Below are 72,089 nucleotides of genomic sequence, written 5' to 3' on the forward strand. Positions count from 1 at the left end.
CTAGGGAAACGCTGTGATAGGCAATGACATTTGTGATGATCCCTAACAATCATGCTATATTAACAATTTATTCCAAAACGAAGGATACTTATTAATTATAAATAAGATCACTGCTTGAGAATGTTATGTGAAATTAACAAACAATGCTCAAAGTATACTATGTTGAATATGTTTTCCACGAATGATACAATGTAGTCTGTCTTCTATGGCACCTGAAAACGAATCACATGTTTATTTAAAAATCACTTTCACTTCACTGACGGTACTCGTGACCAAGAGACAAGGTCTCGAAACGCGTCGAGTAAGTTTTGCCTTTTGAAAAAATAAATCACTGTTAATGAAATTGGAGTCCGTGGTGGTTGTTTCCAAGGAGTTTGAAATTGAAGACAACGCTGTGAATAGAGATTGAAGGCTCGCCTCCTTTACCACGGGCTGCCGTTGTTGGTGGTGGAGTTATGGCGATCCCGGTGAGAGCCGGGGATTGAAAGTTGTATATGTATATATATATATATATATATATATATATATATACATATATATATATATATATATATCTCGAGTCAAGCAGTCCTGATTTGCATGTTGCAAACAACAGAGAAATGGACGCTTGTTTTCATCTTCTTGAAGCAGGTATTTTATCTCACATTTTTCATGTGAACTACAATGTGCTGTAATCCAGACGCGTTTCGGCGTGCTCACTGGAAATGAGCGATAAGTGACCCAACAAAATTTAAAATACCATCTACCAATCTTGTATATGGAGGTCACATGGCTACTAGATAAACATGGAAAACAGACTTTTGAACTCCACGCTATATCTAACATAGACACTGGTAAGGACCTAATGCAAAATATATAAACAACACTATATCCAGAAATGTAAAACTGGGTAATAGAAATATCACAATTATTTGAAATTTCATGAATAATATCTGTACAAATACATAAGGACAATTGTATTTTGAAAATTGTCATGATGGCAACATATGAGCGTATGTATAGAAATCACACCAATATATAAATAGTCCCAAGAACAAAACAAATTAATAACTGCACAATGCAAGATTTGAATTTATATTTGTGCCTGAAACATAAGATACTATTTCGCTTTATCAATGGCATTCATAAACAACGCTCAGATTGCCCATATATTCGAATTATACCAAAAAAGTCCATACCCAATCTGATCCATGATCTCCAAAAGTGCCACTTCTAAAGTGCAATAAAAAGTGACTGTACTATAGATTTTGTACATTAAAAAAATCACTTAAACTTCATCCCCAAACAGAAGGAATATCTATAGAAATATCCTATCAATTTGACCCAGCCAGGTTTAATTTCAATGGGTTGAAGGGTTGGGGCGAGATCAGGACTGAACAAAGAGCAATACCTGAATACAGCAATTAATCAAAAATGTATAAAAAAAATAGTCAAAATTATTCAAAAATGGGAACTGGGGACAGACTAATTAGGTTATAATTTGGGTATGCAGAACACCAAAATATGATTGAGACAGCAATCAAAAAATGGCCAAACACAATCTTCCTCAGGTAAATTGAGTTTCAGTCATTTCAGAGACAGTAAATAATCAGTGCAAGTGTGCCAACAAATACCATAAACCAATCATTCATTAAACAAATCTCATAAATTCATGGTAAAATGCATACAGATTGACCCCAAGACTGATATAAAAACCATCAATTAAAAATGACCTAAAACCAAAAATAATACATATTAACTGTCATAGTTAAAATCTGAAAACCTCAGAAACCAACAGAATATCAAATTCATATATATACACCAGCCTTGATGGTAAAGGGAAACCCAGATTTCAAAATTCAATATTCTAAAACTCCCCTATAAGTAATGATGTAGATCCTTACAGATGTTAAGACCCCTCGGACTCTTAGAATCCAATTCAATGTTATATTTCGTTTCTAACTGTCTGAGGGACTTTTCCCTGTCGCCTCCCCTCTTGTTCTGTGGGACACTATCAATCACAAAGTAATGCAGAACATTCAAATTGTTGTTATGTTCTGTTCTGACGTGTCGTGCAACAGGGTATGTTGGATCTGCATTGACTGTTGCTCTCAAATGCTGTAAAATGTGTGCATGTACCTGAAGCTTGGTACTTCCTACGTACTGCAGGCCGCAGATGCATTTTAATACATACACGGCATACTCGGTTCTACAAGTGTAATGTCCTCTTATCTTAATGGGAACCTCTGAGAAAGCATTTAGATAGGAGTTGGTATTAATTCCAAACTTACATGCCCTGCATGTACTGCATTTAAAGAAAATCCTTCTTTGGAGACAGCCAATTATTTATATTGTAGAGTTCTGGGCTAGTTTTGACAAGGTCACTCCGCATGGAGTGTGTCTTGCGGTAAGTAAAATTGGGTTTGCCTGGTAAAACTCCCTGAAGAACAGCATCAGTCAAAACTATTGCCGATTGGTTATTTATCATTTGTTTGATAGAGTGCGACTGCCTACTATATGTAGTAATGAATCTGCAAGAATTCACAGAATCAGAATTTTCTCTAGAACTGGGGTCAATTGGACCATCCATTGTATCCAAAGATTCAGGTACTACCCTGATCAGCTTGGACCGGTCTTTTTGGTTTGCCTTTTTCATAGCCAGGTCCAATTTGTGCGAATCATAGGCCTGTTCTAATAGTCTATTCTTAGTAGCTGTTTGTGCCGCTGTTAAGGCAGCCACAGTGCTACACGCCCTACGATTTCTCAAAAATTCTCCATAGGGCAAACTGGCTATAGTGTGGTGAGGGTGGAAACTAGAGGCGTGTAAAAGTGTGTTACCAGCCGTAGGCTTCCTATACAGACTGGTTTGAATACTGTTGTCACAAAGTTCTACCTTGATGTCTAAAAAGGTAGTTGACACAGAATCAATTTGGGATGTGAACTTGAGATTAAGGTCATTTGAGTTGATAACATCCACAAAAGCCTTTGCCTCAGCCTCATTTCCTCTCCAAATTTTAAAAACATAATCTATATACCTCCACATGTGTATGACGTGCTGTTCAAAAAGTGCCTTGTGCTGTCTTTTGAGGACATTCTCCTCCCTCCAGCCAACATGTAAACATGCATAACTGGGGTAGAAGCATGCCCCCGTCGCCACACCCTGTTTCTGTTTGTACACCTTGCCATCAAACATGAACATATTGTTAAAAAGACACCACTGTATCATTCCTAGCATCATTTAGTTATGTTGATACAAGTCTATGTTCCTATGCTTCAGATAAAAATCTACAGCATGGAGCCCATCATCATGCCTGATGCAGGTGTATAATGAGGCTATGTCCAAAGTTAAAAACAAATAATCATTGGCCCACTGTACATTGTGTAATTTGAATAAAGAGTCCCTGGAATCCTGTAAAAAAGTAGGCAACGCTGTTATACGTTCTTGGAGAAAAAAGTCCCCATATCTGGATGTGCATTCAAATGTGCTATTAATTGCCGAGATGATGGGTCTTCCTTGCAATGGGTCTAGACCTTTATGCACCTTGGGGATTAAGTAAAAAGTCGGGAGAGTAGGGTATTCTTTGTGTAAGAACGTAAATTCATCTTTACTAATAAGACCCTCTCACTGCCCTTTCAACAGTTCGTTTTTATAATCCCATTGATCCTTTTCACTGCGACTCCGTTGCTGAGCTCGTAGCACTGTCTGTCATTAAGGTGTCAGAATATATATATATATATATATATATATATATACATATATATATATACATATATATATAAATACAGGCTCATCCTCGGATTTCACAGCGTTTCAGGCAGCAGCGCACGCCGGCAAACGAGAGAGACTGACAACAGGAATCAGCACAAATGGTTTATTGTTGCAACCACACAGAGAACAGCTACGCGTTTCAGGCTAACTCGCCCTTGTTCACACTGCAACATTACAACACATGAAATGCTTATTTTGTATTTGCTCAACTATGTGTACGCCCACTCTTAGTGACATCACCTATCACGTGATACAAGAATAAAAAGTGAAGAAATACTACCACTTGTAGTTTTAGCAGCATGGTTTTACACATTTTAACTCACAGGATGAATCCCAATATGACAAGATTTGCAATAATAGTCCAAAAAGAAAAGAAATAATGACATATGTTTTAAAATAGATGAATTAAAACTATGTCTAGATATTATAACATTGATTTGGGAAAATTGATTTTTGATAACAGTACAAATACATATTTATAATTACATTTGTAGACTCTGAATTAAAAGTCTACTGGACTTGAGCTGTATGTAAAAAAACTCGTCAACAACTACAACCTCCATGTGCAAAAAAGCAGCAATAGATGGAAAGAAAGTGCAATTAAGTTGTGCAAATATTAGTGCAAAGCAAGCAGAATAAAGTGCAAAACTGACAATATCAAGAGACAATATCATATTCATATTAAGAAAGTCTCAGATCCCTGAGATATGTTGACTTCATAATTTCTATGACTTGCATCTAGCTCTTTAAAACAGTCAGTATCAAAAAGTATCAAAAAGTTAAAACCCACAACCTATAAATTTAAATATACAATAATATAATAAATATCTGTACAACACTCAATGCAATGCAAAATATCACTGAAATATTATAAATAGTAGTATAAAAAGACAGTCAAAAAATACCTACTATGTAGGGATATAATATTTCAAGTATTTACATCAAGGAATAACTCACTAAAAATTACTATGAATATGCGTGTTAAATCCAAGTAAAAAGAGAGAGATATATACAGTCACATGGTACAGAACAACATCATTATAAACAAAGTGCATGATAGAGTCATAATAGTCCCTCACCAACTCAACCTTCAATAGGGAACCTAACTGAAAGGGAGTATGAAGACAGAGGTGAAGAAGAATTAGCACTAATCTACCGATAGTATGGGCCCTTACAGAAAATGGTGCATTTCTTCTATGTTGTTTAACCCATTAGGCCAACGGCTATCAAATTCAAGTATCATTTTGGTTTCGAGCTGTCTTAATAACAATTCACGGTCACCTCCTCATTTTAGTTGAGGAATCGCCCCAACCACAAAATATTTTAAACAGGACAGGGCATTGTTGTGGATTCTTCTGAAGTGGCGGGCAACCGGGTAGGCTGGATCATTGTGCAAAATTGCATGAAGATGTTGTAATATCCTGACATGCACCTGGAGCTTAGTACTGCCTATGTATTTTAGGTCGCAGGTGCATGTCAGGACATAAACGTCGTGATCCGTTTTGCAATTGTAATTGCCATTATTAGGTCTAGGATCGGCCCAAAAGGGGTTGGAATAGTGAGAAGTGTTGATGCCAAATTTGCAGGCACGGCAGCTCGAACACTTGAAAAAGCCTTTGGATGGTTGAAGCCAGGGGATTTTGGATTTAAGTTCTGGGGCTGCTTTGTCCAAAGTAGTACCCATATTTTTAGCACGTCTGAATGTGATAATGGGGTTACTAGGTAGTTTGTGATTTAACACAGGGTCACTTTGAATAATAGGCCAATTCTTTTTCATTATAGCTTTGAGTTTTCTGTCTTCACTGCTGAAGGTAGTTATCATGCGAGGACTGACATCCCTTGACTCAGAAGGAGAATATATATATATATTTTTTCTTTTTATTTTTCTCACAAAGGATGCAGCACACAGAGTTCTGATTAATTCGTAATTTGGTTTATTACTCCAGCTCATACCAACGCGTTTCAGCCTAGAAACAGGCTTTGTTCACGGTAACTGAGCAATCTTCTAGGTTTACTATTTATCCCACCTGGCTGTTAAGGTGCATTGTGGGACTAGTGGTTCATGATTACAACAGTAACAGTTTCAATATTCTGGCATACAGTATTTTAAATGCATACCATATTTTTAACTTGATAACATATTGACGCGCTGCCGTTATGCGCCGTATTTTGTGATATTCACACGATGTATACGATGTGAAAGAGCGCTGCATTTTTACGCCACTTCTTATCAATGTGGTGTAGTACCAGTTCAAAAATATATAAATATAAATTTAACTGTTCGTTTGTTCAAAATCTCAAATCTCCGAAAGTTCTTCACTGATTGCTTTGAAATTTTGACACAACGTTGCATTCGAATACGCGAGTATTTTTATACACAAAACGTTGGATTTGAATACGTGTCGAATAAGCGTGTGTTTTTAATCAAAAGCACAAACAGACACATAGAAATGTCAATGTGCGTTTGATATAAATCTTAAATCTACGAAAGTTCTTCACCGATTGATTTGACATTTTGACACAACGTTGCATTCGAATACGCGAGTGTTTTTATATACACAACATTGGATTCTAATATGCGTGTGTCAAATACATGCGTGATTTTAATCGAAAGCACAAAGAGACACATAAAAATGTCAATGTGCGTTTGATAAGAATTTTAAATCTACAAAAGTTCTTCACAGATTGAAATTTAGACACGACGTTGAATTCAAATAAGCGCATGTTTATATATACACAACGTTGGAATAGAATACGCACGTGTCTAATACGCACGTGTTTTTAATCTAAAGGACGAACAGACCATATTGATTGGGTTGCTGCGCAACAACTACAATAGACGCATAGAGACAGTAGTCTACATACATTAGGATGGATAGTTGGTGTCAGGATGGCAGACCAGGAAGTGGGTGGAGGTAGGGGGGAGGAGTTGGTTCACTTGGCAACATTAAGAAAGGATGCATAGAGACAATAGTCTACATATATTAGGAAGGACAGTTGGTGACAGGATGGCAGACCGGAAAGTGGGTGGAGGGAGGGTGGGAGGAGTTGGTTCACTTTGCAACAGTAGCGCGTGTTTATATATACACAACCTTGGTTTTGAATATGTGCATGTCCAATACGTGCATGTTTTTAATCAAAAGGCCGAACAGACCCTATCGATTTGGTTGCTGCCCAACAAATACAAGGGAGGCATATAGGCAATAGTCTACATATATTAGGATGGACAGTTGGTGTCAGGATGACAGACCGGGAAGTGGGTGTTGGGAGGAGGGAGGAGTTGGTTCACTTTGCAACCCGAACAGACCCTATCGATTTGGTTGCTGCGCAACAAATGCAAGGTACGTATATAGACAATAGTCTACATATATTAGGATGGACAAAAACATATTGTATACCCACAAGCATTGAGAAATTAAAAATATTAGAAAGGTGCGCTTACTCTTTTCTTTCTCTTCCATTTAACCAGACTGAGCCACAGCAGCGCGTGGCCGGGATACGGCTAGTATATATACATATATATATATAGGGAAATCATCCGGCACTCATGAGAAGGTTTTGGCATTAAGGCTTCTTTATTTGCGTAAAGTTCACATCAACGCGTTTCGGGAGTCAAGCTCCCTTGATCACGATGCTTTTTCGCCATTATGGACTCATTAAAATACCAACATACGGTAGTAAACAGTGTGAAAGGAGTCGGACACGCAGGTCAATGTTTTACTGTGTCAAAACGCAGTGGCCATTTTAGCCTTCGCGATAGTCAGTATTTTAAAACAGTATATTGCATACCACAATTAATACCAACTTCAACTGGTGTTAAAGTCTTATACCACAATTAAAAATGATATAAAAGGATAAAATGGATATATTCATGTTCAAAACAAAGTGCAAGTGCCTTCTAATTTGATTCCATTTTCAAAGTAGTGTTTTTGTTGGCAAGTGCCCATAAAAGGAGACAGTGGCATTTATGCATTTCCTAAGTTTCTTATACCATACTGACATCAACAAATTATTATTAAAACACTTTTGTCAGAACTGGGCGGTTATTTAACAAGAACAGTATTCACGTAAGTTACTCTTCTACTCTGAATTCATTAGAGTGTATGGAACAAATGTTTCTAAATAGTGCAAAAAAAACGGGCTTTTAAAAGTTATCTTTGTAAAGTGCAAGTGCTTATATGTAAACAATAATAATACTCTCTTATTGGAAACAATCTACTCATATTGGACCGAGGTCCAAATAAAGTGCAAGTGCTTTTATGTAAACAATGATATAATATGTTTCTCATGTAAACATTCCACTCATATTGCACATTAAAATAAAGTATCAGTGCATTCTAAAAAATGTTCCAATGTCACCACTCGTGTAAACAATGATATTTTTTCAATGTAAACACCATCCTACGTTACTTATTACAACCCAGTGTCAACACAAAACTCACACATTATTACTACCTCTGTTACATAGAAAAAAAGGGATAGACATAATCAATTCCTATTTCATTAATCCTGTGCAGTTTTCCAAAGTTCAAGACAGTTTTTTCATTATTTCTATTTTCACTCATGATCTAGACAGACATGTATGGAGATCCTCGTCTATATTCAAGCCCTGCGGCTCTTTACAATTAAATTCCAAAATAAAGTAGGTCTACAACCCCCTAAGCTCTCCCGTCCTGTCACCCCCTCTTTTTTTTTTTTTCCTAGGGACTTCTGCTATGCACGTGTATTGTAAGCCTGCGGGATTACTTTGGTGGTGTAACTCAAAATGCCGCTCAACAGGGTAAGATCTGTCCAGGTTTACTATTGCACGCCTGTGTTGTAGGACTCGCTGGTGTACGGGTAAAGTTGTACTCCCTATGTATATCTTAGGGCATGGACACTGTAGAAGATATATCACATATTCACTCTTACAGTTTATTGCACTCTTGATGGTTACTGTTTTGTTAAAAGAGGTCTTAAAGCTAGTCCGATTCATGCCATGTTGGCACGCTTTGCATTTAAGAGATCTTTTAAAACCAGGTTTTCGTTTCAGCCAGTCGATATTACTCTTCTTTCTCTCTATGAACTCACTTTTTACGATTAGGTCTTTAAGGGATTTGGATTTTCTATACGTAATTTCAGGATTCCTTTTTACTTTCATACCTAACACTGGATCATTACGTATGAGATACCAGTGTTTTCTCAGGATTGATCTAATTTCCTTATGTTTCTTATTAAAGGTTGTTATGAATCTTAAATTGGCCTGATATTTCTGCTGTCTATTTGAGTTCTTCTGTTTTTGGGTTCTAGAAGGTTAAATTAATATATTCTGTCTAGATAGTTTCTTTGCCTTAGTGGATGCTCCGTTTAAAACACTCTCATTATAACCTCTTTGGATGAATCTCTAGGTCATTTCTTTTTCGATTCTACCGTATTCCTCCTCGCTGCTGCAAGTTCTCCTTGCTCTGTAGTACTCTCCAAATGGAGTGCTACTGGGTGGGCGCTACCCGCATGCAATATTGAGTTGCCTGAGGTCGCTTTTCGGAACACAGTTGTTTCCAGTCTGTTGCCAATGGGGGTAATTCGAATATCAAGGAATTCGATCGTTTTCTTACTTGAATGACCCACAAACTCTAGATTGAGGGAATTTTCATTCAAATCCCCAATAAATAGTTCAATGTCTGTCTCCGTGCCCTGCCACAGCACGAAGACATCATCGATGTACCTGACCCATAGCAGGACATGTTCAGTCAAGTGGTCCAAGGGAACGCCTCTGAGCACCTATTCCTCCCACCAGCCAAGATGTAAATTGGCGTAACTGGGTGCAAAACCGGTGCCCATCATGGTCCCACGTTCCTGTAAATAAAGGTCATTGCCAAAGAGAAAAATATTTTTGGTGAGACAATACTCCATGATTTCCAAGATCATGATGTTTTGAGAGGCAAAGCGTTTTGGTCTCCTATTCAAATAGTGCTCACATGCTATTAGACCATCCACATGTCTTATACTAGTATAAAGGGTAGAAATACCTAGCGACCATAGTATCAGCATCCCAACATATACCATAAATACACTTTAAAAAGTCTGTAGAATCTTTTATGTATGATGGGAGCGATTTGACTATTGGATTCAAAAAATAGTCAATATAGCGTGAGGCATTCTCAAAAAGACTACTACAAGAGGAAATGATTGGTCTCCCTGGTGGACTAGTGGGGTTCTTGTGAACCTTTGGAAGCATATAGAAGACCGGCACCATGGGGTTCTCTCTCTTAATAAATGTATGTTCGTCCCAGCTAAGGAGATCATTTTCTTTCCAATGGTCCAATCTACCATAGAATTTAACAATCACATTATCATATTCTTTGTTGCCTATTCTACTGTAGCAACTGCAATCCTGCAGTTGTCTCAGAGCCTCTTTCTTGTATTGCTCCCTCCCCCAAAGAACAACGTTACCCCCTTTGTCCGAAGGCTTAATTAGGAGTCCATCTTCCTCTTGTAGTTTTTTCACCGTCTTATAATACAGTGCTTTATTGGGGTCCATCTTCTGTTTCTTTTGATTCTCCAAGAAATATAGATTTTTCAAATCCTTGGTTATGTTCTCCCCAAATAAGTCCACATTATCTTTCATACTCTGTGGGAGAAACCTTGATGGTGCTCTAAAAGGTGTATGGTCATTTGTATTCACGCCAGTTTCTAGCAAAATATTATCTTCTCTTACAGATTGGGAGGCATCATCCATCACTGTTACCATGTCACTTGGGGCTGGTATGTCAATCATAATTACAACGGTAGGAGGGGTAACCCCCAAAGTCTCAACATCCGAGTTTTGTGGACTTTTTCATCCTGCATGCAACTTTGTCAGTTTCAATTTCCTGATATATTGATAAAGATCCATTCTACTGGTTGGATGATTGAAATTGTTTGTATCACAGTAGGAAAGACCTAACTTCAAGATTGTTTCATCATCTTTTGTTAGTATCACGGAACTCAAATTGAGAATAGTTGCATCATTTCCATTTTCTTAAGTTACTTCTTGGTGTTGGAGCGCAAGTTTCGTTTTATTTGACAACCTTGTGTTCCTCCTGTACCCCTCCCCTCCTCTTCTTTGACATCTTTTCTTCGGCCCCTTCCCCATCCTTTTCCTTTGCCCATGCGATGGTCGGACTGTTGTTCCATGATCATAAAACGGAATTCATCAGTCGCGGGCAATCTTATGTCGTTCGGTCCTTTCCTGCCACTCTCGTCAGATTCTGAGCCTGTGTCTGAACTTACATCGCTTGGCATGGCTGTTGTTGGGTGGTTTGTCCACTATGGATCTTTTGACATCTAGCCATATCGAATTTCTTGGCAAATGTATAGATGCGCCCTGACTCATATACAATCTCTTATAAACTTGGTAGATTTTCTATCCTTAATGAGCTTCTCATATTTTTCCAATTTTACCTTTAAATCCGTTTTAAATTTGCCAATTCTTGTTTTTTCTTCATGGTTATCTAGGGTCTCATTTAGCTCTTTCAGCTTCTCCACTACTTCTAGACGCACTTTCTCAGCGTATTTCAGAAGTATTCGTATCATATTCGTGGAACTAGCCGCACTGTTGTCCGCCCATTCACCAAGCATTTCGACATCTGATCTGGGTTCTCATAGGAGGGGGAAATCATAATTCTAAGACCACGTGGGACACGCCCCACGGCCAAATATCTCCGTAATGAAGCTACCTCCCACCATCGTGAGATTTCCCTTTTCTTGTATTTTTCACAGTTTTGTAGATGTTTGTTTAAATCTGGGATTCCAGCTGGGGCAGCCGCCCCCCCTTCCCTCCTCACAAGCTGTGCTATATCTTCAAATAATTTACCAGCCTCAAGCTCTCTCGCTGCATATTCTTCATCCAATCTGAGGCACAACCGGGGAAGAAGTCCCGTTCCAGCTCCCGACTCCCAAGGCAGTGACCCGTAAATAACGTGGGAAAGCTGTCTCGCGTTCACTCACCGAGGCTCCGTGATCGTCCGACCTCGGGCTGCAGCAGGTTGCGCGATTGCATTCGCTCTACACATGGTCGGGTATGCACATCCGGGTAGTTTCGGGGGGTGCGCATGTCTTTTGCTGCTTCTCGAGTTTGGTGATTCGTATATATGTGTGTGTGTGTGTGAGTGTGTATATACACATACACACACACACTCATAAATAGCAAACATGCAGATGCATAGAGTATAATATGCTAAATATTACCATTGGCAAGTGGGGGTTGGGTCATGACTCAGGATAGGCAAAACCGAAAGTGAGTCATAATGTCACACCCCTCCCTCAACAAATGTAATAAATATCATATTGTACTTTGCACATCTGCTTATATGGTTTATGCTATGACACTTTTTCATGTGCATTTGCCTCACAAAAGTGATTTCATCAAACACAGGATGAAAGGGGTTACATTTGTGCACCAAGGTAAACTTGCATTAAGGCGATATTGGGGATATGATATGCTACATGCAATCTGTGTTTCAGTAGAACATGTTTTTCTCATGTCATTTTTGTTGCACTGTGGTACTAGCAAACACAAGATGATGAACGAGGTGCTGAAACTTTTCAAACACTCACCGACAGTCAAGAGAGCTGGGTTGATTCCATCGTTCATTTGCTCACCATGCCACCACCAGTTTGCACCCAACCATATGCAAATTATTCTCGACCCTGCTCCTCATGGGAATAGTCCAGCCCAAACTGCCACGGCATGTCCTCCCTGAACTGGAAACAAGCATCCTGGGACCGGCTTTGGGATATCACCCCCTATCAGCTGGGCTAGCTTGAATTCAGTTGCACGGCGAGCAAGGGGCCCATGTCTGGGCATACCCATGGACACTTAGTGTGATCATAGCATACACAACCAGATGATGGACGGAGTGCTGAAACTTTACAAACACCCACCCCCAGTCACAGATCTGCGTTGAATCCATCTTTCCTTTGCTCACCATTCCACCCCAGTTTGGATCCAGCCATATGCAAACAAGTCTTGACCCTGCGCCTCATGGGAACAGTCCTTCCCAAACCACCAGAACTGGTACTCCCTGGACCGGAAACAGGCATCCCCGGACCGGTTTTGGGTTATCACCTCTCATCAGCCAGGCTAGCTTGAATTCAGTGGCACAGCCGGCAAAGGACCTGCGTCTGGGCATACCCTTAGACACTAAGGGCGATCTCAGCAAACACAACAAGATAATGGACGGAGTGCTTTAAAAACACTCCCCCCCAGTCAAGAGATGTGCCATGTGTCCCAATTCATTTTTCAATCAGGAAAGGAAAAACAATACCACTAAAACTGCTGAATGGAATGTCACCAGATTTGTCAGGCAGCTAGATATTGTCCAGAAACCATGCCTTTCGTGATTTGATGCAAATCTGTTCTATAGTTTTTTTAAACTGAGGTTCAAAAACTTCGTATATTTGCAGAAGACATTATTGTGTTGTTTCAACATTACATGATGTGTCTATACATTTTCAGAGGTGCTGCACTCACCAACCGAGACTACTATTTGGGTTAAGGACCTCCTTTTCTATACTTTTAAACCTGACTTGAAAAAGTCACTGTGTGTTGAAACACGTGTTGGCTGTTCTTGAAGAAAATACATTTGTGTATTTTTTAATATGCTGAAGTCTGCAAGTTCCGGATAATAAACTATGTTTTGTTTTGGAATGACAAAGTCTTTAAAGTCTTGGCTTTACATTATTTTAAAACACTGTTGGAGTGCTTGGGTTATTTTTGATTAATATTTATGCACATTCTGCTTCTGTTAGATCCAGTGTGTAATTTAACACCTTGGGTATTATATCTTTATACTGTACATATTTCTTGCTACACTGTTCCCACAGCAAATACAGCTCTTCCTATATGAAGGGCAAATGGCTAAACCACTAATCCCCCCTTTTTTCAAGTTGTTGTGTGCTGCAGGGGGTGCAGCAAACCCCCCCCCCCCCCCCCCCCCCCCAGCAGCATGAAAAAGAAAACAAAGTACGTTTCCTGGTTCACTGAATCCATGCCCCAGGAGAGCTTACTATATTTGTGTTAAGTACTCCAGCTGGAGCTGTATACTGTTCAGCTGGAGGTCAAGGACCACTTGTGGTGGGCCCTAGAGTTGCCTTTTGTGGCCCTAGAAATGTTTTCAAAAAGACACTAAAACATGTTGGTTTTTTTAGTCAGGCTTTATTGAAACTATTTCATGGCAATCATTTTTAAGAAACACTGCAATCTATGAATTTATAAAACATACATTTGGTTATAGTTGTTGACAAAGCCAATAGGTCTGATTTATATATGCTGAGGTCCTGACCCTTTGATAAAGCCAATAGGCTCACATTTTATAATTTGGTGCTCTGACCCTTTGACAAAACCTGCCTACCTTAAAATGACACCCTTTATATTGTCACATTACATAGCCAGCCGTGCATGCCCTCAGGGGGATGGGCACAGGCCGGACTCCATGTCCAACCCAAATCAGGTGAAAATGTAAGTTAAAGCAGCATACCATTTTAAATAAACAAAACCACTGAAATTCACCACTTATGTTATCTCAAGTGACTATAACTTGTACCCTAAAGTAACTATAACTATAACCTCTCCATGCACCTCTAAATACCTCTCATATTACATCACTCATGTCAATTTCTATGACACTATTGATAAAATCTCTGCAACATCTGAAATTTGATAACAACATTGTACATGCACTAACAGTCGATCTGACCTATACGTGAGATTCTCCCATGAGGTGTTCCTCGCCTGGTCCAACAGCTGTTACATGGCTGTTAATGGAACAAATTCCGGACTGCTTCAGTAACCGGCTCCTACCCTGGAGCCCTCTGATCTTCCAGTGTGCCTTCATACTTTTTGGGTATTGCCCTATGAGTATGTTTTATCTTGTTTTGCACCTCTGGAGGCATTGTTATGAACTCCGGGATTTCTTCTGTGACCGACTCCTAAATGACAGTCTGTTGTTTCTTGTGAATGCTTGAATACTCACCGAGCACTGTCCCGTGAGTATAACCTTACCTTTTTGTGTACTTTCTAGTGTCATTGATTAATTCCATACAGTGATTTGTCTTCCTATTTCTTGATTGCTTCACAAGTAACACCATTACCCAGGCCATCCTCAGTCCTGAAGAGACCCGTTTATACTTTCACAGACAGACCATTTGTTTGTCATAACACTATGTGATCCTTCCTTGGTGTTCCTGTATTCTCCAGAAACTAACATTGTATATGGGTGTCTGCTATTTCCAATATACCTGTACTACACACACTTTTCTCAAAACTTTTTTCTTGGTTATCTTATATCACCTGGGGTATTGCATATTTTCACAGATTTTTTCGATTCTGTTTATTCAATTGCATTTTTTTGTATAAATATATTAAATTCAAACTATTTGAAAGTAATTTCTACATGCTGACTTTCTTTAGATTCTTCCTTAGATTCAATAAGGAGAGACATTTCGCTGTCTTATTGTATACTATGTATACAATAGGAACATCCTTAAACGAAAAAAAGAGTTCTTTAGATCAGAACTGGAGAACGCCAAGAACCGACCTCACAAGCTATTTGAAATGGTCAAACACCAATCTAATAAACTTGCTAAAACCGCCAAAGAAACCCAAAAATCCCTAACCTGTGAGGAGTTCCCCTCTTTCTTTACTGCCAAAATTACCTCCCTAGGAAACAAACTTAGTTCCACTACCTGTGTCCGCCCCCTCCTGATGGGGCCCATCTCTCCTTGCTGCTCCTGCAGACATCACCCAAAAATCAAGCGCGCTGGTCCAACTGCAAGTTATATGCCGATCATTCCATCTCGGAAATTCTATCCTCCTTAAATGCAAACAACAACTTTAATGACCCACTACCTCCCAATTTATCATTCCTATTTAGACTGCAAAAATCAACAACTCCCTTCTACAAGGGTCAATACCTGACTCTCTAAAAGCCTGTCAAGTCATCCCCATCTTACAAAAACCTAAGTTGAATCTTGCCTCTCCAGACAACTTTAGACCAACATCCAATATCCCACTTCTAGCAAAAGTTCTAGAGAAATGTGTGCAACTTCAATTGAGCCAACACATCACCAACTTCAATCTGCTAGACGATTTCCAATCTGGGTTCAGGCCAGGGCACAGCACGGAAACTACCATTCTCCATATTGTGGATGATACACTCCAAGCCCATGACCAAGGCAAAACTTGTCTCCCAATTCCATTAGATCTATCCTTGACTTTCGACACAGTCAACCACGAGAAACTTCTTGAACGCCTCAAACTCAGGACGAGACTGGGGGGATACGTGCTCAAATGGTTTAGATCCTTTTTCCAGAACCGCTCCCAGAGATTCTTAGTCAACAGCAATTTATCTGCTCCTTCTCTGATTATGGTGGGAGTCCCCCAAGGATCAACTCTTTCCCCTACCCTCTTCAATCTCTACCTCGAACCGCTAGCAGAAGTACTACGTACCGCCAATATTCCCTACCACAATTATGCCGATGATACCTAGATCTACATCAGAATCTCATCTCCGGAGGGGTACGATTCCCTGAATAAGGCCCTGAAGTCCACTGTCCAATGGCTCACCTACAATCAGCTCAAACTAAATGCACAAAAAACAGAGTTCCTTCTAATCTCCCCTCCCAAAAGCAACTGTGACATTCGGGAATGGACTAAATCGATCACAGCTCTAAACTGCTCACCGACCATAGTGGACTCTGCCAAATCTCTCAGAATAACCCTAGACAGCAACCTGAATATGCGTAACCACATCAACTTCGTGGCTAAAACCACCAGGTTTCACCTGAGCTATCTGACAAAACTAAAACCATTCCTTGACACTTCCGACCTAAAAATGGCAGTCCAGACACTAGTTATCTCTACCCAAGATTTCCACGTGCCACCTAAAAGCTTGCCTCAATGCCGCAGCCAGACTCCTAACAGGCTCAAAAGAATTCGACCACATCTCACGGCATCTGAATGCTCTGAACTGGCTTCCTCCTGAAGCCAGAATCCAACTCAAACTGGCATGTATCACTCACAAGGCACTACAGATTACATCCCCTGCATTTCTTGCCTAGAAACTCATAGTGTCCGGAGGAGCCAGACACTCCCAGTCTACCAGAGACCTTATGTTCGAGCTACCCCGTTTTCAAAAGAAAATAAACTACAATCGTGTATTTTGTGGGGCTGCACAAAGAATCTGGAACCCGCTGCCACCTATCATCAAAAGAATTCCCTCTCTGGCAATTTTTTAAAAGGAAGCCAAAACCTTCCTAATGGGCAAGTTCCTCTCATACCTCTTGCGTTCAGTGGCCTTACTTTATTTTGCTGCTACTACACCTTGAACTGACCGGTTGCTATCCACCTTACACTTCCCTGTACTCCCACACATGTACTTATATGACTTTCTCCACATTTCGACTTGAAAATTGTATGCACCTGTTTTATTCCAAAAGTTTTACTCCTTGCCTATGTCTCACTTGTATACAACTTGTTATCCCTGTAAAGCGCTCTGATACCCTAACGGGTAATGTTTGTGCTTTATAAAACACTAAATAAATAAATAAAAATGTATATGAGTTTCATGTGAATGCTTGTCTCAACTGTGTCTTAATACTCAAGTTCGAATGGACATTTGGGTTGCTCTTGTCTTGAGAATATCGATTCAGATCTAGTCACACTCTAAGATGGCTGACACACTTGTGAATTAATGTGAGTCCATTTGTCCTTTCTTGTTGTTAATCACATTCCGGTGTAATTATAGGTGTTTCTGGGAAACATTGTTTACCTGAGATCAAGGTATCAGGAACACTGAAAGGTGCTGGGTGTTTTTTGTACTGTACGATCATTGCTGCATGTAAAATGAAATAAAAACAGCATTGATTCAACATCAATAGTGTGCATTTCTTTCGTGGCAGAGAGATAAGGGAAGTGTGTTGAAGATTGACAGATTCCGCAACTGTGCATGCACCGCTACCACAAGGTTTGGAGAATATGAAGATGACTATGAGGAGGATATTACCTACTGGCGGTCGCCAGTAGGTAGTTATAGTTAGGACCTAGTTTCCATAAGAAATCCGCAAAATTCTATTTGGAACAACTTTGGCACCGGTGGACGAATCTTCGCGAAATTCCCAAATAAAATGGCCTGCTCTGCTCCGCTACTTCCCTGAAAGTTTGGAGTTGATTCGTCAAGCGGGGGCCGAGAAAAAAGGGGGGTCCCAAAACATGTTTAGCCAGGGCTACAGCCCGAACGGCTGAACGGAATTACACCAAATTTGGCAAAAAGGTAGAGTTCGGTTCACAGATTACCCTTTTTGTTAAATGGTGTAAATCCGTTCAGTAGTTCCTGAGAAAATCAAAAGTAAAATCATAGATATATCTATAGGCGAGTACTGTACGCGTACCTTCCAGAGCACGAGCTGAATGCTAATTGGCTGTCAAAACTCCAAACCAGGAAGTGTTGGCAGCCATCTTGTGCCTCGATAGAACCGAGGCACAAGTAAGCAGAAAAACAAACGTGCAGAACGCAAAAAGGGGGCAGGGTAGAAACACCCAGACCCCCTAGGCCTGCTCAGGGGGTCCCACAAGGATCCCCAAGGCCAAAAATAAAAAAAATAAAAAATTTAAATCGCGGGGTACCCCGTTAAAAAAAAAAAATGGTCTTCTTTTTTTTAAAATTAGCCCCCGGGGGAACAAATCCAAGGGGCATAATGTAAAAAAAGTGTGAGGGAGGGCCTAATCCCCACTCACACTGCCCCAGGGACCGCCACCCCCTGGGGGCTTTGATATTAATGATGGGGGGCCTCTAAGGCCCCCTGAGCCCCGGGAACCACTACCCCCCGGGGCTTTCTTACTAAGTATGCGGGGGCTCACACCCCCCACACTGCCCCAGGGACCGCCACCCCCTGGGGGCTTTGATATTAATGATGGGGGGCCTCTAAGGCCCCCTGAGCCCCGGGAACCACTACCCCTCGGGGCTTTCTTACTAAGTATGCGGGGGGCTCACGGCCCCCCCGCAGCTCCGGGGACCTGTAGTTCCGTGGTTTGCGAATGAGGTTCGATGGTTCTGAACCCATTCAACAAAGGTCATCGGAAATGGACGATTTTGGTGTCAGCAGACCGCAAATGGCGAGTGTAGCGTGTCTGAGTGTTTTCATATGAATCGATATAAGAGAACACTCCGTATTTGAGGATTTAGTTTGAACCTCCGGGTTCCATTTTGTGTACGGCAGCCATTTTGTATGGTTGCCCTCACATAGGCCCGATAACGGTGGCTGAACGAGTCCTTGAGACACATATGCCATAGCTGACTTTTGAATGAATTGGCCGAACTGACTCCTTGCTCGAGGCCGACCTCGCTGAGCCAGTTCCTTGTTCAGCAGCTGGTCTGATAAAGATCAAAGAGCAGGACGTGCCCGAGTTTACGGAACACTGCTCCCACCTTTCTATCTCACTTCCAATCTGTTTCTGCCTTTCCTTTACGACATAATCATTGATTTGGGTTGCAGGTTTTATGAAGGGTTTGTCCGGCCTGATCGAACAGGAAACTTGGAATTTGCTTGGTAACTTCTAGTGGGCTGGACAACGGAAGATGGGATTGTCTAAGATTGTCGTCATACGCTACTTTCAAAATGTTACACTGTCATTGGTCAGTTTGTATCCACCTAATGCTAATTTGAAAAGTTGCCTGAGGCTTGATTTTTGGCATAAAAGACCATGCTCCACTTATTGAATTTGTGCAGTCTCTGACGAACCACCCGTGTGTGCTTCGTAGATCTCTGTTCCAGGTTGCAGCCAATAAACTTTGATCCTTGACGTCATCAAGAAGTATCCCGTGTCTCTGTTTCCCAAGACAGGGGAACTCGAAGGTATCAGGCATTCTCCCTGACGCCGCTGGGTTCTAAAACCCGGTCCTTCAGTTGGCGCCCCTCGTGGGGCGACTTCAGCGGTACCGGTCCAAGCCAGAGGTTCGTGAGAAGCTTCGTGTGAAAATTCTGGAGGAAGGCCAGCCACTTTATCGACCCCTGTATGTCGTCGTGGTCCGAAAGTCTTTGCTGCGAGGTTTCCCGCTTCCCGACGGCTACGAAGGACTGCTGCCCTGACTGTCGCCCTGTTTTGGAGCCTTAGACTTTTGTAGGGCGAGACGATTGACGGGTCTTCTGGTGACGCCATCGACATTTCAGTTAAGTAAAAGCGGAGCGTCTCCCAGTCCTTAGTTTGTTTTGGTATCCTTTAGTGTATCGCTTTGATTTGGTACCTGCAGGCCCCAAAGCCAAGGGATTCGTGTATTCACGAGATTATCTTTTTGAGATTTCCCTTGTTGTTTGAAGCTAGACTAGTGTGCAAAATGCCTGGTTTTAGCAGCTTTAGGAAATTGTTTGGTTGTGGTTTATCTAAGAATTCCCGGTTAGAGGATTCGTGTCCGGTTCCTCCGATCGGAACTCCTACATATGACTTATATATGAAGCATGGTGTGGGCCCTATTAGTTATAATGAGATTTGGGTAAAATATACGAAGAATGCCGGTGTCCTACAGTGGCCCCGTTATGGTAGTTTTGAAACTGAGATTCTAGATAATCTTGAAGTGAAATTGTTCAAGAAGAAAGCCCGGTCGGCGATGTTTGACTCTTTCCGCATATGGCGCAAAGAAGCCAAACAGAAAGAAATGAAATTAGTGAAGAAGAATAAGCGAGAACGAGGTATGTCAATGGTACAAGCTGCTATTGCGTATAGAGATAATGAGGAAGAGCAAGAAAGTGAACAGATGCTTAGAGTGAGGAAGTTAGCGGTAGATAGATGCTACCCAGTCTTGCCGCCTAAAGAGCAAAAAGACGAAAAAGATCTTGCGAAAGATCCTTTAATGTCGCATTTGTTAAGTTTGCCACCACCCTATGCACAGAATGCTACGGCACCACCGCCACCAGTGGTGGCTGTACAACCTCCTCTTGTAGTTCCTCCACAGCCAGCTCCTCTTCCGTTGGCTACTGTTCCTTTGGCGCAGCCTCCTCAGGGGCCGCCAACTTTGCCTTCTCCTTTGACTGCTACTTCTATGTCTGTCCCTAATGTTTCTTCAGCTCCGACTTTGGATTCTTCTACTATTGTTCCGTCTTCCCTTATTCTTTTGACTTCTCCTTCTCCTAGACAGCGAATGACCGCTGCCTTTTCTGGTTTTCTGACTCCTTGGTTGGGACAATTGGGTATGTCTCCTGTGAGCGAGCGTAGGCAATCTCGTAGTCAATTGCCTGATGTAGATGAGCGTGTGGTTTTGGATCACATGGCACGTAGATGGGTTACGTATACATCCCAGTATGATCTTGGGGGTATTATGGATGTTTTTCAGCAATGGAAAGCACCAAAACAACGGTATGTTTTCGAGATGATGTGTGTGTTCCTCCATGAACAATGGATGGACGAAGTGGGTAGAGCTCCTGAAGAATTGTGTCGAGTGCGTTCCGAATTTGCGAAAGGGACGATTGTGAGTCTCCCTGACATCGAGAGAGCGCTGTCGACGTTATTATCGTTTCGAAATAATGCACCTTCTGAACGACTGTTCGAGCCTGATTCGTCAGTTAGGAGACAAGCGCGTCAGTATCCGATGCGTGAAGTTCCTCCAGTTTGGAGACCTGCTGATGCTAATGCTGTTTCACCTGTTGTTGCGCACTTTCAGCGAGTGTGGGTACATGTTCCTTGGAAACGTGCTGAAGTCCTAACACTTAAGCAGACTTTACCTGATCCACGGAAAAATCCTACGGGATATTATAAAGAGCTCACTCAAACTGTGAGTTTGTGCGTCATGAATTTGGCGGATATAGACATGTTGTTTGGGAATGTTGTTCCACAGCCTATCTGGAATGTCATTCGACATACGGATCATGATAATGAATTGGGTGATACGTGGGTTAATCTTGTTGCTGCGAATGACAGACAAGTTGGAGGTGCTAAGCCTGAAGATCTTATCACAGAACTCCCTGGTAGGATAATTACTTTTATGAAGACTCTGATGCCGGAAGTGCGTGTTAATTGGGACAAGTTGTCTGCATGTAAGCAGAAGAAAGATGAGACTGTGTCTGATTTTTTAACGCGTTTCGAAGAAACTTTTGTTGATCATAGTGGTCAGGATATGGCCACCGAGGGTGGCCAGAGACTATTCGTTGACAAGTTTGTACATAATCTTCTTCCCGAGTTGTGCATTAAGTTGAAGGATTCTGAGAGTGCTTGGCCTGTTTCCACGTCGGCACTGATTTTAGCTACGGCTCAGTACTATGAGAATAGACGTAAGGATGAGTTAGAGAAAGCGGATAAGAAGACTAAGGAATTGAAGACTAAAGTTCTTCTACAACAAGCTTATCCACCTTGTGTTAATAGTCAGCGTGATTATCAGCAACCTCAGCAGTATTTGAGAAACTCGCAAAGGAATGAGTCTTCTCAACAGCGTTTTCCGTATGGGCCTAATCAGTGTGCATATTGCAAAGAAGAGGGTCACTACAAGAATAGTTGTCCGGTCTTGTTACAACGTACGAATGGTGCTTCTGGTGTACGAGGTAGAGGTACTCAACAAGCGCCTAGAGGTAGAGGTCGCGGACAGAATGTACGTCCTTTGCCTCCACAGAATTTGATGAATAGTTTTGATCAACAGCAGAGTTCATCTGGTAGGACAGCACAATATTATGTAGATGATTATTATGTTGAAGGTGACGAAGCAAACGGTAATGATTGTTAGGACAGCCATGGACAAAGAGAGGGAGTTGTTTCAGTTCCAGTAGATCAGAGTGGACCTTACGTGGAAGTGATTGCATCAGGTGTGTCAGAGCCTTTTCTGCTAGATACTGGTGCTACAAAGAGGTCTATTATGCATGCTAAACTCCCTGGCGCATCTTTGTCTGGCTTTAATAATGATTCTGTAGGTTTTTCTGGCGCCGCCGTTACGTATCCAATTTCTGCTCCATTGTCGCTTTCTGTTGGTCCTTGTAAGTTTGAAGCACCCCTTCTTTTGACTACAAGTTGTAATGAGAATTTGTTGGGATTGGATTTGTTGAAGAGAATGTATGCGACGTTGTATTGTTCTCCGTCAGGGGTACATCTTACTTTGGGTGAGAGTGCGGTCTCTCCGATGTATGTGCTGAAAGATATGCGTATTTAACAAGGACCCCCTGAATAAATGAATCTTGTAATTCCTAGGTCAGGGAAAACAGTACAATTGGGAAATACCAACCTAGGCAACTTAAAAATTAAAATACCCTAATGGTAAAAAATGATGAATGGTTGACTACAGCTGACTAAAAAACATAATTTTTTATTCATTAATTGAAACAGTTAAAAATTCATTCACATAACACAGAATCAAGGTTAAAAATTCACAATGTACATTTGACATAAACACCATTACATGAAAGTTAACAAACAGTATAAAAGAATTCTTTATCTATAATAGATAGGTGGCACAAAAATGAGTCTCTACGCGCGTTTCGGCGGCCAGCGCCTTCTTCCTGGAGCAGCCACGTAATATCTATAGAGTAAAGATGCATATAGAATACAAAATTATATCGTTTCAAAATCACATATTTATACAAATTTAAAAGAAGGGTTCTAACATCAAGAAGTTTTAAATGTTAGCAGCTGTAGTTTGTTTAATAAAAACAATCTAATTTCCAATTACTTATATCTCCAGCAAAGAACAATAAGGGTAGAGTAATATTGTGTTGAAAGATAGTCTTCCATCTGAATTGTCTCTGTTACCGGATTCACTGTGGGCTACGGGTCCAAATGATGTGGGTCTATTAGACATTCCCCCATATGTTGTGACACTGAAGGCGAATGCTAAGTTACCGCGCATTCCACAATATCGTATCTCAAGTGATGGTGAGCGTGCACTTTTAGCGATTATTTATGATTTGATCGACAAGGATGTCATTGATGAAACGAGAGGTAATGTGTGCAATAGTCCTGTTTTGCCTGTTTTAAAGAGAACTGATCCTTCACAGCCTCCTGTATATAGATTTGTTATTGATCTTCGTGAAGTGAATAAGATTGTTGTTCCCTGTTGTGCCTGACATTACTGCATTATTGACTTTGATTCCGGCTTCTGCCACCTGGTTTTCGGTGAACGACTTGAAGAATGCTTTCTTCAGCATCCCGATTGCCATGGAGAGTAGGGACATCTTTGGATTCTCTTTAGGAGGTCGTAGTTTCCGCTTTAAACGCGCTCCTCAAGGCTATTGTGAGAGTCCATCGATCTATAGTCAAGCTTTGAAGACGCAACTTGATCTATTGGTTTTACCTGAAGGTGCAGCCCTTATTCAGTATGTTGATGATTTGCTAGTCGCTGCTGATACTGAGGAGATTTGCAGAGAAGCCACTTTGTCGTTATTACGTCATTTGTCTGATTGTCATCACAAAGTTTCTCTCTCGAAGTTGCAATTTTGTCGACAAGAAGTAACTTACTTAGGTCACCTCTTATCGAAGGAGGGAAGGAAATTGACCCCAGAAAAAATTCAAGCTATTGTGAAAATGAGTGTTCCTATGACACAGAGAGAAGTACGTGCGTTTTTGGGTATTACGTCGTACTGTAGACAGTGGATTCCTAATTTTTCATTGCTAGCGAAGCCTTTGATAGCTCTTACTGTTAAGGATACTCCAAATCCTATTCCTTGGACTGACGAATGTTAAAAGAGCTTTTCCGAACTACGCAACGAGTTGTGTTCGGCTCCTGTGTTGGGTACTCCCGACTACAGTAAGCCCTTCACATTGTATGTTCACGAGAGAGAAAGATGTGCATTGTCAGTTTTGACTCAACAGTTTGGTGATAAGCAACGCCCATGTGCGTACTTTTCGTCGACTTTAGATCGGGTAGCTAGAGCGTTGCCGAGTTGCTTGAGAGCTACGGCGGCAGCGGCTGTTTCAATTCGACAATCTGCTGGTTTGGTTATGGACAACACGTTAGTGGTAATGGTTCCACATGCAGTGGATACCCTGTTGAATCATACGAAGACACAGCACTTAACTGGTGCTCGGTTGTCAGGATATGAGCTGACATTGTTAGCGAGTCATGTTCACATAAAGAGGTGTAATACCCTAAATCCAGCCACGTTTTTGCCGATTTCACTTGAGACAGATGAGGATAGTGAAGAACAGCATGATTGTTTTCTAAGAACTGAAGAAGAGACGAAAGGGAGAGTAGACCTTAGGGACACTCCTCTTCCTGACTGTGATGGTACTTTGTGGGTTGATGGTTCGTGTTTTAAGTTGGCGAATGGCGATACGACTGCAGCATATGCTGTTACGACTTTGCATATGATTGTTGAAGCTGCACGTATCCCACATAATTCAGCACAAGCAGCAGAGTTGATTGCATTAACGAGAGCATGTGTGTTGGCAAAGGGAAAACGAGTGAATGTGTATACTGACAGCCAATACGCCTTTGGCGTGGCTCATAGTTTTGGACGTTTGTGGCGTGAACGTGGATTTTTAACTTCGCATGGGACGAAGATCCAGCATGGACAATTGGTGAATGAACTTCTTGAATCTCTTACATTACCATTACAAGTAGCGATCATGAAATGCAGTGCCCATAAAAAGGTTACGGATGATGTTGGTCGTGGTAATGCGTTTGCGGATGAAGTTGCGAAAGAAACTGCAAGAAACTTGATGAGTCGAATGTATGTTGCGGGTCCAGCGAGATGGGTTCCAGAGAAGAGTATGTGTGAAGATACGATCGAGAGTGTGAAATCCATCCAAGCTGAAGCCACTGAGAAAGAGTTGAATGAATGGAGAGAAAGCAAGGGTAGATTGGATGCGAATGGCTGTTGGACTGATTTGTCAGAGCATCAGAGATGGTTGTTGCCTAACGCGTATGTGCTTCCAGTTGTTACAATGGCTCATGGAATGGCACATATTAGCGTGAAAGGGATTTGTAAGTTGTTGGCTCCGGTTTGGCAGAATGTAGGGATACCCAAATGTGCAGAGAATTTGGTCAGGAACGGTATGGTGTGTTTGATGCATAATCCTGGTAAGGGAACTCCAACACCAGCTGGTCATTTTGCTCCTCCTACGTATCCGTTTGAGGCTTTGCAGCTAGATTTTATCCACATGGAGAGATGCAACAACTTAAAATATGTTTTAGTAGTTGTTTGCTCTTTTTCTAGATGGGTAGAAGCTTACCCCCTTAAGGACAATACTGCCTTGTCTACAGCGAAAGTTTTGATAAAAGAATTTTTCCTGAGGTTCGGAATGCCGAGAATTATCTGGAGTGATAATGGGAGTGAATTTGTAGGTCAAGTTATGAAGAGAGTGTGCGAGGGTCTAGGAATTAGGCAGAAATTCCACGCTGCAAATCACCCCCAATCAGCTGGTTTAGTCGAGTGCAATAATGGTACTCTTAAATTAAAATTGGCCAAAATCCAAGCGAGCACTGGTTTGCAATGGCCAGATGCCTTGCCATTAGCACTTCTGTCTAAAAGAATGACTGTGCATTCACGAATGGGTTTGAGTCCGTATGAGGGTGTGTTTGGTCGCCCGGCGAATATTTGGGGCATACCAAGACCAACAAAGTTTGTGACCTTGAGTACCCCGTGTTGCTTGATTATTTGCGTGAACTGACAACTAAATTGAGTATTTTACACCAACAGGTGCATGACAGCCTTCCACAGGCTTCAGAGGATCCAGGCCACTCTATTGAACCTGGCTCGTGGGTCTTTGTGCGCAATTTTCAGCGGACCAAGAACGAACAGCCCCATTGGACGGGACCTTTTCAAGTGCTCCTGTCAACGCGATCTGAGGTCCGAGTGCGAGGCAAGCGAAACTGGATCCACGGAGTGCATACTAAGCGGGCACCTTTGCCCTTACCTTACGATAAGTGGGTCCAGGAGGGACTTGCAGACTCTGAAACAGAAGTTGTCCCACGGTTCTTACCATTCAGCGATGCTCGACTGATTGGTACAAACTCAGAGAAAGAGAGCGACGACATTTTGCAAGAATCAGTGCCCCTTGCGGATCGGTTGAACACTACAGAGCCTCAGCTTTTATTTACGGATCAAGAATTATCTGGAAAATGCCGCTATAATTTGCGACCGAGAGTCATGGACAAATAAATAAAGATTAATAAAGTTTTATGATTTTTCTGTTTGCAGGTTAACTCTCCACCAAGGATCTACTCATTTTTGTTTTTCTTGAACCGCCATCCGGTTCTTGCTGCTAGGGTCGCGGTTGCCATCAGTCTTTGGAGTGCAAGCCTGAGACACTAGGTCGAGGGTTCTGGTTGGCCTAAGGGAGTCTTCCTTGGTTGACAGAGGCATTCCTTAGCAGAATCAACCTACCACCGCGGGCAGCACATTTAGTTCAGGATGGATTTCTTTGAGCCGGAGAGACCTGTACAGACAATAACTTTTAGAAAACGAATATGTAAAATCATGTCAAAGAAAAGTTTTTTGATACCATGTTTGTTTTTACTATTGAGCTTGATGATATTTATAGTTGGTTATGTAACATTTTCTTTTAAAATGACGTTTAATCCCACTGTGCAACCTACACCTCCACCTACTATTTCTTCTCATTCTTTTCATCCTTTGCCTGAGCATGAGGTAGTTAGACGATTGGAATTTGCTAACAATTCCTTCATCCAACTTTTGCACCAACACCAGTTAGTGATGAACACGACAAACTGTTGGATTTGTGGTCTAATGCCCCATACGACCGATAAAGGTATTCCGTATTTAGTTTTACCTTTTAGTTCAAATGGTTCTATTTGGGCTTATAGAACTATGTTTATCTATGCCCATAGTGTCTACCCTCAACGTTCACTGAAAGATAACCCGAAGAATAGTGCTCTAGTAGTTAAGGGCATTGTCGACATGATTAGAGGGATTAGCTCGTATGAGACTATCCCAATAGATGAGACACTAGCCTACATTGGTTGGAATGTTACTGGCTATGGAGTTAGTCTGAGTGTTAACCAGCGAGCTAAGAGTTCTGCACCGATTTGGATAGTGCCCCATCAGGGCCACTATTATCTGCAGGGTAATGGCAAGAATCCCAGAGCTCAGTTAGGGAAGAGTGTTTGTGCTGAGACTTATGTATTTGCGTCTCAGTCTTCCCCAGCGTTCTTAGCTGCTAAGGGTACCTACTTTGTTTGCTACGACAAAGCATATACATGGTTGCCCCCTGACTTTTCGGACACATGTTTTGTTTCCTTTCTGTTACCTCCCACTTTTACAGCTGCGGCAGATTACCATAAGATGAGAGTTGCTAGAGGTGTCTTTAGTCAAGAAGACACTGCAGGGCAAGAATTGGGAGATTTTTTTAAGGGTTTTCTGCTGTTCTGGGGACCAATGGCTAACAGTAGGAATATTCGTCAGTTGACGAGAGTGGTTGAGTCCACCATAGTCGAAACTGCCGGTGCCCTTGGTAATTTGACTGCTGAGCTCCAGTCGGATAGACTTATGACACTCCAAAATAGAGTTGCCCTTGATGTCATACTAGCAGATCGAGGTGGAGTTTGTAAGCTGACCGCCACCCCAGGACCGGCTGCTGCAGTGTCCCGGGGTGCCCACCCCCGGGACACTGCTGTTTACTATAGTAGGGCGGGAGCCTCGCGGCTCCCACCCTGCCACAGAAAACTGCTTTGATTTTTGAAAGAGATAGCAGGAAAAAAGGGCGTGGCCTCATTACACCTCTCTGCAACACAGCCCCCTGGCGCATATTGAAGGTTCCTGGTGGGCTAGTTGGCCCCCAGGGACCTCCAGTATGCAAGGGGAATTAGTTTCCGCTCTGCAAATGCGCCAGGGGGCTGAGTTGCAGAGAGGTGTAATGAGGCCACGCCCTTTTTACACCTCTAAGCAACGCAGCCCCCTGGCGCATACTGGAGGCGCCTGGTGGGCTAGTTGGCCCCCAGGGACCCCCAGTATGCAGAGGGACTTAATACCCCAACTTAAAACACGCTACAGGGGGCGTTTGCACAGTGGTGAAGGTAGGGGGCGGGGTTTGAGGTGATGTGAGTGCAAACATGCCCTGTGGCGCGTTTTAAGTTGGGGAATTAATTCCCCAACCTAAAACGCGCCACCGGGCGTGTATGTTAGCTCAGGCCCCGCCTCCTTCCTACACTATTGTGCAAAATATTCCTGTAAAATCAGCCGAACTACGAATTCCGATTTACTCACCTGTTATCAGGAGAGACCACAGTGCTGCATCTTTCAGCCCACTACTGATCCTGAAAAGTAATTCTAATCGTAGTTACAGTAACTTGAATTTCCTTTCATAGACTAACATTGACTGGTTTCCAATGGAATTTTTCTAAGTGTGGAGTTTTGGAACTTTAAAAAATTCCTCTAAAATCAGCCGAACTACGAATTCCGATTTACTCACCTGTTGTCAGGAGAGACCTCAGTGCTGCATCTTTCAGCCCACTACTGATCCTGAAAAGTAATTCTAATCGTAGTTACAGTAACTTGAATTCCCTTCCATAGGCTAACATTGACTGTTTCACTTGGAAATTTTTCTAAGCGTGGAGTTATGGAACTTGAAAACATTCCTCAAAAATCAGCTGCACTACGAATTCCGATTTACTCATCTGTTCTCTCGAGAGACCTCAGTGCTGCATCTTTCAGCTCTCTACTATTCCTGAAAAGTAAATTTAACTGTATTTACCAGTAACTTGAATTTCCTTCCATAGGATGTCATTGCCTGCTATATAAAATATATATAAATGAAAAAAATATAAAATAAAAAAATATATATTACAATTTCAATATTTTTTTTAAAAAAAAATCCTATTTATATTAAAAATATGTAATGTAATTTAAAAAATAAAATATCTAATAATAAATACTTTAAAACAATGTAGTGAATTAGTATAAAAAATATAACAATCAATACATTTAAAAATGATCATTTATAAAACCTTTGAAATTCACTGAAAAAACCATAGGTTTCAGCCATGTTATAGTTAGGAATTAGCATTTAAAAAACCTTAGAAATTCACTGAAAAAAACATAGGTTTCAGCCACGTTATAGTTAGGAATTAGCATTTAAAAAACCTTAAAAATTCACTGAAAAAACCATAGGTTTCACACATGTTATAGTTAGCTGGACATTTCGCTCATACAAAACCATTGAAATTCCCCCGTTATAGTTAGTTCAGCTAACTATAACTCGCGTGCCCACAAAGCACTGCTGATGACGTCACATATTACATCACTCATGACATGGTCAGTGACATCATTCATGACATCACTGATGACATCTCAACTGACATCACTGATGACATCATCCTTGTGAAAGAGTGGGAGACCTTCTCTCAGCGTAATATAACCTTTGATACACACATTCAAAAATAGAAACTAAAAATGTCAAACCAATAGAGATACCAATACCAGTTACAACAACCTATTCAGTAATTCCAAAATATATATACACATCCACTCATTCACCAACAGTTCTATATGGTCACTCATACATGTACTCACTCATCATATGTACTCATACACCTACACATCCTGTTACACACCGATCCTCATCCCTAGAGTTACTCAAACACATACTCACACATGCAAATAAACTATCAAACATCTATTTACTTGCATATACAGCTATACACACACCACTACACTTACTTCTACAGAAACGTACACATACTTACTCTCTTAAACAATCACTTATAGAAACACATACTTATTTATACAGGAACTCTTCCAATCTCTCACTCTCACATATACTCACTTATATACATTTTTTTAAAGAAATCTCTCACTCTCACATATACTCACTTATATACATCCATACTCACATATACTAGTTTAAAACATATGTACTTACTCATAAAGACACTATTGAGACAGTCATTCACTCATTAGCACACCCATACACGCACTCATCCACCCATACAGTCCTGCACACATGCTGTCTTCAAAAAACATACAAACAGTGAGTCACTCATTCATGCATCTATACGCTAAGTATTATACCCCACCAAACCATACAGACACTCATACTGATACTCAAACAAACTAATAACCCATATACACACTGATATAGCTACTCACCAACCCATGCAGCCACTTATACACATAGTGAGACACTGATACAGATATTTAAATATTTAAACATTACTCATTAATACACGTATTCACTAAGATACAATATTTAATAATCTGTTTTAGCTTGAAAAGTGTTTTTTACATTTTTTTTTTTTACTTATGTTTCTTTCTTTGTCAAAATTTTGTAAGAGAAGCATATGGAGCTTCGAAACGCGTCGGGCAGATCCATTACGGAGCAGCATCTGCAAGCGGATTCCCGTCGTCACCTACGCATAAATTAAGCTGCTGCTCGTGTGCTACTCAATGGTGGACAACCTTGGAGCGAGAATATACATGCGGCCATCTAGCCGCAGAGCAGGCACCACCCCGCTAGCCTTGGGGGTCACGGCAGTGAAGCAGCAGCCGTACATGGAATCGAGGACGGGCACTCTTGCGGGGTCCATACAGGACTTGATTTGTGCTTTCCACACCATACTTCCCATAACGCACAGTCTCATCTGAGCCTCCCAATGGTGGGTGTGGCATATGGAAAATGGAGAAGTTGGTTGGCGGTAATGCACGCCGCTTACGTTAAAGCCCCTGAAGAGAAGCATATGGAGCTTCGAAACGTTTCGGGCAGATCCATTACGGAGCAGCATCTGCAAGCGGATTCCCGTCCTCACCTACGCATAAATTAAGCTGCTGCTCGTGTGCTACTCAATGGTGGACAACCTTGGAGCGAGAATATATATATATATATATATATATATATATATATATATATATATATATATATATATATATATATAGAGAGAGAGAGAGAGAGAGAGAGAGAGAGAGAGATATGTATACATAGATAGATAGATTGCTCTTCTAAAGATTTTGATGGAATATCATAGATCTGAATAGAATGTGGCAGATAAATGGCATGTTTAGCTCACTTCTAAATTCATTTCATGCAGATATGACATGGTGGGAATGGTTGGTGTCGATTTGTTAATAAAGAGGCATCCTTTGATTAATCATCAGGATTTTACATGTTTTATTTTCTGTTGCTATGACACGTTATGCTCAGCATATGGATCACATGTTTCATGCACACTTGACAACAGGGAATAATGTTAATGGGTGGTCACAACAGCTTTGATGTGCTAATAATTTTGGAACCATTAGATAGATTTAAACAAGCATTAAGTTACCAGAATCCTGTTTAAGTTGTAAACTGCATGTGTGTGTGTTTTCCTATATTTCTCTTTCTCCCTTTTTATCCTTTCTTTCTTACTTCGGGTCAAAGTTCTGATGATGAAAAATGGGTCTTGGTCACCAAAAATGAGTGGCGGTGGAGACTACAACGAACCATGCGCACAACTCAAGCAACGTTCCACTCTAAATTCCAGATCAGCTTAGGGAATTTATAGTTTGGTGAAGAGACGAAAATGGGATGAAAACATTTTTATGGAAGTATGTATACATTCATGGATTCTCACCTTTACCTCAACCACAGCGAAGTCAATATTTTTATATGGAATCAATTAGAAATCTCAGTGGTCATGAGCTTTAAGTTACTCCAAAGATTTAAGTTGATTCGCTGTACCTGGCTCTCCGTTGATGTTTTTTCTTAAAGACATCTTAGAAATCTTATTTTTTAATCAGCTGCTATTAAATTCGGAGTTATTTAACAACTGTGGTGCTGGAATAATTCTACAGTAATTTTGCTTCAAAATGTTAGTCGTATTACCAAGTCTCTATGGGGCATATTATCATGGGGGTTTATCTCCGCTTTTTTGCCTTTAAAAGCCAAGAAAGCGAAGATAAAATTATCTCCCTATTACCTAGCTGTCGCTAACACCAGTTAGCGACAGCTAGTAGGAGATAGCGACCATCTTGGGCCCCACTTTGCATGTCAGTGATATTTATCCCTAATGACATGCAAAGTGGGCGTGCCAAGATGTTAGCGACTGGAAACAGTCGCTAACATCGCTATCTCCTATTACCAACTTTTGGAGATATTCGCGCTAAGCGCGAATGTCTCCAAAAGCTAACACCTGCCCTGAGCATTTCTTAGCCATGTTATCCAATGGGAGGTGGATAACATGGCTAAGAGCATTAGCTCGGTAATGCATGAATATCGCTGACTTTTCAGCGATATTCATGCATTGCGGCCGATTTTTATCGCATTTGCGATAAACCTTGGTAATACCAAGGTTTATCTGCGATAAAAATCGCCGCAGCTCAGCGGTACATTTTTGTCTCTAACCAAGCAATAGCGATAATTATCGCTATTGCTTGGTAATATGCCCCTATGTTTTTTGTCCCCAGATAGTTTTATTAAGTCTGTCATAATTTACAGCTTTTGCTGTCTCACCTGCCTCGTGTTGTCAAAACGCCTTCTAAAAGACATACACAGATGAAGACATGCAGCTGTTTTTGATAAGCCCTCTTCATCCATTGGCCTATTCAAGCATCATTCACATTTTACTTTCACCCACCACCACATAGAGCATGAGGCTATGTGTCAGCCTCCTGATCCATTGGCTGACTTGCGCTCATAGCGACATGTTTTTGCCCAATCATAGGTGCACAGCCACCTAAAAGCAGTGTATTTCAGTGCAAGGGCAGGTATGCATGGGCCAGTGCCATAACGCAAAATGTTGCCCCCGCAGAAAGGTAAGAGGGGGCCTGAGACTCCAATATCGCAGAGATATTCATTGGCCTTTGGCGAATAGGGGGCCTCTCTGAAGCATTATGGCCCCCTGGAGAGTTGGGGCCCCCTGCACGTCAGAGACAGTAGGGGCTAGTGTTACGGCCCTGGGGTCCTGAGCTTCACCCTTTTCTAGATAGATATATATTATTTTGCCAGTTTTCTGAATATCATTTTCTATATGCTTGGAAATAAATAAAAAAAGCAATGACAAGGCCAGACTTTTTGGCATTGCTAATGTTTGTTTTTACATTGATAACATTTTTTAAAATCACTTTTAAATCGGAAAATAAACACGTGGGTTGAGGATCAGCCGAAGCAACATCAGTAATATTTCTGCCCTTTCTTGGACTTAACTACAAACATATTCCATCTTAGCCACCATAACTAGCGGGTAAACAGTTGCCTCGGCCATTTGATGATCAGAGGAAACCACTAAATATACGGTTTATAGAAATATGAGGAGTGCGCAGAAGCAGCTGGCTTGTGGGGCACATTTACGCCAGTCTGAACTGAGCCATCCTAAACTTGCGTGCCTCTTGCGTGTTCGTGTCCCGGCACGTCTGAAATGTATTTTTATAAACATTTCAAGGTGTAATTAGGAAGCAATTTCAGGCAAAGGAGAGGGTCTTTTATAAATCAAAGTACATTTCTGTTTATCTGCCTGTGCCCTGTCAGTGAAATCCAATTTTCATATTTAAAATAGAGTCAGCCCTGCCGCGGCTTCCCTAAAGGCAGCGCGGATCACAAACATCTGGTTTAATCTGGCAATTTTGCACGCACATGACGTGAATTTTGTATATTAGGTGCACCAAGTATCGGGGATTAACCTGTCAGGTAATCAGCCAAATACAACAATTGGGAGGGAAAGACTCGAATCTGTATCCCTACAAAAAGGGGGTCACTTGGATAGTCTCAGTTCTGTGTTCAAAGGAAGAGCAGTCCTTTAGTAAAATAAAAATATGTATGTTTATAAACTTTTTTTAGGCTGGAAAAAAGCATAGTTACGCTTTCTGCATGCCAAATACAGTCCCGTTTTGATCTGCACTGTGTTTGATAAAGGAAAAATCTCTTTAGGTTACCTGCAAGATTGGAAAACTTTTTTTCCTTCGGAAGATTTCACACTTAAAAAATGTTTTGGAACTAACCATGTACAAAATAAATGTTACTAAAAAGCAAATCATATATAGTATAGGATTTCCTCAGATTTCTGTTTGCCAATAACTTTGCTTCCGTTTGAAGAATCCCCACAAAAAGTTCCAGACCAATTGCTTTTTATACATTGGTGGAGTTAACTCTGTGCTATCCCACTATACCCTGTTGCACTGTATGTCACTCCAGCTTACACAACTTCGCTGTACAACACACCACTGTACAGTATGTCCCTTTACGCTATTCCACTCTACACCACTCCACTGTACGCCACTCAACTCTACGCTATTCCACTGTATGGCGCTCTAATCTACCCAACTCCATGCCACTCCACTCTACTCTGCTTTACTCTGCTCAACTCAATGGCCCTCTATCCGAACATTACTGTAACAACAAGAGAGGAAGGGCTTAAGACAACACTCCTATGCCCCTGGTCAAATCTGTAACAACAACGAAGGAGTGCAAAGCACAGTGTTCAAACTCAACTAATATGCTAGAAAACACCATATGTCTTAAAAAATTGTGATGTGTCAGGATTAACAAAACAACACACACATATCTCACAGGAGTGGCAAACACCTAACCCAGTTGGGTTGTGACTACAACTGGGTTCCCAGTATCCCACTTTGTAAAACAGGACAGGGATCTCACTGTTGTAGAAGGACCCTCACTCACCACTAGCTGGTGACATGCTTCATCACAGGGTCCCCGCTGGGGTGATCTAGTACCTCCCCAGCGTGCTACAACGCCTGTTTACAGCGAGCAGGATGTGGTGGATGCAACAGTGCCCAAATCATAGTGTGGTGATAATAGGTGCAATTTAAAAAAAATACTAGGTTGTAGTCTTTATACCTATTTTAATAATGACCAACCTGTATTTGTTAAAAACAAGTGAGCGGACTGATAGGTTCTGTGTTAAGAAACCAATGTCCTTAATGATTAAACAAAAATGATGGTCAACATGTTTCTGCTGTTAGACTGCGATTTGCTCAGCATTCGTCAGGACCTAAAATTAGACCCCCAGTGGTATGCGCGCGCTAAGGCGCACCCTACTGTGAGGTTCAAAGTGTGAAAAAAATATATATAACATTTAACCATCACGGGCAGTCTCCGTGATGTAGGTCAGCGCAAAAATGTGCGACCTGGCCAAAAAACGCCATTGGGGCAGTATTAAATCCCCCTTAGGTGAAGACAGCGCGGGTACTCTTCACGCGGTAAATGTTGCTTTACTCGCGGCTCCCCGCCTCACACCTAAACTCTGGGCTGCCGTCTCACCCGGAACACTCTACCGTACAATACGTCACACTCTAGCACGCCACTATACAACAGGGTACTCCAGTCTATCCAACCATGCGCCACTCTAATTTACTCTATGCCACTGTAGGACACTGCTCCACTCTACAACACTCTACGCAACTCCCTCTATATCACTTTACCCCACTTTACTACACTCTATTCTATGACACACTGCTCCACTGTACACTACTACACTCTACGCTACTCTGTGCAACTCAACTGTACGAGATTGCATGCCACTCCACTCTAGCGCACTGTAGCACACTCTATTCTGCTCCATGCCACTCTACTGTAGGACCCTCTAATCCACTCTGTGGTACTCCACTGTACTCCATTTTGTGACACTTTCCAACACTCTACGAAATGCCAATCGACTCCCCTATATGAACAGGACTCCACTCTATGAAACTTTACTCCACTGTATAATGCACCAAACCACTCTATTCCACTCAACGCCACTCTATTTTACAATATAACACTCCACTCTATCCTATTCGACTCCACTCAACTTGAGACCACTGTATAATACTTAATGCCACTGTTTGGCACTCCACTTCACTCTACTACACTCTCCTCCACTGGTTTTCAAACCACAAATCGCTACTACCCTGTATGCCACTCTATACACTCCACAAAACTCTCCTCTACTTTCAAACAGTCTACAACAAAGCAGTCTACTGTATAGCACAACATTTATTTTTAAAGTGCACGTTCACCCATGGGCATCTTGAAGCTGAATAACAGATGTTTATTGGTACCCAACTCTATGGTTCTCATTTTATCGACCTCATATGGATGAAAGGCTGATATGCCCCGCCAGGATTTGAACCTGTGACCAGGAGTTCAAATGCAGGACCCTACAGTTGACACATTAGTCTACTAAGCCACTAGACTTGGTTGAGACACCACTCCAATTTATGACACTTTACTCTACTGTATGCTATTCTACTCCACTCGACTCCAATCCACGCCACTCTGTTATACTTCACTCCACACTACATAGAGCTACTCCACTCTCGTCTACTCCCCTACACAACACTTTGCTTCACCCTATGCCACTATACAACAATCCACTCTATGCTGCTCCAATGTAGAATACCCTACTCCACACTATGAGACTCCACTCTACAAGACTTCTACACTGTATGCCACTCTATGAAACTCTGCTCCCCTCTATGCCGATCCACTTTACGCCACTGTACTACACTGTATGACACTATACAACACACAACTCTAACTCCTCTCTACGACACGCCACTCCCTACATAACCCAACACTCCACTCTAAGACACTCTCCTCCAATGTAAAACACTATACCACAGTCCACTGTACGACACACCACTCGACAAAACTTGACTATATGGCACTACAGTATACAAGACTCTCCACCACTCTACTATGTGATACTCAACTTGACAACACTGTCCTACATGACACTGTAGTCCAATGAACACCACTCTTTGCGACTACCTTGCACAACAATCTATTCCGCTCTAATTCTAGCTTGAGAAACTTTATTTATTCTTTCTATACAAACCCAACTTGTACTATACAAACATTGTAAAGCTGTAGTTACTACTTAACTTTATAAATTACACATCACCATTTATTACTTACATTTATAATTTACACACCACATTCAATGTACTATGCCGCGCATCTCTGTATACAGTCTTGTCACCTCGCTTGCCACACTACATTAACTATAACCTGCTACTCAACCATGCTCTATGTTCTCAGACATGATCTCATTTTAGATGTCATAAGCATTGTTATGAATGCTATGATTTCACATGCTATAAGTCATATGATATTCAAGGGTAAAAATATATAGAGGTTGGTTTGCTGTTTAACCCCACACCTACGTAGTCTGACCATATAGAGCACTAAGATTCACAGATAGTAAGTTAAGATTAGTCTTTTGTAATTTCCTATACTCAATTTATCTTGAAAATATTGTGGCTGCTGATATCCTGCACTCAATATTGTTTCTAGACGATATGAAATACTCCATACTGATAGGACACCTTCCTCTGTAAAATTCCTGCCATCATCAACATCCATAAAAAGTTGACAATGCTAGCCTACATCTGTTTTCACTCCAAGGGTCGCTGGAGATTCCTGTTTCTCACTGTGTCTCTTCAGTCCTCAGTCCTTCATTCGTCAATCCCCAAATACATTTTCAAATGCACCTTTATTAAGTGCACATTTACAGCCATATCATCGCTGCCCCATGGCTCCTGAGCTATCACAGCTACCACGGTTGCACTACCCCGCTTTACTGGGTGCTTTGTGTCAGGGCCTTTCCTGGACACAGATCCACATGGGTAGAGGGTTCTTATGAGGTCTGGCATCTTTGATTTCCCCCGTGGCATGTCTATGTGGGTTGTCTGGGTTGGCAGGGCAAAAGCAGGTTTCAGCTTCCTATGAATAGCAAATTACAAAGATGGGGTTGGTGGGACAAACTGGAAAATCGCAGACACATGTTAAACTGTGGAGCACCACATTTTTGCAAAATGTTAAACAAGGAAAAAAGGATACTGTGCCAGGCGTTTCTACCATTTGGATGGCCTTAATGTAAATGTAAATGTAGTGCTTTTATATAGCACACAAATCACCCCCGAAGGGGTCTCAGGAGCTTTGCACATACCGCTGTGGAACGCTTCCTGGCCTTTCCCTGTGAAGTGCCCACTCCTGAGCACCCCCGAGGTGAAGCCAGGCATCCTAGCGCTGTTGTGGAGATTAAGCAAGTTATTGCAGAGTGGGACCCATGATTAGAATAGGCACCGAGGCAATATTAATCAGGTCCAAGGAAATTGAGCCCAAGACCCGCCAAGGTGGAAATTGAACCCTGGTCCGGGCCAGACCTCTGCATGAGGGTCTGCCGCTCTAACCATTGAGCCACACTTCTCCTCAGGATAGCTCCGTCTTTATTTAAATTGAGGAACATTTATTTGACAGGGTCTTGACAGACAAGAAAATAAGGACTGATGAAAAGGCTAGATGCTTCTTTTGGGGGCTCCTTAAGCTGTAATGTTGCCTGGCTACACCCTCAGCATGTTCCATAGTTTACCTGTGCCCACCTGCACTCTCTACACCCTCTGTTAACACCAAGAGGGACAGACCCAAAGGCACAGGGTCTGGCCTTCCAAAAGGGAACAAGATAATCATTTTTGCTTATGGCACATCATCACTTTACCCAAACTACAGACATCCAATCCTGGGTGAGCATGCTATAAGTGCAAATATAAGCTTGCCTTGAGCCCATGTTGAATAATGCTGAATACTTTGTGGTTGAAGACAGCAACCTGTGTACATTGATCTTTTAGGTCAATTGAATGATGCTCCTGCTCCCATAAGTTCCACATGCTCAGACTCAGGGTTGGTTTTAGGATTTTTTGGGCCCTGGGCCGAAAGGGAATGTGCTAGGCCCCTCTAATTTGCATATGTGACATATTAAGGGCTCTGGAAGCTGCTTTGTGCAGACTCCTCCTGGCCCGCAGCTCCTCCTCTCAGCCATCCACAAGCACCTCGTTTACAGCCCATTTCGGACTGAAGGTGTGAGAATTTCTTGGGGGCTGAGAGTTGAAACAGAGGGGTCGCTAAAGTGCTGACAATGGGCGTCCCGCAGTGTCTCTGAATGGGCAACCAGGCAGGAGGTCTAATTGCAGGACAAACCTGCAAAATGAGTCTCCGTGCAACTGGGACACGATCCCTAAGAGGCCCAGCGAGGGCCCCCTTCCTCTAATAGGCCCAATTGCAAAGAGACGCCTTTCTTTCAAGTGAATTGGCAGGAGTACAAGAGGGCTGGAGGTGTGTTAAACTGGTGAGGGCCCCATGCTGGTGGGCTGAGTGTGAGGCCCTGGGCAGCTGCCCACACTGCCCATGCCTGGCACCAGCCCTGCTCAGACTTCACGTTTCTAAGTTCTAGTACCATAGATGCTCGAAAAACATTTCCCAAGGAATGGCACTCAATATAAGGTATCTCGGATTATGCTTGAGTATGACACATATGCATTGGTGGACAGCATCAGAAAGAATCCCTAGTGGGCCTTGAAAATGTATAATGTAAAATACCTGAGAGGGGAAATAACCTTTGCAACGCAGTCATTACATTGCACTACCTTTACATAGCAGTCATTACATCACAGCCTCCTTTACAACAAAGCATGTCATTACAACGCAGCCATTACATTGCATGTCACTACAACGCATGTCACTACAACGGATGTCATTACAACGCATGTCACTACAACACAGGCATTACATTGCAAGTCATTACAATGCAGACCATTAAAACACATAGTACCCTTACACTATGCGACACTTGCCCTACTGTTGCACTCACTGGAGTTAGAATAGTAATTATTACCCCTATAATAGCCAACACTTACCTTAAATGCGATGTAATGGTATGCATTGTAATGGTATGGGTTGTAAAGGTATAATGCGAAGTTATGGAATGCTTTGTAAAGGTAGTTTCTGAAAATGTGATGTAGTGGCATGCGGTGTAAAAGAATGCGTTGTAAAGGATGTTGCGATGTAAAAACTGTGTTGGAAAGGCCTGCATTGTAAATGTATGAGTTGTAACATCATATATTCGTCTTAAGGGAAGGTGTCAGACTAAAATCCTAGGACCAGTGGACATCCAGAATGTGTTCCTGTGTAGTTTCACCTAGTCTGAGATTCAGGTAGAATTTAAGTTCAATCTTTCCCCATATGACTTAAAAGTATGCAGCAACATGTAACATCTTCATTGTATTTTTAAGATATTCTTCCCTAGCTAGGAGACGCTCGCCACTACTCTCCTTCAAAGAAGCCTGAAGAATCCTGAGGAAGGGCTTTTTGCCCTTTAGACGCCCATTCCATGGGAAAAGTCCAAAGTCAGTGGAGCGGACTCATTCATCTGGAACCCCTAAAAAGATGGCATGCACAGCATGAACCCTCAAACAACAGCTTCATTTGCTTATTCCCTTGTCAACACGTTTGCAATTGAAGTATGGACACCTAAGCCTTAATGACTGGAGCAAATTCCACACAGCTGCATATTTTTGAGTGGAATTATACCCAAAATAATATCTTTGGAGTGCCGCTTGTTTGACATTAATAAAATGGTGGCTGGTGGAGCAGGGTCTGTTATGTTAAAATGGAGTTTCTATGGGCGGAGCCTAATTTTGTAGAAAACGCAGTCTGAGAATGGCTTCATCTGAAGGGGGAGACTTTGGGACACAACCTTGCTCTGAGGGAGCGCCCTGGCCAAGCCTTATCCCTGTAGGAGGATATTTGTATTCTGGCTTAATCCGACTGGACATGTCTAAATCTAGATCTAGAACCTTCCTCTTTTGTCTTTGAGGAATTGAGGGAGCTTTGCCTAATCCCAGTGGCACAGGCCTCTGACCCCATTTCTCCGACATAGCCGTTGGCCAGTGTGACCTTGCAACTGCTGCAACAGACTGGTGAGCAGAAAGTGTCCACAGGTATCACAAACACAAGAAGCTACTCTCCATGCAGAGGTCAGAGAGCAAGGGATGACTGCAATCCCAGGTGATTAATGACCCAAGGAAGCTTTTAGAATTCCACACGATAAAAAAACAGTAATAAACCTAAATCCATTCTTACAAGAATCAGAGACAGATTGAATTGAGTCTCCCTGCATTGGTGACGTAAGAGCGTTTGAAGGACGAATGGTCCCGTTTGTCTTCAGTTTGTGAAACTTTGGTGAGTATGCGCGTGAAATAAAAATCAATTTCAATGTTTTATGTCACTTCTCCCAGACTTAGATGGCAAAGCACATCAGCTTTGAAATGTGGCTCATTTCGCAAAGGTGTCAGGCGCGGACGGGCGTTCGTTCTGTGGTGTGCAGCTGCTCCTGCCTGGCCCACAGACCAGGTCATTAGTGGACAGACTCTGTGATGAAATTATCCGTGGTGGTAGTATTTGTTATCGGCTACTTTTCCTGACACCTCCCGAGGAGGGAATATTAAATATTTAATACGCACCGAGTCTCGCCTCATTTTTCATGGCCACTTCCCCCGCCCATCATCGCCAATCTGCTGCTTCCTAAAAAGGCGTTCAGACAACAGGCCGTAATGATTTTACCCTTTGGGCGCGTGCCCCGCGTTCACAGACGCAAACGGCGCGAGGCACTTCATCATGTCAGGCAGGGGCGTCTGCGCCATGATCCGATTCGTAATTTTCTTGGTACGGTCTTTCATACCGAGGGCATAAGTGAAGAGTGCAATTAGAGGATTCATTGGATGAAGTCTGATGGGAAAGGGAAGGTTGTATTATTCCATCTTTGATCGCCTGGTTCTGTGAGGGTTAAGGGTCAGATGTTCAATTAAATCACTGGACATTATCACTAATCATGTGATATAATGGTTTGTCCACTCGTAGAAGATCCTGAGACCACCTAGGAAAAATATTTCAAATGGGTGTGGATTTGGTGGTCTTAGTTACCAGCAACCCTATCTGCCACCAGAGCAATCGGGCTTTTGAAGAGAAAAATGTGTAAATTGATTTACATGACAATAGTTAATGCATATATAAATGCACCTTTTTCTGTTATACCTTTAGGATGGCTAGCTTAGTCAGAGGCAAGACTTGGGAATCATGTCATAGCAATATCAGGAGAACCTCACACAGTTCCAGAAGGTCTGGAGCCGTGCCTTATTTTCAGGATAACATGCACTAAAAAACTGATTCCCATTTAGATCCCCACATGTACATTTACGTCATGCCGATACACTAAATACCTTTAATTGACTCTGGCCCACTTGGGCCAATGCTGGACTTACCCAGATAGTCTTGTGTTACTGGACTTCAGCTCAGTCAATTAGGGAATTTTACATCACATGTCCTGGAAACACTTTACTAAGGGACCCAACACTGAGCACCTGGGACTCCCCTTTAACCCTCGACCCTGAGACAGTGGGGCAGAGCAGCCCAAAACTTTCTCAAGTAGGTGGTGTGGGCTAGAGACTTAGAATTCAGATAAAACAACAACAAGGTGATGAACAGAATGCTTGAACTAAACTCAGCCACTGGCAATCGCTTGGGTCCACATCCCATTCCATCGTTTTTCGCCCACCATGCCACCTCAGCTTGGACGCAGCCATAAGCAAATCAGTCTTGACCCTGTGTCTCATGGGATTAGTCCAGCCCAAACTGCCAGGCCAGGTCCTTTCTGAACCGGAAAAACAATGGATTGGAATGTGATCATTCATCACCGTTTTGTTGTTGCAGTTAATGCCCTGAGTGTGACGGGTAAGCCCTGATGTGGGACCTGTGCTCACTGTGCCGATAGAATAAAGCTATACCTGGCTGAAGAGCCCATAAAAAGGGCAAAATCTGTCCATGGTAGATTGTATTCCAGTTCCGGGAGGACCTAGCCCGAACAATTGCCACAATGGCTGAGATTAATTCAGTCATTTCATCCATCATCTCGTTGTTTTTGCTTTAGAACTCAACTAAGGCAATAATATCACTAAGTAATGCTGTCATTTCCATCAGTGCTTTTATTTTAAGAAAAATAATTCCGTCCACACACACCCTAATACTACACATGAAATTCAAATCAACATGAAGAAATAACACACAAACAAGCAAAACTGCTGAACTGCACAGAGGTTTATTTTAACAAGCAATATACCAGTGCCTATCAGCTTTATCTAAAGGTACTTCTAAATCAGTTACCTACCGACAAAAGGGCTTATGTGACACAACGTGAAAGTAAGACGTTTGTTTTCTTTCTAGAAATGCTGTGCATCAGCAGGCACACAAAGGCTTCCAGGAAGCAGGGTTGTGAAACCAAATATCTCCTGAACCAATGGGAGGTTATTGTTTTTCATTTGTGGTGCTTGAAAGTTACAGTCTCACTGGCAGACCCATTGAACCCACTAAGGACAGGAAGGAAGAACCAAGCTTGAGGCCCTGTTGGGGGCAACCAAGGCAACACAAGGAGAAATTCAGGTAGGGAGGAGGAGCACCACAGTTCCTTGTAGAGGTGATCCTCCACCTGGGCTTCACAGCTATGGTGTACAGAAGCTTCCCTGGTCCTTTACAGCTTTCTCAAACAGCATACCCCTGTGGAGTGATCTCTTCTTCTGAACAACTTTTCCCCCTGCTGGCTTGCTGGCTTTGTCCTTCAAACCAAATCCAGGCAGCACTTCTGGAAGAGTTCAGCACCCAAGTCCAATTTACAGTTCCTAGTCACTAGGACGCTGGGTTGATGGCGGCACTTGGCAGGAGCTCCTTTTGGGGATGCAATCCAGCAATCCCCTTTATCGAGGAAGCAGTTCCTCTTCGTTCCAGGGAGTCTTCAGCCCTTCCTCCAGGACCTAGGTTTAGGTTTGTTCCTAATGATGTAGGGGAGCTGGCTGTCAAGAACATCATCCCTGGAACTCAAAAAGTTAGCTTTCCCTGACTACTGTATGGAGCCTGGAAAGTGGTCAGTTACAAATCACTGGAACATGGACTAAGGGTTAATGTCAAGTATTTTTTCCCCGAGGACTGCTGCAGATTTGAATTGCAGAGCCCCTCTCTGTTTGGGACACATCTATGTGTTGGGGGGCTAGAGAGTATCACATAGGTTGACCAGACATAGTCAAGAAGAGGGGGTGGAGGTGATGGTCCACATTTGTAAAGCACACAATCACCCGTAAGGGTCTCTAGGCACTGAGGGCCGTTGGGAAGATTAAGCAAGCTATTGCCCAGAGTCACATGGTGCTGGGCTAGTCTGCAACCGGTGCCAGGAATCGAACCGTGATCTCCAGATTCCGGAGTCAGTCACCCTAGCCACGGCGCCACACCTCTCCCTGGGTGTACTCTGTGAGAAAGTGGCTCTATATGTACTGGAGCAAAGTAAGGTGCAGTGTGTGTAGAGGCCACCAACCCAAGAGGTATAACAGAGGTTAAAGTCAGGGCTGACCTTACTCTCAAAAGTGGTAGCTTGCTCGAGCAGTAAGACAGTACTAGAGGACAGTGTAAATCATTTTTTGTACACACTCAGTCAGCAAAAGTTTTCACACACTCAAGGACTGAACTTCAGGCCAAACACTCAAGGACTGAACTTCAGGTCAATTGTTTTTATTTCAAAAGATAAAGTTGCTTTATTTCTAGAACCAATAGGTATCAAAATATACTTTTCTCAGTGATGAGTATTCTCAGGTTATTGCTTTGCAGAAAGGCAACGACTTGGTAAATACAATAGGTACAGGGGTTGCAATAGGCAACACAGTTCTACACACAATTTAGCATTGAGCTCAATGGATTTTTCTACACAATTACAGTGGATTACTTTGTAATTACTTTTTTAAGTCCATGACTGGATCCTAGATTCAGTCCTGGGGTCTAAGCTGGAAACAGTTTAGTAAAAACGTTTTTGTTATTGCAATGATTTTTAAGGACTAAAAAGGTATTTTAAAAGTTCACACTTAGAAACTTTTCAGGGAAAATCTGACAATGTTATCCAATGGGAGAAAATTCATGTTGCAGGTAAAGTATGTTCTCGTTACTTTTGTAATCCAGTACTGGGCTCCTAGGTCCAGCTCTGGGGTCTCGACTTACGACAGGTGAGTAATTACGTTTCAGTAGTATGTGCGAATTTTAAAGAATATTTCAAGTTTCCAAAAGTAGAAACTTAGAAGAACTGTAATAGAAAAGTAGACAATGGATTCCTATGGAGAAAATACAGGTTATGGGTAGACCCTGTTCGGATTACTTTTGTGGTTCAATACTGGGCTACAAGGTGCAGTTCTGGCTTCTCTCCTGATCACAGGTGAGTACTTCGGAGTTCGTTACTTGGCTGATTTTATAGGAATATTTTAAGTTTTCAAAAGTAGACAGAAGATTTTCCGAATCAAACTAGTCAATGTTATCCAATGGCAGGTAAGTGAGTTACCGGTTTCCAGGTGAGTACTCGGCTGGTGAAGTTAAGGTTCTGGGCATAGACTGTGGGGTCCCCCACGGTCAGGTAGGTAATGTTAGTTCACCCTCAGCGGCACAGGGGCGCCCGGGTGCAGAGGTAGTTAGGCCCAATGTTAGCCAATGAGGGGCAGGGGGCCTTCGGTTGGTGGCTGCTGGCTAGCAGGCCACGCGGCTGTGGGATCTGGGCTCCTGGTCACTTGCTCAGGGCAAATGGGGAAGTAGGATAGGGCAAAGGTTGCACTGCCAGAGGCACTCGGGCGGCTGGGTGCAGGGTGCTTTTGAGCCGTCGGGCGCTCAATGTTATTCAATGAGAAAGGTAAAGAGGGAACAAAGGCTGCAGACTCGGGACGGAGATTCTTCAGGTGCGACCACCATTTTGAGAGGTAAGTTGAGATCCTGGAGAAGAGGTAGGTACCTCAAAGGGAGGCACAGGGAGCCGCAGGGCGCCGGGTGCAGGGGTGTCTTTGGGTGTCGGGAAATCTTACCCTCGGCTGGTTGCGGTTGGAGGGGTACCTGGTTCTGAGGCAGCAGGCATCGTCTGGTTCATTGAGGCAGGTCTTGGGGCACTGGACTTCGGGTCCCAGACGCTAGGGGGACGTCCTCGTGGTCTCAGATCACTCCGGCACGGGCCAGGCTTGGCGGTTGCAGAGTGGGCAGGTCTTGAGCTTCCTGGCTGGCACCAGGGATTAGTTATTGAAGCAGAGCCTCTGCTTATGGGAGTCCCAGTCTTTAAGAGGGTCAAAGCAGGCAGGTCCTCCGGGGGTCCCAAGGTTGCTGTCCGCAGCAGTCGCCGGGATTAAGCAGGAGCAGGTTCCAGGATCGACAGGCCGGTAGGGCTGGGGCCAAGTCAGTGGGTGTCGTCCTGTTGTGAGCAGCTGCACGGCGAGTCTTCTTCTTCTTGATCTTCTTCCTTCTTTTCTCATTGGGATCTGAGGAAGGAAGGTTCAGGGAGCCCCTAAATACTGAATTATGGGGCGTTACAGGTAGGACAGGGACCAATAGGTCCCTGTCCTGGGGTTGGTACACCCCCTAGCCTGCTCCTCTCCGATGAGAGGGGGGCAGGAACCTAGCTGTGATTGCGCAGGGCTCCCCATCTTCAAGATGGCCGGAGCCCGGGGTCGTGCTTCACCTCGCCTCCCCACCTGAGGGGTGGGGTTGGCACAGGCTGGCACACCCGCCTTCCTGACGTAGGGTTTCCCCCCAGTCTTCCCGCCAGAGTGGCGTCAGAACTGGTCGGGCCAGTTGTTGGGTACAGCAAATGGCCTGGAGAAGCTCACAGAGGTGGCATGCCTTTGAAGCTTCCCCCTGCCCATCCTGGGGGAGAAGACCTAGCACCTCATCCAAGATGTGCATTGTTGCAGGCCCAGGAGAGCGGGGGCTCTCCACCCAGGGGTCCAGCAACATGTCTGCTGTGTGGCAGCCTGGGCAGCCACTCAGTCCAGATGTGGACTGTAAGTTAGTTTTCAGAGGGCATCTCTAAGATGCCCTCTGGTGCATTTTACATTAAACCTCACACTGGCATAAGTGCTGTTTAATGTGCTTAGCAGTTTGATACCAAACTTCTCAGTCTTCAGTGAAGCCATCATGGTGCTGTGGAGTTCGTAATGACAACCTCCCAGCACCATATACTCTTAAATGGCAGCACTGCACTTAAAGTGCCCAGGAATGGCCCTTGGCACTGTAGGGGCACAGGGCTCATGCACATGTGCCCACACCACTGGCGTAGGGCACCCAGCTAGAGGGGTGACTGATGTATGCCAGGGCAGTGGGGTTTGTCGGCCTGGCACACAAGGATGTGTGCCATGTCGACTCTCTGTTTAGTTCTGTACTCAGACGCTCAGCCTCCAAAGGCAGTGTATGGGTGTCAGGGTCCAGGACCCCTAAGGGTGGCACAATAAGTGCTGCAGCCCCTGGGGGCCTTCTCTGGTCTCCATGCCCTGAGTACCTAGGGTACCATTTACTAGGGGCTGATAGGTGGCCAGAGATGCCAATTAGGTTTTGCTTCAACACAGTTTTAGGAAAGGAACACAGGCCCTGGGTAGCTGGTTGGCAGGAGCCCAGGGCACACTCAGTCAAAGCACATCAGCAGTTCAGCAAAAAGTGGGGGCATACCAATGGAAGAAAGACGGCACTTTCTCACATACTCCGATAGCATGTGGAAACAAACGCACAAAGGGGGGAGTGGCATTCTCACTTGGCACTACGCACGCCTGTCTGCAGTTACAGCATTCAGGTAGAGGGGAACCAGGCATCATTTTCATTGCAAAGGAAGGTCACTCCCACATTGGAGCTACTGGGGCTTAGCTCACTTCTGAATGTGGAGTATTTTTAGGCATTCCTCAACACACAAAAAGAGCCTAAGCAAGCTCATCTCCATTCACCATCTCGTGATTCATCCACGCACGATAGTTCCAAGATGGTAACCTGTTCCCATACAGTGAAGCACAACACATACTGTTTGCTCACTTTGCTTTATACTTTAAGAGTTAACATTCACTCTCCAACCATAGCCCAGACATTTGGAGAACATGAAGCAGTTGATAGAGTATAGGAGAACATTTTAAGAAGAGGCCATGAGGCATCTCTCCCCTGAAGGAGTAATGCAAAGAAGGCCCTGCCCCTTCTGCTTTAATTAACTGCTTGCACCACTGCCAGCCCCTCTCAACTCAGTGAGAAGACAATAGCCTCTCTCAAAAGAAGGTGCAATGTCAACTCCCTCTAAAGTCTCATTCTGTTACACGGGAGGTTGGCAAAACACAGATGTGAATGTCTTGTGTGCTGAGGAGAAAAAATCCAAAATTTACAGACATACTGTAAGGGCAGTGATGCATGCTCTACAGAGCTATGGGGGCGATGGGGACATTTCCTTCCCAGCAAGGCCTATTTCCATTTCAAGCAGCCTATAACCCAACACACCGCTGAATGGAGAGTCACATTGCCAAACCTTCTGCTTCCATTTCGCCCATCAGAAGACCAAAACAGAAGGTGAACGAAATCACAAGGATACCAATACTGTGGGGCATATTATCAAGGGGGTTTATCTCCGCTTTTTTGGCTTTAAAAGCCAAGAAAGCGGAGATAAAATTATCTCCCTATTACCTAGCTGTCGCTAACACCAGTTAGAGACAGCTAGTAGGAGATAGCGACCATCTTGGGCCCCACTTTGCATGTCAGTGATATTTATCACTAATGACATGCAAAGTGGGCGTGCCAAGATGTTAGCAACTGGAAACAGTCGCTAACATAGCTATCTCCTATTACCAACTTTTGGAGATATTCACGCTAAGCGCGAATATCTCCGAAAGCTAACACCTGCCCTGAGCAGTTCTTAGCCATGTTATCCAATGGGAGGTGGATAACATGGGTAAGAGCATTAGCTCGGTAATGCATGAATATCGCTGACTTTTCAGGGATATTCATGCATTGCGGCCGATTTTTATCGCATTTGCGATAAACCTTGGTAATACCAAGGTTTATCTGCGATAACAATCACCGCCGCTCAGCGGTAAATTTTTGTCTCTAACCAAGCAATAGCGATAATTATCGCTATTGCTTGGTAATATGCCCCATCAGTTCCTTAATCTGACTTTGTTTAACAGAACCAATGACATTCTGTAAAAAGGTTTAACTTTTAGCCTGTGGTATCATGCTATTGTCCATGTCATGATGCATGACAAGTCCACACAGTGTCATTTCTCTTCCGCATACAGAAAAAGCGAGCACAATCAGAATTCTGGACTCAATAACAGAAATATTTAAAGTATGTATAATGGTACACAACCCTGGGTGACATCAGAAGAACATGTTCGATGTTGTCGGACAAGCCCTTGCCCCTAGAAATTATATATGTGAAGCTTAGACAATCACGTTTCTTGGTCCCAGACCCTAAGCCTGATTACAAAAAGTAATGGGTTCAGCTTCAACAATGGTTTGGCATTAAACTGGTATGTATTTAAATATAGGAATGTAATGAGATTTTCATAGAACACAAAACTAGCTAGGATGCTACGCAGGTCTGAGCAAAGGCGAAAGTCAGAGGAATTACACAGTAGTTTACAGGAGGCCTGTAACAGATAGATTCTCATTCAATTTAGTTTCTTCATGAATTTTAGAGGGGTTGAAGCAGTTCTGATGTCCGCAGGGATGCTGAGCTAGACCTGTGAAAATAGATAAAGACGCCTATCTTCTTTTTTTCATTGTTTCATCAATTTCTCTCCAGTTTGGCAATGCCCTTGTCCATGGTGTGGTGGTGTTTGCCAGAGACAGGTAGATTATTTGCTTCGTAGCCTAGTATGTAATGGTCTTGTTGGTTTTGGAGCTGGTACTGAAAATTCTACAGGCCTACAAGGGGATCTTCTGAAGTTCTTAGCATTTTGGAAGATCAGGTCAAACTACTTAAAACCCTTGAAGAGAAATTTCAAAGTGTTTAGGATGCCCTTCCGGATTGTCACATTTGCCTTTGAGTAGAGGGTTACCTCCGTCCATGTGGAAAAGGACCCGGGCCCACCATGCTGCTTTGAAATTGGATTCTGGAGAAGCAGGTAAAATACATCATGAACTTGACGGTAATAGAGATTATTTCCCTTGTGGTGATATCAGTGACGTATGTGTAGATGTCCTGTACCCATAGGTGGAATATTCCACATTTACAAGAACAGCATCCATGATCATGCCACTTCTGGGGGTGAAACTGACCACGCTCATATGCATCATATACCGTGATCCAGGAGCAGCACGTCTTCCTATTTCCTGGTGGTAACCGCTTCCTTCTTTTTAAGACAGGACTGTTCAGCATAGATCTGGATCCAAGACAGATTTGCAGGATAACCGCTGCCTATGTAAATGAGTTCTATTCAGATACAGAGTTTTAACGTGTAATGAGTAAATTGCATGCAATGTTACCTTACATGGATATCCTGAAATTCTAGCATGAATCCAGTCCTCCTGACCTATGGGTGATTTCCCCCTTCAATACATTTGCTGCCTCGGAGGGTGGGTGCAGTTCTGAAGTTGGGATTGAACACTGTTAGCAAAGAAGGAAATTATATATTTCTTAGACGAGGCTCTACTCTTGTTTGCAAATGTGGTTGCCGTAAATAAGTCATGTTCTCCAGGAACACTGCAAAAGAACCTTAGAGAAGAACATTTTGGATTACTTTGTGGACAATTGGAGGCCTCCATGCCATTTGGCAGCAGATGAACCAGAGAACCGTTGAGATTATACAGCTGCGGGCCCATGCAGATGAGAGCAGTGGTAGCCGGGTGGGGGGACTTTCAACAGACGACGAGGGAAAATGAAATAATTAAATTTCCCTTATCGTCCCTGTCGAAATACCCCCCAGTCCCACCACTCTTACCTGCATGGGCCATGGCTGGGATTATAGCAATGGACAGTTAGCTCAGAATAGAGAGAGGATCAGTAGGTTTGTGAAAGAGGGTAAAATCGATGCAGCAGCACGGCCACACATCATGGGGCTGGAGATCATTATGCCTTTGATTATGGATTACTTGAAGCGAAGAGGCAGGATATAGCTTCTTTGCCTTTGTTTCCTGTGTTGGGCTGGTTTGTATGCAGGGTGATGGCATCAGGAAGTTGTCTGTGTTGTAAGTTTTGGCATGTTTATGATAAATGACGCCCTTACACTGACAGTGTCTTCAATGGCAATCAGCTGGTATCCTGTCACTCCTGAGTGGACTCCATTTAATATCAATTGGTGGTTTAACAGTGCCTCCAACGGCTTGGCCCCTCTGGTGTGACTCCTTGAGCTCTGTGCACCCCAATTGGTCACAGTGATGCATAAAAAAAAATTTGGTTTCTATGTATGATGCTGCCCACCCAAATGATTAGTATTTGCAACAACAGCTGCATCTATACATGCACTCCCTGCAGCACACTCTGATAGGTAAGGTGGCACTATCTAATAGGCACTCTGGCACTCAGGGCACTATGCTCCCACTATATCTACACACCTTACACAGCTAACCGTGTCCCATAAAGTCCAAACGACAACCTGGTACAAGCTACAGCATCCAGACTTCGCCTGGGCATGAAAAGCTTTAAAAATAATTCAAAAGAGCCCACCAAACACACGCTTTAGGCTTCACAAGGCTTATGGAAAGAGCTATAGATATAACAAAACAATCAAACAGGGGCGGCTCTAGGCTCATGGTGGCCCTGGGCAGGGAGTGTAGGTAGGGGGCCCCGGAAGAGGAGATCCGGACTGGGCAGAGCGCGGAGGCCAGTAAAGAGTGGGGGGGTCAGGGTGTTTGGAAGTGGAACAGAGCCGGAGGCCGCCAAATCACTGCCAGGGGCCGCCACGCAAATATGTATCCATCCAAAGAGGATTATTATATTAAGGATATATATTGGCGTGGTGGCCCCTGGGGTTTGGTGGCCCTGTGCAGGTGCACAGCTTGCACATGCCTAAGGCCGCCCCTGAATCAAAACTAGTTTCCATAGTCCATCTGTGTTCACACACCCAGGCCTAGTTTGCACGCTCTGTGATGTTTTTGTGCCCATGTGCAGCGCTCGGAGTTTGCAGCCGCTACAGACATGAGCAAGCAGAAAGCGACCGGGTGTGAGGAGGGGGTGGTATGAGGGTGGGGGCGCGGCAACACTCGCACGCCCTGGAGCTTTGTTCACCCATAGCTTCATGGCATGTTTTATTGTCCAGATCCTAAAACAGCAAACAGGCACTTCAGCTAAATGAATCGTGACTGAGGGCCTCCATAAATCAGACCTTTCCTGATGTAACAGCAATCCCGTCTCTTCAGCAGGCCTTTCCGAGCCATTTGTTAATGATTCTAATGGCAGCCAGAGCTTCTCTGCCAGTCTTTCTCCTGTCCAGTCCTCGCTCCAGTTCCAGGAAGAGGGGCCTCGGTGATGGCGGAGCAGAGAGGGGCTCTGTGTCCTGGAAACATATCGCAGCCCAGGAGCAGCTGGGTATACAAATGGAGGGACGCTGTAACACCCAGTCGATTCACTAAAATGGCAGGAGTAAAGAAAGTCACACCAGACGCCCAGGGCTTTAAATGGGCCGGGTCCTGCCGGTGCTCAGCACTGGCAGTTCTAAAAAGCAGGTGCTGAGAAGGGTCTCTATTTGCCTCTCCATATTTGCCCTCACCCTCAAGATGGAAAAAAAAATCTTAGCAGTACCACCCTTCACCGCCTTTGAACGCAACTTCAAAGAGACTCGTTATTGTTCTTTCACAGTCTCATCATTTCAGAATGTAGGCATTTTCAATATTCTATACAACGAAGCCATAGTTGTTGCTTAATTATCTTATGCAGCTGACAACTATTGGTAAAGTCAATATTCCTGGCTTGTTGTAGGTATGACTTTACTTGTTGTATTATATATCTGGTTGCAATAACCGAGGAGTAAATTACCAGTTTGAGTGGCACACTGTGCTAAACACAGATTTTTAGCTTACATGTTTTAAGCCGCGCCCTAATTAAATCGGACACGCCCCTTTGAGAGACCCCTCGTTTTTTTCATCCCAGTTAAAGCCCCTCAGGCACGTTTGACGTCTCATAATGTCGCAGGCGTGATCAAATTAACTTTCCCTTAAAGTCTCCACTGCTCCCACCACAAGGCCAGAATTAGAAAGTGAAAGGTCTTCTAGCATGGATGGTTACTCACCAAATGCCAGGGTAGCAGAAGTTGTGTCACACACTCTCTGACCTCAAATTACATCGAGATGGACCTCTCTCTTTCCCTCAATGCCTTGACAACCCCCTGCTTGATTCTCAGGACCTTGTGAAATGCAGGGAGTGGAAACTACAGGCAGGAAAACAGAAGAAGTGCCAAAGTCAGTAGGTCTGGCATTCGCTGCCAGCCTTTTGACGTTGTCCATCGTTGTTTTGCTTTGTCCTGTTTTTTGTAAAACGTTATTGCTGGGAAGCTGCTGAGCCTTCAAAAATATACAAGGACCATTGGATATAAGTTGTAATATTTTTATACCAAAAGCCAACACACTGCCACAGTATTCCATGGCATCTAAGGTAACAACTTTGTGTGCGGATGTGCTCTTGTGAAAAAGCTGAGAGCCGTCACAGTGAAGTTAGCCAAAGGCTGAAGTGGGGATGCCCCATTGCTCCATGAAGTATGCTGTTGTGGGAAGAAGCAAAATATGAAAGACACAAAAACAGATCAATGAGTGGAGAAGACCTGCTGAAAGCCGCTGTGGAAAGTATATTTGCAAAATCAAAGGTATTGGCTAACCCCCAGACCTAACAGAGGGCCCTATTAGGATGGCGGACAGACCTGCGTCCGTCCGCCACACCAGAGGAGGGACCGTCCGCAGGGGCAGCTGCGGTCCCTCTGTGCAAATTAGGATGTGACCGCCACCCTGGCGGTCACATCCTGTATGTTTAACATTGCGGCGGGTGTTGCTTGAAGCAGCACCCCCGCAATGTTGAAAAAATGCAAGCAGTGCATATGCATGCACAAAGTGGCAGGCACCGCGCGGTGCCTGCTGCTTCGTGCATGCAAATGCAGGGGGGTACCATAGGTACCCCCCATGTGCACCAACAACCCCCCGCCTTCACCCTGGGGGCCTGCAACGGGCCCCCAAAGAAAAGACCGTATGCCATGTCGTGGCGGCATTGCCGCAGTGGAAAGACATATCAAAATGCAAATCCTAATATGGCTGGCGGTGTCTGATTGACACCGCCACCATATGAGAGCTTTTCCGCCGCGGTCTCACGGCGGAAAAGCGGCAGACGGTCTCCACGTCCGTAGATGACCCCCCTGCCATCCTAATCTGGCAGGGGGTCATTTCTCACAACGCAGCGGTGATTCCGCATCCTCCGGGCCGGCGGTGGCTTCCGCCGGCCCGGAGGATGCGGATTCACCGCAATCGTAATCGGGCCCAGAGTTAGGATGCTTCTGGACATCAATGAGCCAAAAGGCAAATAGGTAGCAGGAAGGGAAATCACTTCACGTTACTTCATATCATGCACAGTTTGACCCTCAGTAAAATCCAAGGGTTATACCCATGTCCTAATCATAGTCCCTCAATTGTCTCCTGCTTACTGCTGAGTGGCTAGGAGGAGGCCAATAAATGAACACCCTAATGAACACACTTCACGCGAAAATTAAGAACAGTTAAACTTTATTTAGCAACAGCCCGAACTACAGCTGTATTGAAAAGGTTCCGGAACCTAACTGTCGACGACAGAATCTTACAGTAGCTATACAGAGATCTCAGAATAAGAATTCGATGGTGCCTGCCAATTCTAGAACACAACTAAGCAATACAATACACCTTCCCTCTTGACACACAGAACAAAAATAACAATGGAGAAAAAAGTACAAATATTCAATAATATTTGCGTGAAAATTTCACATTGGAAGTAACAATGAAAACCAGCAACAAAATCATTAAATTGTTTTGGAAAATATGTTATAGATTACCTAAACCTTGTCACACGTTCTTCTTTCTCTAATTCACCTGTCACAAATTCAGTTATCTTTGCACAACCATTTATAATCTCCTCACCTGTTCTAGGAGAAGACAGTGGTGTTTCAGCAGTAAAATATGCTTGATATAAGGTTGGAAAATACTTTTCCTTGATCCTCTTTTTGGCCTTCACAATTCCTAAGTGTCCTTATTGGTTGATCTTTCATATGTTTTCTCTCCACTGTGTAGGAGGAATGATTTTGTAAATTCTTAATATGAACCGTATATCATCCACTGACAATCCATTTCTCATTTCTCAAAATCTCTTTATATTTCCACTCAAGCAATTCCTTCCTTCCCACTCTGACAAGCCACACGCCTTGACTTTGCACAACACTTTATCCTTACAATATACATGCATCCACTTTCCACAGAGGGTTCGTGTCAGGAACTACGTTGCTCCCAGAGAATCCACTCCAATCATTTACTTGACTTTCTTGGCATGGTATCCTGCTTAGGAAATCAGAAACATTATTCTAGACTCCAGGTAAATACAGTACAAAATAATTGTAATCCAAGAGATGCAAAAACATCCTTGAGACCCGAGTCACAACTTTTGACAATCCACTGAAGGTGAGAATTTTTGTTAACAGCTTATGGTTCATCCATAACCCAAATTCAGAACCCCACACAAATTGGTTTCCCCCACACACACAATATATCATTCCTTCTCAATAACTGAGGAGCACTCTTTTGATGAAGTAAGGGATCTAGAAGCAAATGCAGTCAAGACTTCTCTCCCCTCTCCATGAACTTGAGAGACATCCTCCTAAGCCTTTACTACTGGCATCTGTGGTTATGATGCTGGTGTAGGCTGAATTAAAACCTTTTAAAGTAGTAGTTTTACAAATGTCATTCTTAATTATATCCAAACAACCATGTACCTTTAGTTTTCATTCCAAAATTGTGTTGTTTTTAATTATTGATGGTTGTCATAGACATGTCTGGTAATTTATTTTGCCAAATTTCAAATAAGATTTTGCTAGGCCTAGAAATGGTCTAACATCATACTTAGTCAAAGGTGGTAGGACATAATAACGTCAACCAATTCCATTGTAGGCAAAAATACCTTTGTCACAAACAAGATTACCAACATTAAGACATTACTGACATTAAGACAAATTACATTTAGTAAACTCCACTGTTAAACTTCTTTATTCAAATACTTCAGTACATACCTTATCACTTTGTCTGGTTCATACCACTGTTTCCGCATGATTGAAATGTCATCCTAAAAAAAGAAAATTCCATCTGTGCCGCTGAAAATCTATATTAGTCTTTGCAATCCTGCAGCAGGGAGAGCTCATTTAAAGAGCATGTGAAAAAACGTATACCAGCTGAATGACGTAATAAAAAAAATCACATATTTACTCTTCTAGTATAGGAGTACTTGATGGTAGACAAATGTTAAATCTAAAGTGGTAAACCATTGAACACCTTTAGCTACAGGCAGTAACTCACTAATCATTGACCATGGAAATTTATCAAACTGCTGTTATTCAAGTTGCAAAGAACTATGCCCAATCTAATTTTGCCACTTGAGCGTTTGGCCATTATCGAAGGTGACGTCCACTCAGCGACCTCCACTGTTTCACTTGTTCTAGCATCCTCCAATTGTGACAACCCAATTTCAACTTCCTTCTTAATAGTTAAAGGGGTTTTCCAAACCTTGAGTGCTACAGGCACAACATTTTACTTAAGGAGAAGTGTGGCTCAGTGATTAGAGCGGCAGACCCTGATGCAGAGGTCTGGCCTCGGACCAGGATTCAATTCCCGCCTCAGCGGGTCTTGGGCTCAATTTCCTCGGACCTGATAATTCTCGCCTCAGTGCCTATTCTAATCATGGGTCCCACTCTGCAACTCTGGGCAATAGCTTGCTTAATCTCCACAACGGCCCCAATCGCGCTGGGGTGCTGTTATATCCTGCTCTTCCTCTCTCTTTGTCCCTCTTTAGTGTTAGTGCCTGCTTGTTTATGTCATGTCTCTTTGATGTCATCAATGATTCTACCTGTTGCTATTCAAGGGATTTATCAGTTACCTGGAGGCTGAGCCGGAAGTTATCTGCTCCCGGTGGGGTTTCTTACCATATTACATTCCTACTTGAATGCTGTATCTTCTATCTAATCTCAAGAATAAATATAATACATGAACATTACAAAAAGGACCCATCATCTTTATTTTAGTGAATGCAACAGATGCCTGGCTTCACCTTGGGGGTGCCCAGGAGTGGACATTTCACAGGGAAAATCCAGGATGGGTTCCACAGCGGTATGCGTTACAGCGCCAGGACACCCCAGTTGGGGTATTAGAGCGCTTTAGAAGTACAAATTACATTTACAATTACATTACAATTACAAGAATCATTTTATGTGAAAATTACTTGCATTCCCCCACTATACCTACAAATGCATTGGGAAACTCTGTTTTCAATTTGATTATAATGTCACCCTCCTCATCAATAATTAAAACTTGCTCTGGACTCTTAGGGATCTAATGTTATGCCTAAAAATCTTCCACACCACTACTGGAGATCCCATTACAGACACATAAAGTTTACCTAAGGTCTTCCTTCCATTGAGCCTGAATTTGAAAGGTGTAAACCCCACTATAGGAATAGCTGAACCTGTGAAACATGCATGGTGTTTATTTTTTTAGTCAGTAATTTATTGCCAAGAGTCTCTTCAAATTTGTCATTCCAAATTTATTTGTTCAGAATTGTATACAGTGATCCTGGGTCAGCATCTATACTGGTAATGACTCAACCATCATTTGCCTCAAACACAGGTTTGCTTTTTGTATCTAGATTAACTTCTAAAACTTTTGTTTCTATGCTTAAAACAAGTTTGTTTTCGCATCTCCTCCCACATTCAGAGGAGTCAGAATCTGAATGTTCAACAACACACTTGAGTTTAGAGGAATCATATTTTTCCTGCACATTCTTGCACAATGACTGATCTCCAATGCCATAATTAGAATAGTTTTGGTTTAGAGCTGGACAACTTTTATCACATATCACTTTTAAATTGTCCTTGCTACCATACCTGTAACATCTTGACCACTATCTCTAGCTTTGATAATCCTCTCCTTGGGCTTAACAGATGTATTATCATGACTATTGTAGATTTATCTTTTCTTCCATCATAACAGATGTTTTATGCAAGACCTATCATGCTAGCTCATTATCCCCTCAATTCTTCATAGCTGCTTTGGCACAGCTCTTGGTTGATTCTGCTTCTTTTGAAGTATGCAAACATATCCTTCAGGGAAGAATCACCATTAAACACAAACTTTATTGAACTCAAGAATTGCCAATGTACATAGGTATTTGATCCTGTATAAATTCAATATGCAGCTTGCCAAATTTGTAAGAAATCACAAGTCTTTTGAGAGAAGCAACATATTCTTCTACAGGTTCATTACAGGCTTGTTTTCTTACAAAGAAATTATATCTTTCTATGGCTATAAAAACAGTTGGCATAAAATATGTTCTATATGATTGGGAAAAGTACTCTAATGTGTACAATATTTGTCCCAATTCAAGTGAACTTTCAATCCAATTCATAATCATATGGTTGAGGTCCAAGATCAAAAAGATGGTGTTTGCCACAAGTGTTGTTCCAAATTTTAGAAATCTTTATTATTGCTTAGTTCAATAGTTCAAATTCAGCCAACGCATTTTGTTCCGAAGTACGTTTTTAAGGCTGTAATATCAAATACACAATCTTCAAATTTAATATTAATTAATTAAAGACAAATCCTTAATATCAATAGTTTATGCTTCGAACAGCATATTTAATGATGACAATTTCTTTACTATAATTCTTTTTTTTTGCTTATACAAAACTATTCAAGTTTTTAATAAATTGTATCATGATGGCAGAGTTTTATTTTATTCGGCAACTTTAAGCAAGTCATTGCTATATTCATAACACCACACCAATACTGCAATCACAACAACAGTTGTCATAAAATATCTTCAAAATGATCTGTATCAAAACTTCTTCCAGTGGTAAGCTAGTTGTCAATGATAGTCCATAGTCTTTTTTTCGAAATTAAGAGAACTTTATAATTTATGGAATATGATTTATTCCCATATGGTGATCGTATAGATCTGTGACAACCAAGATTTACCATGCTCATCTGATTCTACAACCCATAGGTAACCCTTCGCTATTGACTTCCTACAAGGCATAAAACATACTATGATTTAATCAATCAAAGTTTTCTTTTTTTAGACATATTTCTTTGTGGTGATTACCCAATCTGTAACAAAATTCAGCATTGCAAATTGCTATGCATCATATCTTCTTCCCATTTCAAATAAATTGCTTAATTTGATTTACCAAATAGAGTCATGAACGTACATAGTGTTTCTTTCCCAGAGGAGTATCATGGAGTGCATTGATTCAATTGGCTTAAAAATCGTAAACATGTGACCCTTTATGATGATATATCAATCTAATTAGCCTAAATTTCAAAAACATTTGAACCTTTGTCAGAGCTATTCTAAAATAGTTGGTCATAAAAGTGAACTAGACATTCTAAATTTTGACTTAATGCTGGCATTAAATTGAAGCCTCAAAGTACATATTCTACATTCTACTTTGGAAGTGCGCATTTCCAATAGGATGGATTATGCATGCACCACATATGTAAATTCAGCCCCTCAACATTACATGTCATCTCAATTCAATAATAACTCCGACACATGCATAGTCTAAATATAGCCAAGATGGAATGCAATTTCTGATATCCAATAGGGATGTTGTTTATCTATTCAAGCATAATCAGTAACAATCGGTATAATTTGCACTGCCGTAATTTCAGTTGACATCAGTGGAGTAATATATTTGGTCATAAACAGTGCTTCATAACTGTGCAAGTTATATGTATGTCAGTGCTTTTTTGGTTTTAAAAAGGTAGTGTTTTTTTCAGTGAATTTCTAGAGCTTGTATAACATAGCTTAAAAATTTTACTGCCTGCCTCACATATAAATCTACTTTATCCTTTGTTTTTTTCAGTGCATTTCTATGATTTTTTTAATCATAAAGTAATATCTTATTAGGATACACTTGCAGTCAACACCCTGCCACACTGATAGCCAAATGCGGCGGGGGTTGTGGCCAGGCCGTGGCCCCTGCCCCCTGCTGGCAGCCAACTCCCAATGAGCGGCACAGACCCACACCCCACATTTAAAAAAAAAAGAAACTTGGTCCTGTGGAAGTCCCACATGATTACACAGCCTGGCCTATATTAACTTCCATCGGGCAGCCACTTGTACCGTGGAACCAGCCAGTCAACACACATGTTTTGATGGTTTGAGTCCTGATGCAGTTTGTTGCAACAGAGATCTATAAATATTGAACCTTGTTTTCTCAATAAACAGATGAACAGGATTGCACTAAATCACAAAGACATGCTTTTTAGATACATATCTAGCTGTCGTTCATATTCGGAGTAAATTTTGCTCAGGTTTTTTTTCTGTATCACTGTTAAATTTTCCCATTTGGAATTGCTTTAGGAAAAAGTTTTTTTGGACCCCCCTTTTTCTCAACCCCCTTTTAAAGGATAGCCCGAAACTTTCTAGGAAGGAGCTGAGGTGGATGAACTTTTATCATGAAGATTTGACAAATACATTAACAAAGCATAAAACTCTCTGTCTATGGAACATATAGTCCTGCAAACTAGTTCCACACTTAAATGCTTGGTTGTGAACCTCCCCCTATTCCACCTCTCTCTGGTGAGTGTAGCCTTTGTGATGAAGAGGAACTCCAAACATCTTTTTTCTTTAAGAAATGGACAAACGTTTGCAAATTGAATTTTAGAATTTAGAATTACAGAACATGTTTTGCCATGCCATCAATTAATCTGGCACTGTAATAAACCAGTTCCCTCTATAAATTGTTTTTTCTGGTTTCAGCTTCTTCATGAAGGAATTGTTGTTAGCTATCAGACCAGTGAGTGGACTGCAGTGAGGTCTTTTTTCTGATATAATAGGCTGTTTTCCTTTCGAAATTCCTCAGAATCATGTTATTTAAATTTATCTTTACACTTTTCAATAGTGTATCAAAGGGTTCTGGTGATATCATAAGCTACAAGGCCAAAGGCTGAGTGGTTTGTAAATGTGTCCAGAATTCAGGGATGGTAATGTAGGACTATTTTACAATTGTTACCGGTTATGTATACTTTTATAGTACACATTTAATTTGGGGTATTTAGCTTAAAAAAGCTCAACTTCGCGAAATGCAGCTAACAATGGACGCTGACTGGAAACATGATGTTTAGGTTCATTTATCTTTCATGACTAAACTATTGATAAAATAATGGACAACGGTCATGGGCAGTAAAATATATGCAACTCTGTAGCTGAAGAGTTTACTGCATAATTTTCACCTTACTGCATTCACCACATAATTTTCATAATTTGCAGATAACCTTGCTCCATAATTTGTTCCTCTATGCCACAAATATTCCTAGTATCCCTGCCAATAGTAAAGCTCTGCATAGTGTTTTGGGCGCTGTCACTATGATGATGAAATTCATATTACACAGGGAAGTATGAAATAGTTTCTTATTTCATGATTCTCTGTGAATTGTGTATTTTTACACTACAGCATTTTGTGTAATTCCAATACTCAGACTATTAATTCATGTATGTGTGTGCTAAAATGATCAGTCAGAGTCTACCCTGTGCTGTGGGAAATACCCAGGGTGTGCAAAATTCATACAATTTTCTTTAGCATAATTAAGTGAAATTGTGGCTAAATTATGCAGAATAACATGCAATTACACAAAATGCAGAACCTCCAAATACTGCTATATTTTAGCACAAAATGTGCATGCTTTCATAAATTTTTGATGCAAGGGTGCATTTTGCTGTAAAAAATAGTGCAAACAACAACCACACTGATAACAGCAGCCACTCACGCTCTGTTGTTTGCTCACATTTGTGGTCAATATTTACTGCAAATGGTTTGTTCACGGTAAAAAAAATAAGAAACATGGGGTAATGGCATAATTTCCGGAAATTTGTGTAACAAGCAATACGAAATTCCCAAAATCAAAATTTCTCTCATGACTGGTAACAACTTGGAATCTGACCTTTGCACTGGTCTAATAAATGAATTAATCTGATTTTGTTGTTACACTAGTTCAAAAGTAGATGATTTATTGGGCCATATCTTAAATTTATTTTCACTGAGATGGCATAAATATATATTTTTTCCAAACATGGAATTCCTCTTGGTGAGGCATCCTTTGTTAGTCCTCGGCTGCCTGGATATTGCAGTAAACATCACATTATGCCACACTAAAATGAATGTGTGTATCTTCACACCCTTTTACCCTGATAAACCTTCCATTCGACATGTAATGTATTCTGCATTTTTTATCCTCCGTCTCACTGTCAATCTTTGTCTGTTTCCATAAATCTGCTATGTTTCTTTAGTTTTTTCCTTTAATCGTCATAGGTTGGTCAGATTGGCCATCATAGTGACAATTCATTTGTAATCTTCCAAGGGGGGACAAGAGAAAAACATGCCTAGGCATTCTGACAGAACAGTTAGAGTTTTGAGCAGTTACGATCTCTTGTCTGTAAAAACAATCCACATAAAGAGTCTGGACAACTGTCAAGAAAATCTGCCAAGCAGAAAGTTTCCCTTTTTCAAAATCTAACTCTGCTGCTAGCCAATTTTCAGGACATCTGCAGATGGTCTGAATCCCATTTATGGATCTATTTGTGACCCAAGAAAATGCTCAAGGACCTCCATTTTACCCCACACATCCGCAAGTAGGAGTCTTTGAAGTGGATACATTACTGAGACAATTTCCTCAAAAACTTGCTTTCCCTCCTTTTCTATTGATTACAAAGTTGTTATCGGGGATTCAGAGAGAAGAGCGGGATGTGGTATTAATGGTCTCATGCTGGCAATGAATATCACGGTTAACCTCCTTAATCAATCGCTGTTTGTCCTCCCTGGAGACTCTAAACCATCCATCCCCTCATTTTTTCATGACGTCTAAAATTCAACTGAAGTTGTTGCTGTCAGTATGGAAGATGATAGGAGGAGTTGCAGAAAACGGGTTTTGGCTTTACTTACCAAGATTCCTTACAAATTATAGAACACCTTTGTCCTTAAAACTTTGTTCTTGTCACTGGAAGGTATTGCAAAAGTTGTGTGAGAAGAACACTATTTCTCCCATTGAGTGGTTATTTCCTGGTGTCATTCAATTTTTGTGTGATAAGTTAACTTTACATCTTTCCATTTTAAATTTTAGAGCACAATCGGTCATTATCAAAGCATTTAGGGAACTCTGGAATTTCTGAGAGAAGGGGAAACTTTGACTGCTAGGACTTTGAAAACTTTGCCTTCCCTCATTGCCCAACCAATTTGTTTTTAATTCTTAAAACCATTGTGGTGAATCCCTTTGAGCTGATGTCTTGAGTAGTTGTAAATTTCCTTACTATGGGCCCGATTCACAGTACTAACTTAAGACAAAATCCTAAACTTAGTACCATTTTGGTATTCACAGAAGGCACTTACTCATTTTGGTATTCACAGAAGGCACTTAGGTATAGATGCATCAAGGTAAAATCTGCTCGCAAAGGGGCAGATTCTCAGGTATTTTTGCATTTGGGATGCAAAAAAAAGTTAGGATTTTTCTCAGTTTAGGAATCCTAAAGTTAGGAGTCCTAACTTTACTACTCCTAAACTGAGAAATATCAAATTTTTAAAGACTTTTGGTATTCACAGAAAGCATTTAGGAGTCCTAAAGTTAGGAATCCTAACTTTACTACTGCTAAGCTGAGAAAAATCCAATTGATAAGACTTTCGGTATTCACAGAAGGCATTTAGGAGTCCTAAAATTAGTACTCCTAACTTCTGTGAATACCGAAATGAGTAAGTGTCTTCTGTGAAAACCAAAATGAGTAAGTGCCTTCTGTGAATACCAAAATGGTAGTAAGTTTAGGGTTTTGTCTTAAGTTAGTTCTGTGAATCGGGCCCTATGATAATAACATTCTTGACAGCCATTAATTCAGCAAGAGATTTTCAAGCTATTCAGATTCAATACAATCTCTTTGAGCTGATGTCTTCAGAAGATGTAACTTTCCTTACTATGAAAATAGCTTCATCAATAGCTATTACATCAGTTAGAAAGATCGGGAATTGAGTTTTTCGCTTTTTTGCCCTTCCTTCTTACTGTTCTGGGAAAAAAATAGTTTTAAGTACCGATCTCTCTTTTCTTTTGAAAGTAACTTTTAGTTTAATACAGATCAGGGTGTTGTACTTCTAGTATTTTTTTAATCTTCATCTTCTCAGAAGAGGAACTCCTTCTCACTCTAGAAGGGAAAAGAGCACTGCTTATTTCACTTGATAGGGCTATTTCCCTCTGTCATACTCAACATATGATTGTGACTTTTGGAGCAGCAGGCCAGGGAAGGAAGGCATCCAAGTTGACAATAAGTAGATAGATTATTTAAACAATTGCTTTTCCATATTCATTGGCAGACATTCCTCTCAAAGTTTGGATTCAAGGCAAATCAACTAAGAGTCTTGCAGCTTCATGGGACAAGGCTCAGAGAATCCCTATTACAGGAATTTCTTTGTTTTTTATTATAGATTTTAAGGATTGGAGAATGATGGCAGGAATTCGGTGTAAGGGTTCCTAGTTCTACTTTATCATGAAAGTCCTTGATTTATTGTATTATAGTTTCACCAGCTAGCATTGATTCCTAATATTCTGTGATTTCTCTAAGAAGAAATCTATGTATGCTTGGTATTCCTCATGAAAAATGGCTAGGCCCAAGATGAGGTGTGTGGCATTAATGTCCTCATTACTTAACAAAAACTCCTAGTCCGACTCATGCTCATTAAAGTTTGCCCACCAACTCTTTACAGTATGTCATTTATCTGAGCTTGATGTATGTGGCGGATGCTGAGACTGTTAGCCTCTTTATGGCACCAGTACTAAGTGGATAAGGCTATATTTTCCTCATTCTTGAGTTTCTTGTCTCAAGGACATGGAATTCACCTCATGTTTAATGACTAAGACAAGGATGAGTAGGACTGAAGTAGTAATGATGATTATTGGTAAGTAACTTGGACATTTGTAAGATTCATCCTGTTGCATCACTTTTCTTTTATTTGCATATCTCTGGCAGAGGCCACTTGTTAATAATGGGTTTAAATAAAATAACAAATTATAAATGTCTCACTCATAGGTACAATATTTTCCTTCTTTGAGTTTCATTCTCTGGGATACCTGTTACTCTCCAAGATTTCTCTTTCCATTATCCCGCTTTTTTAGGGTAGCACCTATCATGAGTTGAGCAGGTGCAGTGGAATCATGGCCAAAGAGTTCAACGGTCATGGGCAGTAAAATATATGCAACTCTGTAGCTGAAGAGTTTACTGCATAATTTTCACCTTACTGCATTCACCACATAATTTTCATAATTTGCAGATAACCTTGCTCCATAATTTGTTCCTCTATGCCACAAATATTCCTAGTATCCCTGCCAATAGTAAAGCTCTGCATAGTGTTTTGGGCGCTGTCACTATGATGATGAAATTCATATTACACAGGGAAGTATGAAATAGTTTCTTATTTCATGATTCTCTGTGAATTGTGTATTTTTACACTACAGCATTTTGTGTAATTCCAATACTCAGACTATTAATTCATGTATGTGTGTGCTAAAATGATCAGTCAGAGTCTACCCTGTGCTGTGGGAAATACCCAGGGTGTGCAAAATTCATACAATTTTCTTTAGCATAATTAAGTGAAATTGTGGCTAAATTATGCAGAATAACATGCAATTACACAAAATGCAGAACCTCCAAATACTGCTATATTTTAGCACAAAATGTGCATGCTTTCATAAATTTTTGATGCAAGGGTGCATTTTGCTGTAAAAAATAGTGCAAACAACAACCACACTGATAACAGCAGCCACTCACGCTCTGTTGTTTGCTCACATTTGTGGTCAATATTTACTGCAAATGGTTTGTTCACGGTAAAAAAAATAAGAAACATGGGGTAATGGCATAATTTCCGGAAATTTGTGTAACAAGCAATACGAAATTCCCAAAATCAAAATTTCTCTCATGACTGGTAACAACTTGGAATCTGACCTTTGCACTGGTCTAATAAATGAATGAATCTGATTTTGTTGTTACACTAGTTCAAAAGTAGATGATTTATTGGGCCATATCTTAAATTTATTTTCACTGAGATGGCATAAATATATATTTTTTCCAAACATGGAATTCCTCTTGGTGAGGCATCCTTTGTTAGTCCTCGGCTGCCTGGATATTGCAGTAAACATCACATTATGCCACACTAAAATGAATGTGTGTATCTTCACACCCTTTTACCCTGATAAACCTTCCATTCGACATGTAATGTATTCTGCATTTTTTATCCTCCGTCTCACTGTCAATCTTTGTCAGTTTCCATAAATCTGCTATGTTTCTTTAGTTTTTTCCTTTAATCGTCATAGGTTGGTCAGATTGGCCATCATAGTGACAATTCATTTGTAATCTTCCAAGGGGGGACAAGAGAAAAACATGCCTAGGCATTCTGACAGAACAGTTAGAGTTTTGAGCAGTTACGATCTCTTGTCTGTAAAAACAATCCACATAAAGAGTCTGGACAACTGTCAAGAAAATCTGCCAAGCAGAAAGTTTCCCTTTTTCAAAATCTAACTCTGCTGCTAGCCAATTTTCAGGACATCTGCAGATGGTCTGAATCCCATTTATGGATCTATTTGTGACCCAAGAAAATGCTCAAGGACCTCCATTTTACCCCACACATCCGCAAGTAGGAGTCTTTGAAGTGGATACATTACTGAGACAATTTCCTCAAAAACTTGCTTTCCCTCCTTTTCTATTGATTACAAAGTTGTTATCGGGGATTCAGAGAGAAGAGCGGGATGTGGTATTAATGGTCTCATGCTGGCAATGAATATCACGGTTAACCTCCTTAATCAATCGCTGTTTGTCCTCCCTGGAGACTCTAAACCATCCATCCCCTCATTTTTTCATGACGTCTAAAATTCAACTGAAGTTGTTGCTGTCAGTATGGAAGATGATAGGAGGAGTTGCAGAAAACGGGTTTTGGCTTTACTTACCAAGATTCCTTACAAATTATAGAACACCTTTGTCCTTAAAACTTTGTTCTTGTCACTGGAAGGTATTGCAAAAGTTGTGTGAGAAGAACACTATTTCTCCCATTGAGTGGTTATTTCCTGGTGTCATTCAATTTTTGTGTGATAAGTTAACTTTACATCTTTCCATTTTAAATTTTAGAGCACAATCGGTCATTATCAAAGCATTTAGGGAACTCTGGAATTTCTGAGAGAAGGGGAAACTTTGACTGCTAGGACTTTGAAAACTTTGCCTTCCCTCATTGCCCAACCAATTTGTTTTTAATTCTTAAAACCATTGTGGTGAATCCCTTTGAGCTGATGTCTTGAGTAGTTGTAAATTTCCTTACTATGGGCCCGATTCACAGTACTAACTTAAGACAAAATCCTAAACTTAGTACCATTTTGGTATTCACAGAAGGCACTTACTCATTTTGGTATTCACAGAAGGCACTTAGGTATAGATGCATCAAGGTAAAATCTGCTCGCAAAGGGGCAGATTCTCAGGTATTTTTGCATTTGGGATGCAAAAAAAAGTTAGGATTTTTCTCAGTTTAGGAATCCTAAAGTTAGGAGTCCTAACTTTACTACTCCTAAACTGAGAAATATCAAATTTTTAAAGACTTTTGGTATTCACAGAAAGCATTTAGGAGTCCTAAAGTTAGGAATCCTAACTTTACTACTGCTAAGCTGAGAAAAATCCAATTGATAAGACTTTCGGTATTCACAGAAGGCATTTAGGAGTCCTAAAATTAGTACTCCTAACTTCTGTGAATACCGAAATGAGTAAGTGTCTTCTGTGAAAACCAAAATGAGTAAGTGCCTTCTGTGAATACCAAAATGGTAGTAAGTTTAGGGTTTTGTCTTAAGTTAGTTCTGTGAATCGGGCCCTATGATAATAACATTCTTGACAGCCATTAATTCAGCAAGAGATTTTCAAGCTATTCAGATTCAATACAATCTCTTTGAGCTGATGTCTTCAGAAGATGTAACTTTCCTTACTATGAAAATAGCTTCATCAATAGCTATTACATCAGTTAGAAAGATCGGGAATTGAGTTTTTCGCTTTTTTGCCCTTCCTTCTTACTGTTCTGGGAAAAAAATAGTTTTAAGTACCGATCTCTCTTTTCTTTTGAAAGTAACTTTTAGTTTAATACAGATCAGGGTGTTGTACTTCTAGTATTTTTTTAATCTTCATCTTCTCAGAAGAGGAACTCCTTCTCACTCTAGAAGGGAAAAGAGCACTGCTTATTTCACTTGATAGGGCTATTTCCCTCTGTCATACTCAACATATGATTGTGACTTTTGGAGCAGCAGGCCAGGGAAGGAAGGCATCCAAGTTGACAATAAGTAGATAGATTATTTAAACAATTGCTTTTCCATATTCATTGGCAGACATTCCTCTCAAAGTTTGGATTCAAGGCAAATCAACTAAGAGTCTTGCAGCTTCATGGGACAAGGCTCAGAGAATCCCTATTACAGGAATTTCTTTGTTTTTTATTATAGATTTTAAGGATTGGAGAATGATGGCAGGAATTCGGTGTAAGGGTTCCTAGTTCTACTTTATCATGAAAGTCCTTGATTTATTGTATTATAGTTTCACCAGCTAGCATTGATTCCTAATATTCTGTGATTTCTCTAAGAAGAAATCTATGTATGCTTGGTATTCCTCATGAAAAATGGCTAGGCCCAAGATGAGGTGTGTGGCATTAATGTCCTCATTACTTAACAAAAACTCCTAGTCCGACTCATGCTCATTAAAGTTTGCCCACCAACTCTTTACAGTATGTCATTTATCTGAGCTTGATGTATGTGGCGGATGCTGAGACTGTTAGCCTCTTTATGGCACCAGTACTAAGTGGATAAGGCTATATTTTCCTCATTCTTGAGTTTCTTGTCTCAAGGACATGGAATTCACCTCATGTTTAATGACTAAGACAAGGATGAGTAGGACTGAAGTAGTAATGATGATTATTGGTAAGTAACTTGGACATTTGTAAGATTCATCCTGTTGCATCACTTTTCTTTTATTTGCATATCTCTGGCAGAGGCCACTTGTTAATAATGGGTTTAAATAAAATAACAAATTATAAATGTCTCACTCATAGGTACAATATTTTCCTTCTTTGAGTTTCATTCTCTGGGATACCTGTTACTCTCCAAGATTTCTCTTTCCATTATCCCGCTTTTTTAGGGTAGCACCTATCATGAGTTGAGCAGGTGCAGTGGAATCATGGCCAAAGAGTTCAAGGGATCTACTGTTCTCCAATTTTGGCTCCATTACTAAAGTGCCAGGATACATGGGAGAGCAATTTTCTTGATTTCTTTAGACCACAGCACTCTAATTATGTCCCTGTCCTTCCTCTGTTTCACACTCTGTGATTCCTCTTAGGTCTTAGTCTTTAAGATGCCTCTTTCCTGAATAATTTTCCCTTCCATGATTCTTCTCTTCTTTATTCCATTTATCTATACTCCTGTCTTCTAAATTCCCTTTTCCTCGATCCACTCTTCTGCAATGTTTCAATTCTTCTGTTATCTACACTACTGGATCCCTTTTTCCTGCGTACACTCACATTTATTCTAATTTCTCCAATTCCATTGCATTGAATTATCCACTACTCCATGGATTTGTTTTTTATACTCTGGACTCTCTTGTCATTCTTCTTTCTCACATGACACCCGTTTCAATTCCTCAAATGGCTTCTTTTTTCTTGTTGTCTACTTTGTCCTTCTGGAACTGTTCTCCCATTGTCAAATCTGCACTTTATTTCAAAGTAGAAATAGAAAACATAAGCCAGTGATCTAAACATCTCAGTTTAATATTAAGTTTCCTCCCTCTCTGTCTTCATTTTTTTCTGTGTCATATTGTAAGAAATTGGGTTATTAGTTGAGGGGGTGAAAGCCAGACCCTGACAACAACCACAATCGTTGTCAGGATGAGGCACAAAGACCACCAAATTACCCTGTGAATAACCCTCTGGTAGCTTGGTAAAAAGCAATAAGACTTAACTTAGAGACAAAGTGTAAAGTATTTATGTGAAACGCAAACAGTAATAAAGTGAAAACATAACACCAGAAAAATCCCAAGCCAATTCAGAAACATAGAGTGAATTTGATTAAATAAGTAATTTTACCAAAACAACAAAAATCCAATCAGTAGAACAAGATGAATGCAATTTTAAAGTTTTAGTTAGATACACCGCCTAATAGCACAGTATGTTGCTCACAGTCATCTGGTTTTGCTAGATCAGAGGAAAGTCACACGTTCAGACTGCAAGGGCCCGATGGCCAGATAAAGGCACCAAGTTAGTTCTGATGAAAAGGTTACCTTCTAAAAATCCGGTGTGAAGAGTTCTATTCGCAGTGGAGAAGGCCACGAGGAGCAGGATGGTTGTCGCTGAAGCACGAAGAGCAGGCCTGGTGTTGCGGTCAGTCACTGCTGTAGCGTGAACATCCAAATGGGTGTCGCAGGCAGTTGATGTCCGCAACCACCACATTTGGTTCTGGAAAGTTATTCCTTTTTTCCTGCGAAGGCTCCAAGAAGTCTAACATGACATAAGACTATTGTCAAGTTCCTTTGTGTGTGCTGGAGGCGAGCCCTTTGGAATATAAGTGAGAAAGGGAACATTTCTGCCCCCAAACATCGTGGTAGGATAGCCCTTCCTGCCAACAACGAGTCCCCTTTTGACTCACTCTCAACAAAGCCCAGCAGCTAAGCTATTGACAGTCATGTGACCCAGGGCACTGGCAGCAGGTACCAAATGGTTAGGGCAAGAAAATGGCAACTTTCCAAAAGTGGCATTTGCAGAATTATGACTTCAGGTCCACTTTACACTAAAGAGGATTTTAAATATCAATTCATTTGAGGACATCTGTATGTACTCCCAATCAAAAGTTAGCACTTATTTAATGCTATAGGGAAACCCATTGTTATCCAATGAGAAAGATTCTTAGAGTAGTGAAAAACGAAATTGAGGATATTTTCACTACCAGCCCACATGTCCTGCTTTTTGTATTCAATGCACCCTGTCCTATATGAAAAGGCTTACTCTAGGGTTGACATATGTCTTAAAAAAGAAGGTTTAGGCCCGGCAAAATGACTTCAGTAAATGGCACAATGAGTGCTGCAGGACCACTAGCGATTCAGAAAAGGGGGTGGTGATGAATAGAGTGTCTGAATTAAGCAGAACACTCTTACCCAGTCCAAAGATCAGGGCTTGATCCATCACCGTTATTTATCTCACTGCACCATCCCAGCTCAGAACCTGGCTATATGCAAATCAGTCTGTCCCTGGCCCAGTGCATCATGGGAACAGGGCAGACTAAACTACCAAAGCCAATTCTTCACCAGAAAGGAGACAAGCTACTGGGGACCGGTTTCTGGCATTTCAGCCTTCTTCGGCCAATACCACTAGCAGCATTTTACTTTCTGGCCCTGGGTATCACACAGTGTCATATTTTAGGCAGCTACGGGTAAATTAAATGTGCCAATTAGGTGAAGGCCAATTTCAATAAGGATCAAGGAAGATAGCACAATAGTATTGGTTAGCAGTGGTAAAGTGCACTCTCAATGTCAACAAAAATTAATTCAGAAAACAGGTAAATGCAAAAAGTTGGGGGGTGAACCTGGAGTGAGGGCGAGGT

Source organism: Lissotriton vulgaris, chromosome 7, assembly GCF_964263255.1.
Source record: "Lissotriton vulgaris chromosome 7, aLisVul1.2, whole genome shotgun sequence".
Taxonomy (NCBI): domain Eukaryota; kingdom Metazoa; phylum Chordata; class Amphibia; order Caudata; family Salamandridae; genus Lissotriton; species Lissotriton vulgaris.